This window comes from Ursus maritimus, unplaced genomic scaffold, assembly GCF_017311325.1.
Source record: "Ursus maritimus isolate PB19 unplaced genomic scaffold, ASM1731132v1 scaffold_8, whole genome shotgun sequence".
Classification (NCBI taxonomy): Eukaryota; Metazoa; Chordata; class Mammalia; order Carnivora; family Ursidae; genus Ursus; species Ursus maritimus.
Window position 1 is genome coordinate 69,238,992 of NW_024426996.1, and position 71,180 is coordinate 69,310,171.

Here is a 71,180-nt window from a genome sequence, read left to right on the forward strand (position 1 = left end):
AGTAACTCTTTTGTCCTTACCAAATAGTATTATTAACCACTTTGGGATGTGAGACTTAGCCATCAATCAAACCTTAAGTTTACAAGGTGTTCACTAAATTCTTTGTTAGAAACTGCGGTACCACAGGTTTTAAGTGTCCCTGGCCTCAAGGACTTTATTATGTAGTAGAAGCAAGATACATCATGATTGTAAGAAATAAAAATAGACAGTAGTTCATTGAGTGATATGTGCCTATGCTCCAGTTCCTTCTGCCCCCTTCTTGGCTTGACTAAAGCTTTGTCTGATGGCATGACATCCAGGAAACTTCGTTAACATTCCAGGTGGGGGTTAGGTGCACTTCCTTTGCTCCCATAGCAGCTTGTCTCGAAGGACTAATTACCTGTAGGTTCGTTGTATGTTTCCCCCAAGGCTTTTGTCTCTTGATTTTCAATGCCTAGATCCAGAGTGTAGATGGTGGCTGGCACATACGTAAGGTGTTCATATAATGTTTGAATGAAAGCATGATCAAGGTCTAGTGGATATAGCTTTGGTAATTGAAGAACAGGATAGGTCTCACTTGTGGTCTTTAGATTGTAAATGCAAAACCCAAAGAGGAAGGTTGAAATGAGCCAGTGGAATGAGAAGGATGTATATGATTGAGGAGGACATGAAAACATGGAGGAGTGTGAGGTAGGGTGTTGGCTTGGCTTGGCTTGGCGTATGGGGATCAGGCCTGCCTGGAATAAAAGGTGGTTATAAAAGAGAGTGATGCTGGATTAAAGAGGATCTTGAAAGGCTGGAAGCGTTTATAATTGATGTGGGAGTTCACATGGACTCGTTAAGTACTTTGAAGGAACTGGGAGAAGTAAAAGCTCTTCTTTAGTACGATTGATAGAGATTGGCATGAAGGGTACAAAAAGATGGAGCAACGTAGGTAGGGGAAGTTCTGCTTCCCTAGAAACCTAAGCATGGTCCAGAGAGACTGTGAGGAGGCGCCTGAGGGTATCTGATTCAGATCCCAAGGAACTCCTTTCACAACTCTGTAAATCCTTGAGCAAAGCAAATCCTGTTTATAGACATGATAATGTAGGTCAGGGTCGGAGCACTGGGTTGGTGAACACGTGGGAGAGTGACGTGCTTACTATGAGAGGGTCTGGGAGCTCCATACCCCTTCCCACATACCTTGCCCCATGCATCTCTTTCACCTGGCTGTTCCTGAGATTTGTCCTTTTATAACAAGCCTGCAATCTAGCTTCTAGATGACATATGCCATTGATTCACTTCTCAGGAGAGCGTGCTCCTTCTCCTCACTCCTCCTCAGGATGAAGTCAGCCAGACATTTGAAACTTGGGTGAAGGATACTCCAAAGCTGAAATCCTTGCAAGATGAAAACTGTGTTCTATAAACCATAAATACTCAATACTATAAACATTAATGATGAAACACGGAGAAGAGAGATGTCCAGTGAATAATCTGTGAAGGCTAAACATCTAGGGAGTGGAAAGAACTGATTGTTGGCTGCTCGAATACTGCTTCCCTGCTGAGAAGTCCAACATAGCCCGTAGCCCATGAGGAATAGCCAAGAGGAGAGGAACTTCAGTCCCGGAGGCAGCGGCCAGAATCAAGCTCCAGATGTGTGAGAACTGGGGTTCACACGACTCCAGCCACAGCCTTTGAGTCTTCTTGCTAAGACATCAAGGAGCAGAGGCGAACCATCCCCCCTTGACCCTGTCCACATTATTACCTCACGGGATCTGTGAGCATAATAAATATTTTAGTTTTAAGCCACTTTTAAAAAATGTAAATCAGAGTTGATGGTGGCTCAGGCTAGGGTGCTGGAGTGGAGGTGTTGAGAAATTGTCAGGTTCTGGGTATATTTTTAAAGTGGAGAGACGCCTGGGTGGCTCAGTCTGTTAAGCGTCTGCCTTCAGCTCAGGTCATGATCCCAGAGTCCCAGAATCGAGTCCCATGTGGGGCTCCCTGCTTCTCCCTCTGCCTGCTGCTCCCCCTGCTTGTGCTCTCTCTCTCCCTGACAAATAAATAAATAAAATCTTTTGAAAAAATAGATAAATAAAATGGGACCATCAGAACTTCTTCATGAACTAGAGGTTGGGTGTGAGAAAAAGGAGTCAAAGATGACTCCAGTTTTTGGTCTGAGCAACTGTAAGGAAGAAGTTGCCATCAGTGAGGATGGGAACTGGGATGCCATCAACTAGGAAGGCTGTAGGTGCAGCAGGGTTGCAGGAGGTGGTCAGGAGTGTAAGACGTCCACTAGACATCCAAATGGAGATGTGGGGGAAGTAGCTTGATATATGAGTCTGGAGTTCAGAAGAAAGTTCTGGGTTGGAGATATACATTTGAGAGTCATTTGCATGAAGATGGTACCTGAAGCCATCAGTCCAGGAAAGGGGGGTGGGTGCGGCGGGAAGCAAAGGGTCAAGGACTGAGCTCTAAGGGCCTTCAACACAAAGATGTTGGAACAAAGAAGAACCAGCCCAGAGAATAAAATGTAGCAAACAATGGGGCAGGAGGAAAATAGAGAGTAGCTCCTTGAAAAAAGCCTTAAGATTTCTGTAAAAGGGAAGAGAGCCTTCCTCCTCCTCTCCCCTTCTCTGTCCCTGGAACCCAGCCTTAGTGGGCGGAGCGTAAACCACAAGACACAGGAAGCTGGTCACCAACAATGACGCCAGTGAATCATTCCTGGACTGCTAATATTCTGGCTGTTACTTTGTTTAGACTACTGTGATTTTGTCCTTTCTTACAACAGCTGTGATTGAATTCTAACCAATACACACAGATAACATTACAAAGCCTTGCTGTAGGTATTTCAGTTCTGCCATCCCGGTAAGCTGAAATGTTTCCCACTTCTTATTGGTTCTCATGCTTACTTTGGTTTTTCGTTTTTCTTTTCCAGACTGGACAAATTCTTGTGGGGGCTTGCTGGAAGTTCAGAATTTAGATAATAACACAAATCATGATGCCACAGCATTATCTGGTTTCCTTTGAGGGTGACTGTAGACAGAGAAAACATCAAATGGGCTGGTCTGAAGGAGGGGGACGTGGTCTGCCACTGCTCCTTAAAATGCACATTTAGGGGTGCCTGGCCAGCTCAGTAAGTAGAGTATGTGACTCTTGATTTCAGGGTTGTGGGTTCTACCCCCACACTGGGTGTAGAGATTACTTTACAAAAACAAAATCTTTAAAAAAAAACCATACACATCTAAACTAATATAACATTGTATGTTAATTGTCCTTCAATAAAAACATTTTTTAAACCTTACACATTTGTATTACAAAAAATAAATTCACAGAGAAGAGTAGCATTGTGAGGAGTGTTTGATTTTCATTTGAAGTATTATGCACGAAAGCAGGAAGTCATCAATTTATATTGCACTAAATGTATGAGAATCAAAGTGGGAGGAATTTGAGGATGTTGGCACCATATTTCTGATTTGGTTCATTAGTATGTTAGCGTCTTTTACCAGGCCTGGCTACATAATTTTCAGAGCCCAGCCTGGCATGAAAATGTGGGGCCCCTTCTTCAAAATGATCAAGAATTACAGGATGGTGAGAGCAGGTCATTAAGCCAAGTGTTGGGCCCTAGTAAGTGTGGGGACCTATGCAACCACACAGATCACACACCCATCAAGTTGGTAAAATCCCTTATATTAGAGATTTGTGTGCTGAGAGCCTCCTGGCTGTAACCCCTGTATGTGGCTCTGGCGTTGGGCACCATGCTCAGCTTCGTAACATTAATGGTGCAATGGCACCAAAGCCAAGGAAGGGGGGAGGTTGCCTACTGACAGAGAGCTCAAGAGCTTCAAATGCTCCCGAGATTAAGGAGCACAAGGACAGAGAACGTTTCGTCATAGTTGTCAAGGAAGAGGCCCCGCATTCACATCTCCATGACAACACCTAGCACGGCTGGTTTGTAATTTTGCCCTAAGTTAGGAACAATTTCATTGGCAAGCAGCGGAATATTTGACTTCAGAGGCCTAAACAAACAGCAGTTTGTTTTTCTCATATAATAGCAAGTCCAGTGATAGGTTTTCCCAATGTTAGTTCAGCTGCTTCGTGGTGCCTCGGTGTTCTTGCTCTCTGCTTACCCTTCCTTCCCGGTTGCTTGGGGGGATAGGCGTCCTCTCCCGGCTCAAGGTAGCAGGAAGCAGGAAGACGTGGCACGAGCTACATCCGTCTTCCCTTTGTTTCAAACCTCCCAGCAATTCTGATCCCACAGCGGCCTCCCAGCTCAGGTTGCTCTCCTCTGAATTGAAATCTGCTGAGGGCACCACCGCAGAGTCAGGCCACCTGCCTGCCCCCACCTGCTGGGAAAGCGAAGCTTCTGGCTGCTCCCTAAGGAGGTGGGACTCCCAAGAGGGGACATTCCCTAACCAGAGGAGGAGGGTGTCAGAGGTGCTGGGAAGCCAGCAAACCTGAGAGGCCCACACAGCCCTGTACAGTGGTCCCCCTTCTCTGCAGTTTCGCTTTCTGTGGTTTCAGTTTCCCTCTGTCAAAAGACGGCCTGGAAGTCGGTGATCGTGACTGGATCCTCTGACGGAACGTCTCACCTAACACTCTGTCACGACGCCTACGTCATTCCCTGCACTTCATCTTGTCCTGCAAGCACGTTATCACCTCACATCATCACCAGAAAAAGAAGGGTGAGTACAGCACGAGAAGATACTGTTTAGAGAGAGACCGCAGTCACATAACTTTTATTACAGTATATTGTTATCACTGTCCTATTTTATTAGGACTTACTGTTGTTCATCTCTTACCGTGGATGATTTTTTATAAATTAAACTTCATCATAGGGGGTAGGTCTATAGAGTTCAGGACTATCTGTGGTTTCAGGCACCCATAATCCTCACTATTACGTAGCTTTGCGTGCAGTTTTAAAGAAATTCTTAAACAGAGGCTTAAACATATTAGAGACTTACCTTCTCATGTGAGTGAAGACAAAGGCTGGTACAGCGGCTGCCTAAAATTACCAGAGGCTCAAATTTCTTCTGTCTTTCTGCTCTACCATATTTAGTGTTAAGCAAATGACATCTGTTGCCTAATACCCGGAGGAGTCCAAGCACTTCTTCTGCCCACCCCATCTTGGTCTCAGGGTTGTCAAAGAAAAATGCAATGCAGTCAAGCGCTGGAGGGAGCAAAGCTTTACTCACATAGAGAAGAAACAGCAAGGTCAGCTGCAGTAGTGGGGGTCCGTCCCCCATGGCCCCTGGGTTTCCCTGAGAGCCAATGCAGGGCAACTGGCCTACTAGCACCCCTCTGTTGCCTCAGGACCAGGACCCCTCCCCTTCCTCCGTGGAGTCTGGAATACTGAAGCTGGGGGCAGGTCTATGGGCCATGGATTGACACACATGCTTCAGAAGGACAAAGGAACATACACTGAGCCTGAAACAGGGAAAGATATCCCCATACAAGGTGATGAGTCCAGGCCAGGCTGTGTGGGTTCTTTATCTCTAAGATAAAGAAAGTGTTCCAGGTGCAAGCCCCATTCTTACGTGGTCAAGTGGGGGTGAAAGACTACACCAGAGAGGTCCTCTCCCACTCGTTAATGGAGAGTCTGTATCCTCAAGGTCATCTGGCTGCAGGAAAGTCAGCCATTATCTCTGCCTTCCAGACAGGAGGAAGGGTAAAGACAAAGCCCCCAACCCTGCCCCTGCCCCACAGCTGAGTCATTTCCTTTCCAAAATGCTTTGAAAGCTCTGCTCAAGCACTTCTCCTTACAACCCACTGGCCATCCCTATCTGTAAGAAGGGCTGCTACCCAGGGTGAAAATCTGGGCTCTAAAACTCAACAATGAAAGGGAAACTGGATGTTGTTTAGGCAACAGTGTCTGCCCATTTCCCATAGGAAATCTTTCTTGATGCCCTTGTTACATCAGCTGCTCTTTGTCTATGTTCTTCAACATTGTAGAAGAGGTAAAATTTCTCCTTTACCCTTTTAGGGTATCCGGCTGGAACTGAAAATTAAACTGACATAGCAGATTAAAAGGAGAAAAGCATACAAATTTCATTTATTAATGTTGACATGGGAGCCTTCACAAGAAAAACAGAGACCCAGAGAAGCATTTCGGGCTGCAAGCTTGTACACTAGGTTGTTAATGTTGTTTGAATCAATGCAACTCGAACAAAGCATATTGTAAATGCTGAGCAATTTCATTGTTGTGTACACACCTAAGATTAATGTTCTAAAATAATACATGTGAGACTTTGAAATTTACATTTTAATGAAATACTCCTGGAAGACACATTCCAGTTCGAAGGAATCTCATGTGCAAAGGTAACTGACAAATTTATCTTTTTTGAAAAAGATTTATTTATTTATTTTGAGAGAGAGAGCAGGGGGAGGGGCAGAGAGGGAGAATCTTTCACGCAGACTCTCCACCGAGTGAGGAGCCTGACCTGGGGCTCAATCCCACAACCCATGAGATCATGACCTGAGCCGAAACCAAGAGTTGGAGGCTTAACCAACTGAGCCACCCAGGCACCCCCCTCCCCACCCCCCCTTTTCTTAAAAAAGATTTTATTTATTTATTTGAGAGAGAGAGAGAGAGAGCACGAGCAGGAGGAGGGGCAGAGGAAGAGGGAGAAGGACAAGCAGACTTCCCACTGAGAGGGGATCCTGTCGTGGGCCTCAATCCCAGGACCCTGAGACCATGATCTGAGCTGAAGTCAGATGCTTAACTGCCTGAGCCACCCAGGTGCCCCTGACAAATTTACCTTTTGAATGAAGTGATGATAGCTACTACATATTAAGAATCAATTATATTAAGAACAAATAGAGGCTGAACATTAACTTAACATGGATTTTTTCACATTGATCTTATTTCCCATCTCTTTGGATTTTGCTCTTAAATTTCTTATTTCTGCTATCAGAAATTTTAATTTCCAAGAGCTCTTTCTTTTCTCATTGACGCAATATTTACTACTATTTTTCTATAGCCATTAATGATGCTTTCTCTGAAGTTTCTTCTACTGTGAATTGTCTGTTTCCTCTGAGAACTATCTTACTTGTTTTAATCTCTTTGATGCGGGTAGGTTTCCTCAAATGCCTGGTGATCTTTGGCTGTCTAATAATATATAAAAGTGAGGCACCGAAAGGCTAAGTGGAACCTCTTTGATAATTAGCAGCTGTCACTCAAGGGTGATTAGGTAAGACCCAGTCATTTCACTGGGACTTCCATGAATGTCAAAATCGACAAGCCTTTTCTCTTGGGTTGCTCCTTTTCCTCAAAAAGGATCCTTCAATTTCCTGTCTGTCCTTCAATAGCCTGATGGCTAGATTTTTGGAGCATGCCAGGAGGAACGTGTCTTGACTTACATAATTCAGTCTATAGATTTTCACTTAATTTCCCTATTTTCAATTACATGCATCCCCCTGCTGGATCTGGGGCCCCCAAATCTGGAGCACCTCTGATTCAATCCCTTTACAGAGAAAGCCTAGCCTTCTATGAAGTTGGGGAAGAGGCATTTATGTGGGGGAGCATGAATATAATGCATAAAGATTTATTGAGATACCATTTCATGTTTCTGTGTGCATTTTCTTCATGGCTGTGTAATTTGGTCTTGTGATGTCTCTGTCATTTAAGGATTAAGAGGATAGTTCTTTTTTTTTTTTTTTTAAGATTTTATTTATTTATTTGACAGAGATAGAGACAGCCAGTGAGAGAGGGAACACAAGCAGGGGGAGTGGGAGAGGAAGAAACAGGGTCACAGCAGAGGAGCCTGATGTGGGGCTCGATCCCACAATGCTGGGATCACGCCCTGAGCTGAAGGCAGACGCTTAACCGCTTTGCCACCCAGGCGCCCCAAGAGGATAGTTCTTAATAGAGCCATAACACAGACTGCATAATTTACTACTCCTCAGACCACTGGAATGGAATTTTGCTGTGTGTGTTCATTCATTTATTCAGCAAATATTTATTGATTGCCTAGTTTGTGCGAGGCACTGTTCTAGGTGCTGGGAAGTATAGCAGTGGATAAGAGAGTCAAGAGTGTCCTGAGTTACACGAACCCCAGCATCTACCTATTTACTTCATTCATTCTCTTAACAATCATTTTCAGAGCTTACAGTATGGCAGGTAATGAGGTAGCATAAATAAAAGACACAATCTGCCTTCACTCAGCACGTCGTGCAGGAAGGAAGAAAGACCACTAAACAAGGGTATGTGATGCCAAGGGTATGTGATGAGTGAGGGCTGTGATAGGGAAAATACAAGAGGAAAGAGTAAGAGGCTCTCACCTGATTTGTAGGTCAGGAAAGTTCTCCCAGAAAAATTAACAAATTAACCTGTACAATGGGTAGGACTGATAGAGGTGAAGAGAGAGGAGGTGGGTGAAGGGCTTGTGAATAGGCATGAGTGTGTGGGTGGTCTTCCAAAGAATTGAGAGGTCGGTGTGGCTGCAGCGTAGACAGCGAGGGAAAATGGAGCTGTACAGGTAAACAGGGTTCAGTGGCTGAAGAATCGTACGCCGGAGAGAGCTGATGTGGCTTGTACTGCACGGTGGCTGGAGCAAAGGAGAGACCTAGAGAATTATCACACACTTAAGGTAGAATCAAGATGACGTGGTGAGGGACTGGATTTGAAGAGTGAGGGACTGTGAAGATATAAAGGTGACTCGGATTTCTAGCTTAGGCAGCAATATGGATATCCTGCTTTCAACTGAGAAAGAGGACTCAGGAGGAGAAACAGTCCTGGGGGACGGGGTTAAGCAAAGAGGCAGTAGGAAAAACAGTTCCATTTTACCCAAGTTGAGTGTGAAGTTGGAGACATCCAAGTGGAAATATGCACTAGGCAGTGGATGCACGGGTCTGGAGCTCGGGTGAGTCATCCTGGCTAATGATACCAATTTTGCAAACATCGACATATAGCTGAAACCAGGGGAGAGGATAAGAATGCCCAAGCAGAGTATTTGTATATGTATATGTATATGTATATGTATATGTATATGTATATGTATTTGTATATGTATATATGTATATGTATATGAGGTCCATATGCATAATCTCGAGGAAGTCTAATATTTAGGAAACTGGAAGAGGAAGCGACAGAGAAGGAGTGGCCCCAGAGGTAGCAGGTAAAGATACTGATTAGAGGACAAGAGTGGTTAACAAGCTCAAATACTGGGGAAAGGTGAGTCAGCAGGAATAAGGACTGCGAAGAGTCCAACAGATTATGTAATGTGGAGGTTACAGTTTACCTTGGCAAGAGCAATTGCAAACGTGTATTCTATCCTCAGTAGATTCTGTAAAAATGTAGGTTAGCTCATGTCACTCCTGTGCTCAAAACTCAGCGAGGTCTTCCCAATCACTCACTTTCAGACTTAACAGTATCCGACAAGCGATCTGGTCTCCTCCACCTCCAACCAGTTATCTCCTGGGCCTTGTCTCCTATGACTCCCTCTATTCCCATCACACTTAACCTCCTCACTGTTTCTTGAAAAAGCCAGGGAGGCTCCTGCCACAGGGCCTTTGCAATTGCTGTTTGATCTGTCAGAGGTGATGCTCCCAGATTTCTGCCAAACTCACCCCTTTGCTTCCTTAAGGTCTTTGCTCAAATATTGCTTCTCAGTGAGGCCTTATCTGACACTCTATTTAAATCACCTATTTCCATTCAAGCACCCTCATGGTTTTGTTTTGTTTTTGTTTTTTTTAAGGTGGGTGATGTCAAGCATGTTTATGTGTTGTAGGGGAGGAGCCAATCACCAGAAAGAGGGATAATGCAAGGGGGGCATGGAGAGCAGAGTCCTAAGGAAGCAAAAGGGGCAGCCCTGGACTGGAAGAAAGGGACATCCCTTGACTGAAGAGAACGTGCTAGTAACTGGAGGAGGAAGGAAAGAGTGAGGTCAGACATAGGTGGCTTCATAGGTTTGATGGCAGGAACTTAATGGCTTAATGTCTTCTCTTCTCACTAGTAAATAGAGAATGAAGGCCACGCTGAGAGCCAAGTGCTCCGAGATCAAAGGGTTTTGAGGTCACATACAGGTGGGAGATGCTGCTTCTTAATGCTACATCCCAGGTATGAGCTCCTTAAAAGTTTAGAAAAAATCCTAGGGTGAAAAAGAAAACTGGCCACACTCTGTGGCTTGAACAAATGAATTTATGTGGTGAAGGATTTAATGTTTCGCCCTCCACATGTACTTCTAAGCCCTCCCCTCACCTGTCCAGAGAACAGTGTTCTTCGCACACCCCTTTGGGAGGCTCTGGAATAGAAGACAGCTGCCACGGGACATGCGTGGGCTTTCACCCTCACCACCCGGGGCAGAAGTCCAGTTATGTGTGGGATCAGAGTATTATGATCAGATTTCTTGTAAAATTTCCTAATATTTTAAAAAGTATCCCAATCGGGTGCCTGGGTAGCTCAGTTGGTTAAGTGTCTGACTCTTGATCTCAGCTCAGGTCTTGACTGGGGTCATAAGTTTGAGCCCTGGTTGGGCTCCATGTTGGGTGTGGTGACTACTTAAGGAAAAAATAAAATAAAATAAAAAGTATCCCAATATAATGTGGCTTATGCACGAGTTATGCCAAACTGATATTTAAAAATGAATTAGCATTCTTGTATGAACACTGGATTTGTTCTAAAAGTGGTAATACAGAGCAGTGGAGAAACAACAGTCTTTTACATAAATGAAGAAGCCCTTTGAACTCAATGAATGAAGCATGGCCTAGTGGGTATGTGTCTGGGGAAAAAGGGAGTTTTGACCCTTACGGCACAACAAACACAAAAATAATTTCCAAGCAAATGTGAAAGGTCAAACAATAAAATCTGCGTAAGATAACAGGAGACTATTTAGATGAACTTGGGGTAGGCAAAGATTTCTCATACAGGGTACAAAAAGCACTAACAATAAAGGAAGTTTGATAAATTCAGTTACATGAAAACGAAGAACTTCTGTCCAACAAAAGACATTAAGACAGTGAAAAGGCAAACCATAGCTTGGGAAAAGTGATTTGTGATCCATGTAATCAGCAAAGGATTAGTAACCAGAATAAATAAATACCACCCATCAATTACTGACAGGCGATGCAGTAAAACCGGACTCTGGAGTCAGACTGTCTGTAGCTCCTCACAGCGTGCTTCCCTGTCTCCCTTTCCTTATTGTAAGGGTGAATAATAGTATGCCCACCTCCTGGGCTCGCTGGGAGAATTAACTGACACAGATAAAGCACTTTGAGTAGAGTTTTGCACATTAAAAGAGCACGATGAAAGTTAACAATTATTATGGGTTCTCTACGTTTTCAAAGAGGTGAAAGCTTGACGCAGAGGACTTGGTATTTCGTGTACGCCCCTCATCAGAGCACGCGTTGGTAATGCGAGGGACGCGCTGTACATCACATTTCCTCTTACACAGCAACCGTGTGTGCACACCCCGTGGGAGGTGATGCCAGCAAAGGTGACCCACCCCTTCCACAGTAACTGAGAGGCATTCTGGCCTCACCACCAAATACCTGCAATGATCTTGCCTGTATTCTCCTTCACCCTATAATTTTGACACCTTTATGATACCCTTAAACAAGGTCACAGCGTCAGTTGCATAATCGTGCAATTCACTTCTTTTACTAGTATTATATTCAACAGTTTTACAGATATATACAGAATTCCTGGAGAACATTTTAGGCTTGCCCTTAATCTTGTTAGGAGTTTGCACTTCTATAGGTGTTTATCTGAAAGGAAATGCTTTTCTCAACTTCATCATTTCCATATGGAAGCAGGAGAGCAAGGTTTTTGTCTCACAGAGTCCAAGAATGAATCTCCCGGGCAAAGGAGAGCGAGTAAAGCGGTAGAGTTTTTATTAAGCAGGGATACGGAAAAAGCTCTCAAGAGAGAGAGGGGTCCCACCAGGGTTGCCAATGAGGGCTTTTCATTGGCGTTCTTTTATTTAGAATAGAGCAAGAAACTTGTGGCCTTACAACTCTTAGAACATCTTTGGTTGAGCAAGGATTTATGATAACATTTTTAATGGTTAACTTCTCCTTTGAGGCCTGGTCATTTTCTGTGACCATTTTTTATTTTCTGTGGTCACAATGTAATTATTTGAAAAACACTGTAACCCTGGCAGTTGGGACAGAGTATTCTGATTTTTCTTCCTGATCTTCGTCTTTGTTCTCAGTGGCAGCATACCTGAAATACCTCAGAACCTAGTTGGGGTCCCTATTGTTTCCCTACCTGAAGTCTCATCCTTTCCCTATTTAATACAGGTGGTCTTGTGAGCCACTGTTCTTTCCGGGGGCGGGGACTCAAGTTCAAGGCACCCCTGCCAGGGAAGCATTTTCCTTGGCAGTGATTCACCAAGCAATTTTCTCCAAGTTCTGCCATAGGTCAGCAGGATTTCACTGGCATCACTGGTGTAACAGAAACGCTTGTAAAGCCAGCACATCTCTGGCTGTTCTCATTAATCCCTCTTCACTCCCTGGGAAGTGGCCTGTGTAAGCCAGAAGCGATCGTTAACAAGCAGACCCACGTTTATCAAAGTGTGGTGGTGGCCCATGTGGGTAAGTCTCCCCCGAGCTGCTTGTTAAAAATGCAGAGTTCTAGATCTCACCCTAGACCCTCTGAATCAAATCTCTGGGACGGTGAGTTGGAAAGTTTGCATTTAAAATAATCTTTCTAGGTGAGTCTGAAATTTAAGAACTGCAGAAAGGTATACTTCTGAGTGCCACAGAATCTGCTTCTAGAATTAGAAAATCCATGCCCAGCAATGGTGGTAGAATACAGTTTGTGAAAAGTGGGGGCCAGTTGAATCTACAGATTACATTCGGGCAGGAAGACTATGTGAAGTGGGTGGACGGGCGTCTGGAGAGGGTGAACACGCCACATGTTGCAATCAACCATTCCCTAGAGCTAAGGGGAAGTTCTGCTCTGCCTCTGAGAAGTGAATTACTCAGGAAAATAGGTTTATTTCATCCTTATCAATTCTACCAATGAATAAACGTATAGCTAATTTACTGTATCTTGAGCTTTCTGTTTAAGAGATGGATACTCTTGGGCACCTGGGTGGCTCAGTTGGTTAAGCGACTGCCTTCGGCTCAGGTCAGGGTCCCAGGGTCCTGGGATTGAGTCTCACGTCTGGCTGTCTGCTCATCAGGGAGTCTGATTCTCCCTCTGCCCCTCCCCCCGCTTGTGTGCTCTCTCTCTCTCTCAAAAATAAATAAAAAAATCTTAAGAACAGAGAGAGAGATGGACACTCTTCTTACATCTAGGGAGTGTACGGATCAGCCTCTAGATTGGGGTAATTCTGCACTTACGTGTGAACCCTCAGGCAGAAGTTTCTTCTGAGCTCACGAACTAACAAGCCTGCTTTGGTCATTCTTGAGGCTGTTCACGGACCACTACCAGAAGACCTAACCTCAAGTACATAGAATTGCCTAGGGGTCCAGTAAAAAAATGCAGTTTGTGATTCAGTGGTTCCAGGGTGAGATCTGAGATGCTGCGTTTCTAACAAATTCTCTGGTGAAGCTGCTGAGGCAGGTCCACGGACCACATTGAGTAGCAGGGTTAAGACGCACCGTCTTATTTCTGGTCTGCAGAGAGCTGTTGCTGAGACTCTGTGGTCCCAGTTCACCGGAACTGGACAGCTGGTGGAGGCAGGTCAAGACCCATCATCCCAAGCAACGCAGACCGGACTTTGCTCCCCCAGCTCCTGACACGAATGTGTGTTGGTGGCTGATGCATCATGAAGCTCCCCTCCCTTTCATGCCTGATTCTGGTCTTGTAAACCAGCTAGTTCTTTCTCTGGAAAAACAAATTTGGAATTCTGTCCTGCTTGCCCCCAGCCACATCCTGAACTGTTGACAATGATGGTGACTGCTGTTGAACATCTCCCAAGCCTTCAATGGCTCGGTGGTGTCTGGATCCCATGGTGGTTGTTCTCTTTATTTTCCAGTTTTGCCTCAGCATTCAGACCCATTGAGCTTTCCGTTCCTCAGACACATTCTGGCTCCTGGTCCTAATCACCCCTTTTGGGTAGGAGTCTCACCTGAGGCAACTGGCCTTCCTGCACCTCCCCAGTCATCCAGCCTGCCTAGCGAGGGGTCCAGTCCTGCTAGTTTCTAAGAGCCCGGTCTATAGGCATCTACTCTCAATCATGTGCCTTTTAAAGAACTTCCTTGCATCCATCTACATCCATAAGCTAAGAGTAGAGAAGACTAATTGTTATCTCTTAATCTCATCTTGGTCAGGTCTGGGATTTTCCTCCAATAATTCCCTGAATCGGGGCACCTGCCTGGCTCAGTCCATAGAGCATGCGACTCTTGATCTTGGGGTTGTACGTTCAAGTCCCATGTTGGGTACAGAGATTACTTAAAAAAATAAAATCTTAAAAAAAAATTCCCTGAACTTTATCTTCTTGGAGAATAATCTTCCCTTATAATGTGAGCAACGGTCCTGAGGAATGTTGTAGGGTGCTTGATTTTTTACCATGAAGGTCTTTAGTGGATGGTAACTCTCGTGCCCTTCTCCAGCAGTTGGACCATCTCTATATACTTTCCAGAGACAAACCGTTCTCAGTAGTTGAAATTTTAAATAAACTCCTTTCTCTAATAAAATAGCAATGACTTCTAAAAAATGTATTATTGGAGTTGTCAGTATGTCAGGTATATGTCTTCCACAGTCTTCATATTTCAAAGGTTTCTTTTTTTTTTTTTAAGTTGTTTAATTCCAGGAGTGCCTGGGTGGCTCAGTCGGTTAAGCAGTTAAGCATCTGCCTTCAGCTCTTGGCATGATCTTGGGGTCCTGGGATCGAGCCCCGCATTGGGCACCTTGCTCAGCGGAGAGCCTGCTTCTCCCTCTGCCTGCAGCTCCCCCTGCTTGTGCTCTCTCTCTCACTATCTCTCTCTCTATGTGTCAAACGAATAAATAAAATCTTTAAAAAAAAGTTGTTTAATTCCAATTTGGTCTCCACAATTTGGGCTAACTAAATTTAAGTCCTTAATCATTCAGACACTGTATATTTTCTGTGGCCCCACCCACAAACTTGAGTGTATCAGTAATTCTCAAATGTCAACTCTCAGCTATCAGCTGGGGAACTCAAAGGACACACACACACACACACACACGCACGTGCACACACACTCACTCCGGAATCTACCTTCCCTCCTCTCTTCCCTCTCCCACAATAGATTCTGAATCAGTTTTTAAAAGCTCACCAGGTAATTTTGACCATCATCCAGGTTTGGAAACTATTGAGATGGTTTCTACCTATCAATCATCTATCTATCTATCTATCTATCTATCATCTATCTATCTAATTTATCCTGCTTTCTTTATTCCAGAAAAGATTTAAGATATCGACTTGATTAAATACACTATCTTAGGAAAATAGCCACTTAAGAAAATAAATAAAAATATCAATAGTGGTTTAATTTTTACCTTCTTTCCCCTAATTTGGGGTTTTCCAAATTTTCTTCCCACGTATTATTACAATGATAATAACTTTTAAAGAGTAAATCTTTATGAATAAAAAATTGATCCAGTGACTTGTCATGGTTGCCCTATCTACTCTTTTATCTTTGATGAGTTATCAGTTAACCAAATATTTTTATTTTTAGGGCCCTGTTCCCTCAGAAGACTAAAGAAGCATACTTTTATGGCTACGACTACAGATTACTGGTAAGATGATAGACCTCTAAAGTTCTAACAGTTTCTGTCCCCTTCTGTCACACAACACCCTCACCCCCTCAAAAATGATGCCCATTCTACTTAGCCAGCAGTGGTATATGTAAAATATAAAAAGGGCTTTCCTTCTTTGATTGTAACTTGAAATTGAAATGTAGCCTACTAGAATCATAGAATGAATCTGAGTTGGAAGACCCAGTCAACATCCCCTGTCCCCCTCACAACCACACCCCAGAACACAATGTTTATTGCCTGTGGATTGCTTCCCCCTGGTGGTGAAAGGTGGTCATGCCATTTCAGTTTTTAAAATTAGTTTAACTTCAGAATCACAGTTCATACGTTTTTGCACATCGTCAGTTGCTCTATGATTATGACAACCTATGCCTTTGTGACAATATCACATAATATCAAGGCTAAAACAGCCCAGGATTTTAACAAAACAACAATATCTACAGACAGGCGAAGCTCATTGCTTCTCTAATTTCTTTTGACTCACTGTTTCAAGTGAAACAACTTATCTCTGATTTACAATACTCCCACTGCAAAGAAATCGTACAGAAATGCATGTAATAACGCAAAGTGCCACCCTCTGGTTATAGCCGTCAGTTACAGAACAAAACAAACCAAACCAAAGGGATCTGGACACAGCTTACTACCAGATCCAGGATTTGGTAAAGGGTTCATGCCTAGAAAACAGTCTGTCATTTCGAGTCAGGTTCCTCTAAAGGACCTCAACGAGGGGTGCCTGGGTGTCTCAGTCGGTTAAGCATCTGCCTTTGGCTCAGGTCACGATCTCAGGGTCCTGGGATCAAGCCCCACATAGGGTTCCCTGCTCAGCAGGGAGTCTGCTTCTCCCTCTGTGGCTCCCCCTGCTTGTGCTCTCTCTCTCAAAAAAAAAAAAAAAAAAAAAAGGAATCTCAATGAGCTCAGTCCAGTTTTAAAATCATCCTTTAGTGTCCTGGAGAAAGTAGATGCAATTATAAATTTTTCTTTAAAAAACTGCTTTTAAACCATTCCCAAGGGATGTTTGCATATAGTATATTACTTTTATCTGATCCCTCAGAAATTCTGCAAGGTTGACAGGGAAGGTATTATTATCTTGTCTTTTTTTTTTTTTTTTCTGGTTGAGGGAAGAACACACAGCAAAAACAGTTCCAGAAATGGGACAAGAATCATAGCTGTCCCGGTGTTTGTGAAATGCTCCAGATTCAATGTTCAGTTGGGTTGTGTGTTATCTGGATGTCCCGCCCACAGGGACATCCTAAGATGTAACTCATCCCAAACCGCCCCTTCTCCTGGATTCCTGTGACAGTTAATGCTATCGCCATCAGCAACCCCATCAAATGAGAAATCTGGGAGGCCTCCAGAATCCTCCTCCTTCCTCTGTCCCCACTTGCAACCAACAAGTCTTGTTGGTTTTCCTAACCCTCCTTCACATACTGTTACTCCCCAGTATTACTCCCCTACAGCTACCATAACAAAGTACCACAGCCTGGGGGGCTCAAATATCGGAAGTTTGTTTCTCAAGGTTCTAGAAGTTCTGAGGTCAAGGTGTCATAGAGTTGATTTCTTTCTGAGGCCTCTCCCCTTGTCTTGGCTGTCTTCTCCCTGAGTCTTCACAGGATCCTAATATATGTCCTAATCTCCTCTTCTTATAAGGAGACAGACCAGACATATTGGATTAGGGCCCACCCTAATGACCTCATTTTAACTTAATTACCACTTTTTTTTTAAAGATTTTATTTATTTATTTGACAGAGATAGAGACAGCCAGTGAGAGAGGGAACACAAGCAGGGGGAGTGGGAGAGGAAGAAGCAGGCTCCCAGCGGAGGAGCCTGATGTGGGGCTTGATCCCATAATGCCAGGATCACGCCCTGAGCCGAAGGCAGACGCTTAACAACTGCGCCACCCAGGCGCCCCTTAATTACCGCTTTAAAGGTCAATCTTCATATACAGTTATATTCTGAGGTCCTGGGGATCAGGACTTTCAATATAAGAAATTTGGGGGTGCTGCAATTTAGTTCATAACCACTCTTTTATCTTTCTGAACTGGTTGATGGCTGCCTCCTTCTGCCCTTCACTTTGCAATCTGTTTCCACCTGTATCTTCTGCTCCAATTTACTATCTACAGGGATCTTTCTAATACACGAGTCTGATGGTGTCTGATCGTGCCTCTCCCCTGCTTCTAATCCTCTGATCAAGCCCATGTCCTTTCACAGGCTGTAGGAAGAGCTCTGGGCACCAGCCCCACCTTTTGCACCTGCATCCTTCTCTTCATGGTTCTTGTCCTGCACTTGACCCCCACCGATGCCATGTGACAGGGCCACGCTGTTTCATGCCTCGGTGCCTTTATTTATATCTACACCCTCATTCCACGACCTTTTTCTTCACCAGCCTACCTTTTCCCATTCTTCAAAACTGATAGCAAGCAAATGGGAACCTTTTCTAGTTCCTACGGGCAGCCACAGCTCTGGCTCCCAGAACGACCTGTGTGTTGGAGTGCATCTTGGGGCGTTATGAGGGACTGAACACGGGAAGAACAAGATCACTCACTGTTGGAACAATTTGTCAAGGAAATGATGATCCGGCTCTGACATTAGAAACAAGCTGTCCCCTGCACTTTGGAAGATGTCACCTGCCCCAGACCAGGCGGCCGGTGTGAGCCCACGGGCAGGGAAACTGCTTCATGGTCTTCTGCAGACAAACGATTTTCTTCCCATTTATGGCTGGCTGTCTAGTTATTTTTGTATTATATACATTTGAACTTCGGCTCATACCTGTGAGGCTGATAATTTATGGAGACATTCATTTACATTTCCTTTTACCTACCCTGTCGCTATCCCCATTCCAGCTGATCGTGGGCCCCATGTCTCTTTGCTTTGGGAGATTTGTGGCAATGGAGAAACAGAAGGGCAATCACACTGACTTCCAGTGCTCTGGGTTTTCTAGGTTGTGAATTGTGCCAACACATCTGTTCAAGGGTTCAGTCAGAGAGGTGGCCCTGTTTTCACATTTGCACAACCCCAAGCTCATCACAAAGGTCAACCCTGTCCAAAATAATAACATGTGGTATCTTCCATACCAGCAGCTCTATTGGAAACTTTACCCTCGTGCCAGCATGTGATTACTATCAATGATTTTACTTCCAAATCCTACCACTGCCTGTGGGAAGCTGTGTCAGGAACCAACTTTGTCCAGCCCCCAACCCCATGTCATAATCAAATGGGATGTTTGTGTTTTTCCTTCCTGGTCTGTAAACTGCCCAAACAATGTCCCATTCATCTTTGTATCCTCAGGACCCAGTGCTGGACACGTAGCAATTATCCCAAAATACCTATTGAAAATTAAGTTAAAATAATCATATCAATGGGAGGACAGCGCAGGGGCATTCCCAGTAAATATTGGAAAATATTTTTAGTGCGAAGCTTTTGTCGTTGGAGATGGGAGACTGGAGGTGAAGGTACAGATGAAACAAAATTAGCCATGGGTTGACATTGTTGAAGCTGGGAAAGGGGACTGCATTATAGTAGTCTCTCTGCTTTAAAATAGATTCAAAAATTTCCCTAATAAAAAGTAAAAAAAAAAAACCCAGAAGTCCATTTGTTTATAAACAGGCATGAGAAAGAAGTGTTAATGTTATAATGAAGATGTTCCGGAAAGCTTATTTTTTGCATTTTGTCACAATGGCCCTTAGTTGAGGAACAATGGCAGTGACTTCCACGTCTGCTGGGGAGAAGCTCAGAAGAGGATGTCACTGGTGTGGCTAGTCAGCCCTTGAGATGGTGTCACAGGTTCCCTAGGATAAAACCTCCATTTAGCTGCAGAGGGAACAATTGAGTATTAGAATGGTCATTGTTACATGCTATCCTTTGGCTCAAATTTCGTAAACAGATTCATCTTTAATGATGGTATGAGTAAGGGATATGGGATCTGATGGGATTGCCTGAAATCTCAGACCTGGAAATTTCCACTGCAGTGGGATGTCATGAGATTCGATACTGACAGAGCCATTAAACTTATAAAGAACAAAACTATGTGGAAATAAAAAAATAGGTTTGACATTTTTCTGTGAAGAAAGGGGAAGGACAATAAGTACATGCTGTACTCTATTTGGGACGAGAGACACAATGATGGCGTACAAAAGTTCGTGTTGGGACATGACGCGACGACGGGAATGAACCTTGAAAACAGACTAAGTGGAAAAGCCCAGTCACAAAAACCCCATGTTGTGTAAATCCATTTATAAGAAATGTCCAGAATAAGCAAACCTGTAAGACAGGAAGTACCTTAGTGGTTGCCGACAGTGGGCTTGGAAGAGAGGGAGAAGAATGCTGGGGTACACGGTCTCCTTTTGGGGCCACAAAAATGTTCTAAAGTTGTGGTGATGTTTGCACAATTCTGTAAACATTCTGAAAACTATTGAGTCATATATTTATTTATTAATTTTTTTGAGTTGTATCTTTATATGACCCAGTTCATGATGTATAAATTAATCCTCAAAGAAAGTGTTAAAAATGTTGGGGTTTTGGGATGAAAGATTTCTTTTTTAAATTGTCTTATTACAGCATGATGTAATTCATTACATTAGCTTTTCCACAAACTGCACAATTTATGGTCACTCACAGTGAAAATCTGGCAAGGATGCTTCCCATTCACCAATGATAATTTTTATTAAAAGAAAATCCCAGAGAAGATGTTTCTGATAAACTTCAAAACCAAAGTTAAGTTCAATGAGTTGTTCACCGAGTACTTGACAATTAAGCACCTAATGACAATGACGTGGTGTTCGGTTTTCTAGCGGATGCCGCACGGTCTGTGGATACCGTCTCCTCTCTTTCCTCTGTTGCTTTGTCAAGGAGGAGGTGGGCAAGGACAGTTCTCATACTAGTTGGTCCTCCAGCATGGGTGAGCAGTGGTCCCTAATCCCAAATGAGACTTGCTGTGCCAGAGGTAAAGAAGTACTCAGAGGAGTGTGGACACGTCAAAAAGGAGCTACTAGAAGGCACTCTCACTGGTCACATTTGGAACGATTTGAGCATCAAAATAAATAATGAAATAGGAATGGATAATAAACCATAGAGTAAAATAGGAATCTGTGAGTCCATACCGATAAAATATATGAATGAAAATATAGATTCTTTCTTACAGTAAAATGCCAACTAATACATGTAGAAAGAATAATGGAATTAGGAAAAGAACCATTTGGTAACTATCATACTAACAATTGATTTAGGCAGGAAACATCAACAGATGCTGAAACTAGTGGGTGAGAATTTAATGGGAAATAAGCTGTTTCCATAGTCTTGAAATATCTCTCAAGAAAATACTGACTAATTTGAATGGGAAAGAGAGTAACCACAGTGGAGAAATCTGATAATACCACTCTCCAAGTGATCAAAGTTAATGCCACCAGTAATAGGACAAAAAATATCAAGTGCCTCCTGTAGGATGTAGTGACAATGGTCCCACATCATGTCAGAGGTCATTCCTGCTGAGAATGCACAGGTAAATCTAAGGAGACCCAAACCGAGGGAGAATCTATGAAACAAATGTCCTGTGTTCAAAATAAGTCAAGGTCATAAAAGACAAAAAGGACTGAGGGATTGTTCCAGTTTAAAGGAGACTAAAGAGATGTGATACTAGATGCAACTTGAACCCTGCATCGTCTTAAAAAGAAAACAAAACTGTGGGGCTGCCTGAGTGGTTCTGTCGGTTAAGCATCTGCCTCTTGATTTCAGCTCAGGTCGTGATCTCAGAGACCTGGGATCAAGCCCCATGTCAGGCTCTGTGCTCAGTGGGGAGTCTGCTTGAGGATTCTCTCTCTCCCTCTCCCCCTCCCTCTGCGCACTCTCTCTCTCTCAAATAAATAAATCTTAAAAAAAACACAAAAAGCAAAAAACAAACTACAAAGGACATAAGGGGGACTGTTAGCAAAATTGTAATAAGATCTATAGGTGAGATAACAGAACTCTGTCAGTGTTAATTTCCTGATTTTGATCACTGCACTGTGGTTATAAAAGACAATTCTTTTAAAAAATATTTTTAAAGGAAATACACACTAAAGTATTTAGAGGTAAGTGGTAAGATGTCTGCAACTTGCTCTCAAATGCTTCAGCGAAGTTTATGCATACACACGCCTGCACACACATGCATACACGTATGTGCACACATAGTACACACCCATAGGCACGCACCTGCACACATGCACACACAGAATGCACACACACAGTGCACACACACAGTGCACACCCACATGCATGCACCTGCACACATATGCACACACACGTGTGCGCACACAGTATGCACGCATCTGCACACACCCACGTGTGCACACATGCATACACTTGCCCATGCGTGCACACACACACAAGAAAGAGATGAAGAGAGGAGAGAGAGAGAATATGATAAAGCAAATGGGGTAAAATGTTAACACGTAGAGAATCCAGGTAAAGGATATGGAGGGATTCCTTGTACTACACTTGCAAATTTCTGTAAGTCTAAAATCATGTCAAAATTAAATGCTAAAAAATTGTCTTGGGAACTAAATGTGATAACACAGACAAACCTCATCAAATGCTTAGCACAGTACCTGGCATGTAGGATATATTTTCTGCAAGATGGCAAATATCATAAACGTATCTGCCAATATACAGTCTTTCTGCTCTGTCTGGCCCGTCTGCTCACTGTCCACAGAACACACCCAGTCCGTCTGTCCTGGATGCCCTGCTCGCTCGTGTCTCTCTTTGCATCCATCCTCTCAGCCAGGGTGAAACACATTTACCTCGGCTCCAGTCACTTTCCCAAGAAACTTTATTGAGTACTACTTATGTGTACCTCTCCCCTTCCCGAATTCCTGCGGACCAAATGATTGATCTAAAAAGTAAGCGACTTCTTTGTCCTTTTTTGTCATATATGATTTTTCTCTTTATAAAAAGAAGAGTTATATTGTCCAACATTTTTTTCCAGAAGAAGGTGACTTGATTAGAACTATGTGTTCCAGGGGCACCTGGGTAGCGCAGTTGTTAAGCGTCTGCCTTCGGCTCAGGGCATGATCCCAGTGTTCTGGGATTGAGCCCCACATCGGGCTTCTCCGCTAGGAGCCTGCTTCTTCCTCTCCCACTCCCCCTGATTGTGTTCCTTCTCTCACTGCCTGTCTCTATCTCTGTCAAATAAATAAATAAAATCTTAAAAAAAAAAGAACTATGTGTTCCAAATTACAAAACAATATGTTTACCAATAATCCATTGTGTAAGAAAAAAAGTGGACGTAGACTTATGAAAGAGTATAGGAGAAGGTACAGAGATGTAGAAATGGTTACCTTTGGAAGTGGGGTTGGGGGAGGAAAGGGGACACTTTAAATTTTTTATTTGTGTGTTTTAAGTTTTTTGTGTGTATATAAAAGCTTTGTTTTCTATGTAATTTAGGAACAGTTCTGGGTGCTTGAGATAAACCAATAAGCAAAAATTGAGAAAGATCTCTGTCCTAATGGAGATGACATTCTCAAGGGAGAACACAGACAATAAACACAAACATAGTACACAGACCAATTATGTAGGATGTTAAAATTAAGTAAAAAAACACTTAGAGCAGGGTAGGGAAGATGAGCAATACTGGGGAGGTGGGAGACAGCTTGCTGTATTGAATTGGGTAAATCATTTAGGAGGTGGTATTTGAGGCAAGACTGAAGATCATAATGTGACCTCAAGCCTTCTGAGAGTTAATTCCCGAAATATATGGGAGAGCAATTCCTGAAAATTTGAGAGATGGTATAATTATTTCCTCAGTGAGTAAGCATCCTGCTCTGATAAGATTTCAAATTAAGTGTAAAAATAACTAAAAGAAACAAAAATCGAAGTATTGGTAGTTTTCAGTTTAAAATCTGTGTGTATTTGCTATTTTAGGTATTGGTGATAATCATCCAAGGGGAGGTGGTCTACACGAAACAGGTCAGCCTGGCAATTCCAGTTGATTTGGAATCATATTCCATTTATATGCAGTGTTAGAACATTTGCAAGAACTAAGGTTCACAGTATTTTAAATTTAATTCATTAGGAGAATTATTAAATTTCGTCAGTTAATTAGAGCACTTAGAAAAGCAACTGGATAAATGTATACAGGTTGTTTCAAGATGTTTGTTTAACTACACTTGTAAATGGGACCAAGGAATCGAAAGCCCTTTGAAAGTGACCATTAAGATTTGCTAGCCTTATAAATAGAATAATAAGATCTGTAAGCCAAACTTCAATTTAAAGAACGGAGTAGTGTCGGGGTGGCTCAGTTGGTTAAGTATTTGCCTTTGGCTCAGGTCATGATCTCAGGGTCTTGGGATCAAGCCCCACGTTGGGCTCTCTTCTCAGTGGGGCGTCTGCTTCTCTCTCTCACTCTCCCTCTGTTTTCTCCCTCTTTCTTTCCCTGTCTCTCAAATAAATAAAAAAAAAGAACTGATTCTCTGAATGTATAACTTAACATGGTAGTATTGTAACTTACACTGACTGGTATGAAACTTGATACATAAAGAAAACTTGAAAAAGTAATGCATTCCCACTCTGCTTTCTCAGCTACAAAATAGTGTTTTGGGCATAATTTTATAAGTTCTAAGTAACTTGTTAATATTTGCTATAGTGATGACTGACAGGGATAAAGCCTTCTAGATGAGAGTCTTAAAGAAAAAAAGGCACCTTTACAAAACACGAAAAAGTGATCAACTCATGAATTTTCCAGGATTTTTTTCCACTGTAAGAATCTATTCCAGTAGAACCCCTAAAGTTGGATATTTCTTTATTTATTTTAGTAATTTCTATACCCAACGTGGGGCTCAAACTCACAACAGGCGATCAAGAGTCCCAGGCTCTCCTGACTGAGCCAACCAGGTGCTCCTAAAGTTGGGCTTTTAAAATGTCTCTACTGGCCGCTCATCACAAGGGACATGCTTTTCAAAACCAAGGTAAAACTTTGAATAATTCGCTCTGGAGACAGAAATCACCCTGGCAACATAACTACTGAATAGTGGGTGTATAGCGAGCTGCCTCTCACGTGGGCTGCTCCAGCCGGGGCCGCCCAGGGTGACCGTCAGCAGGACAACAGGGTTTCCCTGCGGACTGGCTCACTGTTCTCTTGAGCAGTACCAAGAACGTCCACTGGCCTCACATCAGCATCTCCTTTTCCATAGAATGGACACTTTCTGTCCTACCTTTCAACATCTTTAGGGTTCAGGGAATTGCTACAAAAGAAAAAGAAAATGCATGACATCCTATTGATTCTTCCCCAAGTGGTAAAAGAAAAATCACTGTTGTTGCAAAGTTGTTTGTCATTGTTGCTTATTATTTTTCCAAAACAAAAAACAATAAAACAAATAATCATATGCCCTCTATATGTTTGTTTTATTTAGCTGAGAACTTGACCTACGAAAATCACAGAAATGCGTATATATTCAAAATGTAGTTGAACTGGTGGTTGGAATCCTGCAAATGTTGAATTTTTAGTGTATACATGTGGCCTCTCCCTCGCACATTACCAAATAGCCCAAATGAAAATGCTGAGCTTAGGGCCTGATACGTAGTAGGTGCTCCATTTGCGATAAATTTGAACATATTATTTCGCTTTAAAAACCACATTTTAGAGAGGGAAGGAAAATTAGAGATTATTTTATGCAAGCTGGTTGTTTTACAAATGAGAAAACTAGATTTCCACTTTCAAAACTGGTAATTAGAGTACTTCTCAGGGTTCTGGTGAGGATAAAATGAGATAATGCACGTTCAGTACTCAGCACAAAGCCTGGCACGGGCCAAATGCTCAGTAGGGATCAAACGGTATTATGTCAAGTGCGGACTCTTATTTGCTGACTAATTGTTGACATTGTGGTAGAAAAGAAAATGCGATTATAGGAGCAAAGGAGAGCATGAAACCTAATTTATTTGGCAAGAATTTTACATGTGTCCTAATTACATGGGCTTCTTATGAAGCTCCATTTAGTTTAACAATCAAAACGAAAAGGAGAAGGAGGTTTAGGATGGGGGGCGGGAGGAGGAGGAGCAGCAGGAGGAGGAGGGAGAAGGGAGGAAGGAGGAGAAGAAATGTTTCACACATAGAAATTGATCTAAAATGGGCACAGGAGGGCGCCTGGGTGGCTCAGTCGGTTAAGGTTAAGCTTCTGCCTTCAGCTCAGGTCATGATCCCAGAGTCTTGGGACCAAGCTCCCTGCTCAGTGGGGAATTTGCTTCTCCCTCCCCCTCTGCCCGTCCCCCTGCTTATGATCTCTCTCTCTCTCTCTCAAATAAATAAATAAAACCTTAAAAAAAAATAAAATGGGCACAGGAACTTCTCTGAGGGGCTGTGTCCTTCTCCAGCATCATATCCTGAGATCATGGTTCACTTTTGAGATTCCCTGTGCTTTACCTAGTCTCCTTCTGCCTCTCTATGATTTCCAAAGATGTACCCCACATATTGTATAAGTATTTGAACTCCATGTGGGTGATGTAGGTGAGATCTCCACTTTCAGCAAGGATTTTCTAAATTATGATGCCAATCTAGTGGTGTTGACTGATAATAACACAACATTTTGCTCATTTGTTTTATATCTAAGTCTTATTTATTTATTTATTTTTTCAGGAATATTGTTAGACCAAGAAACTCTGGATTCGGGTAACATTGCTCTGGTAGGCAGAAAAATGTCCCCAAAGATGTCCTGGGTTAGCTGGGTGGGCCCAATGGAGTTGCAAGGATCCTTCTAAGAGGGAGATATGAGGGTCACAGTCATCAGAATTGTCACCTGTGTGATGAAAGCAGAGGTTGGAGGAACATCATTGCTGGAAAGAGCCACGAGCCAAGGAATGCAGGCAGCATCTAGAAGGTGGGAAAGCAGGAAAACACACTCTCCCGTAGAGCCTCCAGAAGGAACACTGCCTTGCAGACAACTTTACTTTCCCGAGGAAGGCCCACTGTGGACTCCTGGCCTCCGAAACTCTTAAGATAGCAAATGCGTGTTGTTTTCAACCACCAAGTTCGTGGCAAGTTGCCTCAGCAGCAGTGGGAGACTAATACCATTGTCATTTTGGATTACGTTGGAAACGTTCCCTAAACCATGCATTCGTTCTCACCGGTCATCAACACTGCACAGCAACCTTACGATTTAGAAAAGTTTCTTTTTTTCAGTGGAAGAGCAAGCATTTTCGTCACATTCTTTGGAAGTGTAAAGAATTGTTTAATTCAATTTTCAGAGAGTGTTATATTTTTCTTGAAAGAGAGAGAAGAGTATTTGTAATATAACCCTGTTCTGAGTTGACATGGAAGCGTTCTCGCCATCCAAAAGTCTTTGATTAATCGTATACTTTATTGGTATGTTGTCATTGATGAAAATCCTGTTTTATGGCCTGAGTGTTTGTGTTCTCCCCAAATCCATAAGTTGAAATCCTATCCCCCAAGATGATGCAATTAAGAGGTGGGGACTTTGGGTGGTTTAGGCCATGATGGTGGAGCCCTGGTGAATGAGATTAGTGCCTTTGTACGAAGGGACAGGAGAGCACGCTCTGGCTGTCTCTGCCACGTGAGGCTGCGACGAGAAGCTGGCCGTCTGCAAGCCAGGCTGGTTCTCTCCAGCCACTCAATCTGCCCGCACCTTGATCGTCGATTCCAGCCTCCGGAACCGATTCCAGCCTCCAGAACTGTGAGAAATACATGTCTGTCGTTTAAGCCAGTCAATGGGAATTTGTTTTCACAGCCCAAGCGGACTGAGACATCAGGAATATTATTACCTGGAGTGATGGCATAAATGATCAGGTTGGGTTAAATTTAAACAGGACTGGGCATTTATTATTATTTTCTCTTTACTCATAAAATGACCAGATGAACTGTTGTCCAAATAAAGGAGCTCCATTTTCTCTATACGTTTGAGTGGTCATGCGTGCAAACTGTGTAACCCAGATATACTTCCCCTTCTTTCCCTCAGCCAAACTTGCTAAATTCCATATAGGAATCTCTTTGGCAATAGCCCTGAGAGATGCTTTTCAGACTGAACCTGATTATCTCTGATAATATTATAGCTACTACCTGATGGGTCACAGTTTGAAACTTTTAAGGTGCTACAGATGCTTCTGAAACCTTTGAAAGCTCTGGACTCAGTTGCTGGGAAAATTCACAAAAGCCTGCGCTTGGACTCCTCGGAGCACACCCATCTCGGTCAAGGTTGGCATCTTGATGAGGTCATTCCACTAGCAGCGGCAAAAGTGAATTTGCTCGGCCCCTGTGAGGCAGTCTGCACACTCCTGACACAGTGATCAAGTTGAAGGCTGCGGCCGGGCTGACATTGTTAGTGGGCACGTCACACGCTGTCCGGTGTCAATCAGCCCCAGGCGCTCAGAGAAGGAAATCCCTGGAGGGCAGGGACTTTTGTCTGTCTGTTCTCTGCTCTACTCCCAGCCCCTGGATCCATTTCAATACTCATGGAGTGAATAAATGGACATTTATCATATAGTAAACTGTTGCCAGTCTTCCATTTGATTGACTTTCCAACTCTCAGCAGGACTTGATGGTAAGCTTGGTAGGGCATTGACATTTACACTCGTGTCCAACGCAGCACTGCACTCTGTCACTATCTCTTGGAACCATCTCTTTTCACTTTAACTCTCCCTTCCGGCCCTGTGCCATCTGCATATTTGATGAGTCACATCAGTCTTCTCAACAGTCCTGAGGCTATGTGTGGGATGGGGATAGAGGGCTGGAAGAGATAGATGGGCCCAGGCAGGGAATCACAAATAATTAGAACAGAAAAGATGCCATGGAAACCTCCAGGAGCTCAGCCATAAGCAAAGGTAGAGTAAGTCCAAATCGGGTGTCATTTTAGATGGACCTAATTTAAGAGATGAGACCACTTTTTTACTTGGCACAAAGACAGGAGACTTAAGAAAGGGTTCACCCCAGCTGGCATTGTAGGTAAGTGAATTTATGGAGTTTTGTACCTATATGAGTAAGTATTCTCCAGACAAAGAATCAATAGGACGTGTGTGTGTGTGCGTGTGTGTGTGTGTGTGTGTGCGCGCATGTGTGTGCAAAGAGAGAGAGAGACAGGCAGAAGGAAAGATAATTTTTTTTTTAACTGGCTCACATGACTGTGCAGGCTGACAAGTCCAAAATCTGCAGGCTGGGCTAGCAGGCTGGAGATCCAAGGAAGAGTTGCAGTTTGAGTCCAGTGGCAGCTTGCTGGCAGAATTCCCAATCCCTTGAGGGAGGTCAGTCTTTTTCCTAAGTCTTTCAACTGATTGGGTGAGGCCCACCCACATGCTGGAGGGCAATCTCTCTCTTTTTTTTTTTTTAAAGATTTTATTTATTTATTCGACAGAGATAGAGACAGCCAGCGAGAGAGGGAACACAGCAGGGGGAGTGGGAGAGGAAGAAGCAGGCTCACAGTGGAAGAGCCTGATGTGGGGCTTGATCCCATAACGCCGGGATCACACCCTGAGCCGAAGGCAGACGCTTAACCGCTGTGCCACCCAGGCACCCCAAGGAGGGCAATCTCTCTTACTCAAAGTCTACTGATTGAAATGTTAATCCCATTAAAAAAATACCTTCACAAAAACTTCTAGAATAGCGTTTGACGAAATATCTGGGTACAGTGGCCTAGCCAGGTTAGCACATGTAATTAACCATCATAGTACCGCTTAAGGGAAACCCAACACAAAGCAACTGGGTTTATCTAACTGGTGAATTAGAACAACGTTCTAATCCCTCTGGGTATTCACATGCTTCCAGACCCTCTTTGTAATTCCATACCTTGTGTCTCCTCCTCATTGCTGACTCATCCTGAAATGCCCTTTTCCAAACCTGCTTCCTTCCCCACTGGAAAAAGTCTACTCAACTTTCGCAGTTCTGATCAAATGTCAAGTCTGTGATACTTTCTTTAATACCACATCCCATGCAGGAGACTTAATTCCTTCCCTCAGCCCTTCACGCATGTACTGTCACAGCATTTATCACATCGCATTCCAACTGCTTGACCATCAAACAGCAGATTAGCAAAGGGGTTACAAGCATAAACTTTGGTTCCAGACTTCCTCAACTGAATTCTTGACCTCAGCAAGTTACCCAATCTCTGGATACGTTAGTTTCTTCATCTATAAAATGGAAATAAAGTAGTACCCACAATCTGAATTTATAGTGAGGACCCAATATATGTAGGACTCCTAGAACAGTGTCCAGTATGTAGTAACCACTAAAGAAAAAAGAAAGGCAGTTATTTTCATTGTTAGTGTTATTGTTGCTATCTGATGCCTGTCATGTGGGAGGATTAAGTGTTTCTGGAGGACAGGGGCGTTACCATATGCGTCTTTACTCCCCCCCCCCAATATTGTGTGGAACAGAGCAGGGGTCAATAGGCATTCATTGGAGTGTTCATTACCTTATATTTGGAGAACGTTCTAATCACAGATATATATATATTGATTCAAAGGTTGGCGACAATATTGCCAATTTAAACCTCATTACAAGCTTGCGAGCTCTTATTACCCCCATTTTACAGATGAGGAAAGTGAGAGGCAGACATTAAGTGAATTGTCCAGTGTCCACATAGCTGGCAAGTAGCAGAGTCTCTAACTTCAAGGTCAGTGAGAAGAAGGGCAGAGATGCCAGGAGTTCAGGAAAGCTTTCTTTTCTGGTCCAGGCACTGCCCTTCCTCCCTGCCCTTCTTCTTACCTTCCAGAACACAGGCGCTCTGGACTGCAAAGCCTCGACGAAATGAGGTCTCCGTTCACACTGCAGAACTGACTCAGGAGAGGGTGTGAGCCACAGAGGGCCATCAATACAGGATATCCTCAGCCGTGACCGTGGCCTCCTCGATTTTGGTCTTAATCTCCGGGAGCGGAATTTGACTGATTGCCACGATGACCAAGTTCGCAGCGTGGGCCGAGGCACTGGCCACACAGATCCAAAAGGACTCTTCGTACCGTTCCTCCACCACCACGAAGCGGAAGAGCCTCTCCTGGAAGTTGGCGATGCGCTCGGTGGGGTTGTGAAACTTGACCGCAGCCATGAAGCTGGTGATGGCCAATGCCACGACTCCACCTGCAACCCAAAACGTCACCCTCATTCAGCGCTCCTTGGTACAGGTGTACTGGCCGTCTGTGAGCTGGCACTTCTGTGACACAGGCGACAAACTTGCTTTGGGTTGAAAAATTCTTAGGGTGACACAATTTTTTTTTTTCTTAAGTTAACTCCACCCCCAAGGTGGGGCTCTCCCTCAAGACTCCAAGATTAAGAGTCATGCGCTCTACCGACGGAGCCAGCCAGGCGCCCCGGGGTGACACACCTTTTAATGTGCTTTTAAAACCCCCGGATAACCCACACCGTGAAGGGGGAGAGGTGTGGGGCAGAGAGAGTAGGCTTCATCTCAGATCAACTGCGTTCCCTTACCCAACACGGGGTACCCCGTTCAGTCTCTACATATCTCAGGGTTTGGATGGAGCCCCGGCAGGCTCTGTGGGAAGATTAAGAACTCGCTGTGCAGACTGGGGTCCAACCCAGGGCTGGACTGTTCTCTCTTCTTTAATTATCCCCTTTCCACACTAAGGGTAAGAAGGGGAGGTGAGAGAAGGAGGAGAGGAAGTAGACAGGGGAACCTGGAAGGGTTCCAAACTTCACACACTTCCCTACCTGTTGCTTCCAGCCCTCACGTTCTGGGGGATTCTCTCTCTTCCTTTCTACTTTTCTACTGCTTGGTTTTAATTAATATTAAAAAAAATCCCACATTTATCATGCTTTTTGCTTAGATTATTATGTCTTTGTTAAAGAAAATTTGGACACCAGAGAAAGTCACAAAGATGAAAATACAAATTCACTTATATCCTAAAAGCTGGATATAAATACTTTGAACATTTTAATGTATTTCTTTACATTTCTTTCTTTTTAACAAAACTGTATTCTGAAGCTCTTACTGTTTTATGCTTGTTTTTTTTCCCTTTACTTGAATATTTTTCTGCATTGTTAAATATTCTGTTATAGCACCACTTTATTTATTTTATTTTTTTATTTTTTATGATTTTTATTTATTTATTTATTTGACAGAGAGAGACAGCCAGCGAGAGAGGGAACACAAGCAGGGGGAGTGGGAGGGGAAGAAGCAGACTCTTAGTGGAGGAGCCTGATGTGGGGCTCGAACCCAGAACGCTGGGATCACACCCTGAGCCGAAGGCAGTTGCTTAACCACTGCGCCACCCAGGCGCCCCTATAGCACCACTTTAAACTGGTGCATAATATGTTCTTCAAGCAACACACCTAACTAATTTAATTAAATTTAATTGAGTATGACTTTATTTCTGGATATCTAGGTTGCATTTAAATATTTCTATTATAAAGTGCTACCGTGAACAGCTTTTTATATACATCTTTGTCCTCTTTTCATTTCCTTAGCATAAATCCCTATTTGGATTTGTTTAATTAAAAAATATTCATATTTTGGGGGCGCAAGTGTGGCTCAGTTGGCTCAGGTGGTGATCTCCAGGTCATGGGATCAAGACCCACCTCAAACTGCACGCTCAGAGGGAGGTCTGCTTCTCTCCCTCTCTCTCACTCCCTCTATCTCTCTCTGCCCCTCCCACTGCTCACGCTCTCTCTCTCTCTCTAAAATAAATAAATCTTTTTTTTTTAAAGATTTTATTTATTTATTCGACAGAGAGAGAGACAGCCAGCGAGAAAGGGAACACAAGCAGGGGGAGTGGGAGAGGAAGAAGCAGGCTCCTAGCGGAGGAGCCTGATGTGGGGCTCGATCCCTTAACGCCGGGATCATGCCACGAGCCGAAGGCAGACGCTTAAGGACTGCGCCACCCAGGCGCCCCTAAAATAAATAAATCTTTAAAAAATATTCATATTTTTATGCCTTTTAACACTTAAGTTTTGTTGACCTGCCTTTTAAAAATATTCTTTTTTTTTTTTAAGATTTTATTTATTTATTCAACAGAGATAGAGACAGCCAGCGAGAGAGGGAACACAAGCAGGGGGAGTGGGAGAGGAAGAAGCAGGCTCATAGCAGAAGAGCCTGATGTGGGGCTCGATCCCGGATCACCGGGATCACGCCCTGAGCCGAAGGCAGACGCTTAACCGCTGTGCCACCCAGGCACCCCTTTTAAAAATATTCTTATCAGTAGCGCTTCAGAGCGGCCTCTCTCTAAGGTAGTAACTTGACGGAGTGTTTATTTAATCGTAGGACTGAGCCCTTTTTACATTCCAGCCACTGTGAGGATTCATGTGCATGGAAACCAGACCCTGCAGTACCGATGGGGTGAGCCATTTATACAAGTAATTCTATAGGACGGTCACGGTCTGCAAACGCAGGCAAATGCATAGTAAGTGCTTTACCGGCATTACATCACAGTACGTGCGAAAACAACACTGCTTTATATTTCATGGTCACCCTGTATGAGGCAAAGGTGGTGGTGGGTTACGGCCATCATGATCCTTGACCATGTGGCCGAGGTTTTCTGAAACAGCCTCGTTTCTGGGAATTTTGCTATTTTTGTTACATAAGGCTTTTTAAGTGCATAACTAAATATGAATTAATTTTTGTGTATCAGTATACTCCCAGTCAACACACACTTTTGGTTTTTGTCTTGGAAAATAGGTCACGATGATGATACATGATACCATGATTAAAGAAAAGACAAAGGGCTTAGACTCAGTTGTACATTGGTTGGAATTCCACCTCTGCTCCTTTTTGCTGTGTGACCTTGGGTAAGGCTTTCAACTTCTCTGAGCTTCAGGATCTTCAACTGTAAATAGGGTCTAATGATACTGCCTCATAAGGAGGTGTTGAGATTTAAATGAAAAGAGGCTGTAAAAGAGGCCAGGTCGTCTCCTGTCATTTGGAAGGCTCCCTCCCACACTCACGGGTGTCGTTCTACCTCTTCCCCCTCCTCCCACAGTGCCCCCCTCTACCCCCAGCTCTCTTCTCCCTTCTCCTCTTACCCCCACCTCTCCTCTTTGCTCTAAGTCCTCGGCCACTCGCGCACGCCACCAATTTGGCTCTTTACGGAGACAGAGATTCTGCAACTTTCAGTAAAGAGGACATTCATGCCCATGAGGAAGGTTATCGATTAGGGAAGTGAAGGCTGAGGTGGACATTTTAATTCCCACCCGGCTTCTACCTACCTACTTGGAGCTCAGTCTGGTGGTGGCAGTGGACACGAATTTCTCTCCCTGGGGGCCTTCCTTACCTGCTAGGACATTCCATAGGCAGATGCCCCCAGGGCCGTTGACTGCCCTATATGGAACCTGGATCATGTTGAGAATGGCAAAGCCCATGCTGACCAGAGCCAGGGCCAAGGCCAAGAAGAGGAGCAGCAGAATTGTCACGTGGAGGCCTGCATTGAGTTCCTTCACCAGGTGTGGGAAGACTGGGAAGAGAAGACACAGCCAATATTTCAGTATCAGAGCTGGGCTCAAATTCATAGAGTCCAGGCCTGCTTACCCCAGAGGCTTTAATTGAGCAGAGAGGGCTAGGCAGGTTTTCAAAAAGCAGGAGACTTCTTGAGGTGAATTCATGGACCCCAGATTTGCCATTTCTCAGTTGGCCAATAATCCTCTCTTTCTTGCCGTGGAAGCAAAATCGGAATGTGCCCCAGCTGCGACTTCAGTTGCACCGACTTCGAAGGCCTGGGATCTGGTGTGAGCTAGTTGCACACAAGCCCCAGACGGTGTCTCTTTAGCAGAGGAGGTTGGCAAGAGAGTCAGCCAGAGAGGCCGATTGAAAAGCTTTAATCTGGTCAGAGAGTTGCCTTCATTAAATCAGAGAGGTAGAAGTTTCAGGTACATCTGTGAAGAGTGTAGAAGCACGTAGCAGAGTGAAGCCTAGACCTGGCATCCAAAGATCTGGGTTCAAATCCCAGTTTTGCTCATTTGCCACAAGTATAAAATAGGATCCTCTACACCCTGCCTCCCCGACCCATCTTACCAGATTTTTGAGTGGATCAAGGGAAGTGCATGGGAATAATAATAACACTTAATAAGCACTGACAGGAAGCTAGGAGCATCACCTTGGAGCCCTCATAGTGACTTGGCAAGGTAGTCATTTTTTCCCATGTATGATGGACACTTACTTCTCATGTACACCGTACTCTATTAGAATATTGATTTTCCATATTAATGTGGCAGGATAATTTAGTGAGATATTAATTTGTATCTGTTTTCTCTATATTGGCCACCACACAGCAGCCATGAAGAGTAAATGATATGGTATGGCAGATATTGCCTGGGAAAGACTGACTTCTCAAAATGGTGGCTGTTGCTGTTCTGTTGTTACTTTCTGACTTAGGAGAAGTCACGTGACTCCGCAGAGCCTTAGTTTTTTTATCAGTATAATGGGGTAGCAATAGCTGCATATGAACTGAGGGTAACCAACGTATACTGAGCACAGTCATGTCAAGAGCCAAACCCTTTACATCACCATTTCGTTTAATGCTTGTGACAAGAATATACAATAAATTTTCTTAAACCCATTTCTGCATAGGCTTGGACATTAAGTCCCTTAACTTTGGGCAAGGTGACTGAATTCTCTATAAGATTATAGTCCTAGATACTATATGATATATGGAGTTTTGATGACTGTTTTCAGTAATTACTCTGAAGAATTAAAAATGACGGAAGCTAAAGAATGCCCAAGCGTACCCCTTCTTCTGCAGCTACTCCAGGGTTTCTACTGAGCACCTCCTGGTCAAATCAGGGTCCACTTAGTGAGTTCGAACTCCCTGCTTCATCCTTTGATGTCATGATCAGCCCCTCCTTGTTCCCCCTGGGGAGCCAGGACTCAAAGCTTTCCTGGTTCCCCTCGGTCCCCTGAACCCCTTTCCCCTCAGGCTCTTTGCTGGCTCACGTGCCTCCCTGTGGTCACAGAAGGTTGGTGGCCCCCAAGCTTGAGAACTTGAACTTTGGTCCTTCTCCCTTCAAAATCCTTTCCATTGAGAAGCTTCCTGACACACCACATTTACATCCTAGTTCTAACCTAACTTTCTTTCCAGTTCTGTATTTCCATTTGTATTTATCTCCATGTGGTTATCTGGTCGGCATCAGAAACTTTACCCTGAGCTTCTTCCAAGGGATTTTTCTTTGCAAGGCTTCTCTTTAACCATTGCTTCTCTCCTTTCTTAGTGTCCCTTAGGTTTTTTTTTTTTTTTTTTTCAAACTTTTAGCCCTGGGTGAGAGAACATTGTGATAGACGCAAGTCTGTCCCTGACCTGCAGCGGTTGCAAAACCAGCCGACACAGCCTGGCTCAGCTCCAGTGAAAGTTTTCAGAGTGAATCACACCCAATTCACTGTGGAAGCTTGGAATATGGAAGTTTATATACCCTCCCCTGGGACACCCCAGGGCAGCGGGGAACTAAACCCTCTTGAACATTGCCCTACCCAGAGCTGATGTTAAAACACCCTTTATGATTCTCATATGGTTCTGATGCTTCAGAGAGCAGCCCCAGTTAGATGAGGCCCCTGGGGGCTGTGGGGCATCCCTCCCGGACAGAAGAAAAGGGAAAGGGACATCTGTAGAGTTCCTCCAGTGGGCAAACAGAAAGTGCTCCTTTGCTCTGGCTTCTGGCGGGTTTACATTTCTGTGAGCTGGGATGGCAGGGGCTTAATTGGCCCTGCTGTGGAAGGGCTCAGTCTTTGTCTGTTCTCCTCAGTAGCCCTTCTACTGCAAAGCTGCTGTCTGCTTCAGCTCCCTTTCCAGAACCAGTGTTTGTGCTTGGGGAGTCCTAAATTACGCTAGACCTACCAACTGCCACCTTACACCCTCTATTATCAGTTGAACTGTGCCCTCTCTGCCATCCCCCACAAGAAAAGAGGGGTTGAAGTCCCAATCTCCAGCATTCGGTACTTGGAAATAGGGTCTTTAAGAGCTAATCAAGTTATGACGTTGTTAAGATGGGCCCTAATCCAATGTGATTGGTGTCCTGATAAAAGGGGAAATCTGGACAAAGAAACATGCAGAGGAAAGACCACATGAAGAGACACGGGGAGGATGCTCTGTGGAGACTGGATGACACGGCCACAAGCCAAGAACTACCAGGTCTACTGGGGGCTGGAAGAGGCTAGGAGGGCTCCTTCTCCCATAGGTTCCAGAGGGAGTGTGGCTCTGTCAACAAGCTGGTTTCTGAGTTCTAGCCTCCAGAACTATGAGAATACATTCCCATTGTTTAAATCACCGAATTTAATCACCCGGTTTCATCACCCGGTTTTACCACAAAGTGGTAGCACTTTGTTACGGCAGCTCCAGGGAACTAACACACCCTCTGTTTGTTGGGGTAACCACTCATTTCTAGTGGGATCTATCCATCCTGGGTCCTCCCACTCCTGAGAATCCCTGCGTTCATCCACCACCTACCCGTTACCTTTTGCTGAACTCCAGGAGAACAGTAAGGACCACTAGGGGGATTCCTGGCTTTGGGAAAGTTGCCAGTCACAAATTCCAGAAGGAGCAACATGGCGGAAAGTAGGAACTTTGGGGTCAGGCTGACTTGGGTTGGGGTCTGTTTCCAGCATTCAGGGCTCTGCGACCTTCAGCAAGTTGCTTAACCTGTCTGCATCTTAGTTTTGTCCTAACTGGCAGGGTTGGGGAGGACTAGTGTAGCATAGGTCCCAAGTTTGGTGTCTTGCATGGGAACATTCAGAGCAAATGAATTCAAAAGTACTTCATTGTTACTGAGTGCCAGTTTTTTGAAGCACTCTTCTGGGGGCTTGAGATCATCAACGAATAAAACAAGATCCTTGCCCTCATGGCACTACATCCTAAAGGGGTGGAGACAGATAATAAATAATAAACATAACAGATAAATTATCTATATGGAAGAAGGCAGTTACCATAGTAACATGACACATCATGCTATCTAATTACCAGGGGCTATTTTTATTGTGTTTCCTGAGCACTGTCTTACTCATTAAAGTCTCTGGAACCGTGCTGCTCTTAATCGTCACTCTCTTGTTCAAGCTTTGGAACTTCCTTCACGAGGTTCTTTCATTTCAATTAATGATGACTACTTAAAAATCGGGCCTTCAAACGCATTTGTTTTTTTCTCCTGAACCATTTGCAGGTAAATTATCCCTGCATCCTTGAGTACTTTAGGGTCTGGTTCATTCAAAAAGAGATTGCCTTACAGAGCACAGTATCAAAATCATTGAGTTCATGCTGGTACATGACTGCCAGTTAATCCTGACACCCCATTCAAGTTCCACCAATTGTCTCACCAAGTGACGTCTTTTATAGCAAACAGACCCAATTCATAATCTCCTAGTGTGTATAGTTGCTGTAGTTCTTTATGTATGTGTGTTTTCTGGTTGTGTGTGTGTGTGTGTGTGTGTTTATGTGTGTTTGTGTGTGTGTAATATTCTTAATAGAGCGATTTTTCCAATAGCTCTGGTCTAATTTAATTGCTGGGTAAATATAAATATTCCCAGAGATTTTTTCCCCCTGAATATCCATAACAAATATGTATTTCTTTTATATATATAAGTGATGCCAGTTCATATTATATATTTGTCAATGGGTTTAGCTTTCTGTCTTTATGCATTTAATAAGATACTTAACCCTGGGCAGGATTCTAAAAACTGCAACTCTGAAATATAGAACTGAAATGAGTAAAATTCCTTATCCCTTTGCATTGCATTTTGTTGATGAAGTATGGTTGCGCAGGACACTGTTCTCATGAGTGATCTAGTTGATTCTAAAGGCTTGCAGAATATTGACTTCTTTGCTTTGTTTTTAATTCCCAGAAGACCCTTCATAAAGCTGGCCTTGGATTTCTGGTCTGTTTACACCCAGAGCAGCTCTGGTGTGAGACTGGATGTCAGCCATGCCTGCTCACATTCATGGAGAGCGGCCAATGCCTTGCCCCGGGGCTCCCCTCCAGGGATAGACCATCTTGGGCTTTCAACCCAAGTAGTCTGATTCCAGAGCCCAGGCACACAGCCCCTTTGCCTGTTCTCAGATGATGGAGCTTTTATATAAGCCGAATTGGAAGCATGCTGGGCTGGCTGGGAATGTCCCAGTCACGTGCCATGGGTTTGAAGTCTGGCTCTGCTATTTCCTGGCTGGGGAACCTCAGGCAAGTTATAGAACTCTCCAAGTCTCAGTGTAGTCCTCTGCAAAACGGGAACGTTAAGAATTCCTTCTCCATAGGGGCGCCTGGGTGGCTCAGCTGTTAAGCGTCTGCCTTCGGCTCAGGTCACGATCCCAGGGTTCTGGAATCGAGCCCAGCATCGAGCTGTATGGGGCTCCCTGCTCGGCGGGAATCCTGCTTCTCCCTCTCACACTCCCCTTGCTTCTGTTCCCTCTCTCGCTGTCTCTCTATCAAATGAATGAATAAAATCTTTAAAAAAAAGAATTCCTTCTCCATAAATTTTTTATAAGGCTTAAAAGAGAGAAGCCATGTAAAGCATTTAGCAGAATATCTGATACCTGAAAGCACTCAATATTTTAATAGTTATTTCTAATAGAGGTAAACTACGGAAGTATACAAATCCCTGTTTTTTAATGTTTTTATAAGCCTCTGCAGGAAAAAAAAAGTTCTTGGTGCTGAACAAGAATGTCGTCATGCCTTAGATTGAGGCAGAAGTCAAATTCCAGTTAGACATAAGCATCTTTATAAATTAAAAAAAAAGTGTTCTATGGCAACTTGCATGCCCCGAATATACTCACTCTTGAATTGGGACTGGCGGCCCCCGAGCCCACACTGTCGCACTTTACATCCTTGGAAGAGCCCGTAGTAAATATCCCCAATGAACTTGACCAGCTCTGGATCCGTGGCGTTGACCAGGTCCACTCCAGTCTGACAAAGGATTTTCCCACTCAGCCAGTGGGGCGCTGCCACGGCAACGACGATCAGGATAAAGGAGGAGAAGCTGAGTAAAGACGCCAGCCCATACCACGCCTTTTTGAACCATCCAGGCATTCTAGTGGATGCAGGTCATCCCGCAGGTGTCCCAGCAGCAGCGAGGGTCGCTGACATTCTCTGGACACTCAGCAATCCCCTGCTCCAGGGTCAGCTCTTGCAAACACAGCATTTCAGGGTTTCCAGTGCATCTCCTGGTCCTCCCTCAGTGCCTGTCTCCACAGCCTGTGTTTACTACAAGTATGTCCGGAAGTTTCTACAGAGATCGCCTTCACCTGACTCAAGTGTAGAGGAGTGTGTTACTGAAGAGAGTAACCCTATATCTCCCCCTAGACTACTGTTTCAGCAGAGGGTTTAATTGTTCCTTTCAGGTATTTAAATAACCCTGGCCTGGACCTCTTGATGGCCAGGAAGTTATTAGCAGGTAAAACTAGGTAGACCTGACTATAAAGAGACACTAACAATTCTCAAAAAATGCGTGCAATAGAAGGAAACTGAGCATGCAATGATTAGCCCTTGAATGCCGTCCACAGTGCATGGCGTCAAATGTTGAGCTCCTGGCTGCGTGCCTGGGCATTTCTTTCTGTAAAATGTCACTGCTGTCAGAATCTCCAGAACTGTTATTAATACCTTGGGATGACCTCTGTTCTCAAGGCTTTTAACTGAAATGTGTAAACAAGGCTATATGATGTTTGGATTTATCACTGGGTGAATCTGCCCTGGGCAGTCAGTTTGTGGCTGGACCGGGGCAGCCTGGACCCCAACACTCACACTCCTGTCCTCCAACAGCACCCTCCCCCTCACCCCCAACCTTGTGTCATCTGAAGTGAGAAAGAAGAGTGTTTTTCTAAAGTGTTAGCAAATACAGCTTCTCAGGGGCTTTACTTCTCCGAATACTGAAAATCTGTCTTTTTTTTTTCTTTTAATCTGTAGACACTAGGAATGAAATATTCCCTACTTTCTATCTTATACCGTGGCTTTTCAATTTTGATTTTTAGTCTATTACTGAATGCCAACGTGACGTCATGTGAGACTGGCAACAGCCACTCTCAATAGTTTTGGGGAGTCACATTTGGCTAGTAAAATGTTTATTTGGTCACAGAGGTCTGGAGGGGGGTTCAAGAGTTTGCATTGTTAAATGACAGGAGTTCCAGAAACCTCACTTGGAGAGCAGCGAGGGGCCAGAGGGACATGGGATTGTCAGTTTCCTTCCCTACCGCGGGAGTCACTTCTGTGGTGTCTCCACAATGAAAATAAGCAAGAGGGTTTCTGAAGCTTGTGTAGAGCTTTCCCTCGTACAAAAGGCTTTGACCGTATGCTTGCTCCCCCCGATGCTGCCGCAAGCCGTTGTGGGAGGCGAAGATGTTCTAGCCTAATGACCCCTCTCATGAGAAAACTGGATATCAGGGCTGGGGCTGGAGTTCAGGTCTTTGAACGACAACAGCTCATCTTCTTCACAGTGACCCTGAAACAGCAAATGTTTTTCTGGTAATGAATACATACAAAAGGCTAAGAAGAGGGGTTGGCATGTTAATAAATGACCAGTAATGTTATTTATTCTTATAGTAATGTTAAGCATGCTTTGGACCCGTGCAATACCTTTGCATTGTATTTATGCCTCAGATGATGGACCTATATCAAATACTGGTGTTTGAGGGATTAAGCAATTATTTTTGCAACGATTATTTTAGAAAAATATGGGAAACAAGTGATTCCCAACAAGTTCTTGCAATGCTGAATGGAAGTGTGGTTAAGTAGAACTCTACTGAAGACCTGTGTTCAAATTCCTACTCCTCCGGGCAAGGGCTTGAGACTCTCGTGCCTCAGTTTCCTAATCTGTTATGGGATTGTTGTACAAAGTAAAATGAAATAGCACATGCAGATTAAAACATAGAGAGGGCCCCAGATAAATGGTGTTAACTTCCTCATCTAGTCTTCTAGCAGTTCTGGTCCTGGTAATGACGCCTCTGATAATAAATTGTGTTGTGGGTGGCATTGTGTTCTCTAACAACCTATTTTTGTGTGCCTTATCTGGCACAAGTGTATTGAGCAAACATCTGTGTGTCTGCTGTATGTAGGACGCACAGCACATGGGTGGACGGTGACACAGACATGTATAATATTGCCAACACAGTGACACAAAAATTGTAGTATACCATGTTTTAGGTGTTTAACACTTCACAAATTAATGCTTTTAAAACAAACAAACGAACAAACAAACAAACAAACAAAAATCCAGGAAAATTATTACAAGAGTTCTAAAAAATATGACTACATATGGCCCAACAGGCCTTCGGTCTGGTGGAGACACAGTTTAAGATGTAAGTCCTATCACACTGTTTTTGGACCTCAGTGACTGTGCGTAAGACCCCATTTGTCCAGAATGTTAAAGGTCCACAGTTGAGCCCCACCAAATGGTACCAACTGCCCCCACTAACAAAGCCTGGCATTTTCTTTCTTGTAAACTCATAATCTCTAAGAAGTGCAGTGATCCTAATAGAAGTAGCGGCAAAAGTACTAATATTAGCAATGCTCAATCGGCATTTATTGAGCTCCTACTCCTACCCACACACTGCCCTAAGTACTCTAGTATTATTTTTTAAAATCCGTTCCAAAACCCTAGGAGGACAGACCATTAGTATTCCCATTTTACTGAGAGGAGGCTGAGACACAGAGCAGTTCAGCAAGCTGCTTAGGGCCACACAGCTAATACACAGGGAAGCCAGGCAGTCGAGCTTTAGAGCCTGCACGCGTATTTAAAGGTACAATATATACGTAATTTGCGCTGTCTCCGCAATGGACTCAGCGTCGTGAGCGCGCACCCGCTCTCCACCCTCCCCACTCTTAGCCCCGCGCCCTGCACGCCCCAGGCGCCGCGCTCCTACAGGCCTGCGAGCCGCTGGGCTCTGCTGGTGCGCGTGCAGGGTGTCGGTGTCGCCCAGAGCGGCCGTGCGCTAGGCGGCAGCAGCGGGCCCCGCGCGGGATCAGCGGCCGCGCGGTCCCTCTTGGCCGGGTGGGTGGGCCGGCCGGGGCGGGGCCGGGCGATCCGGGGCGTCGCGTTCGGGCTCCGGTCATTCGGGGCTTCGGGAGCCGGGCGGGAGCTGCAGGATGGCGGCGGCAGCGGGCGAGGCGCGCCGGGTGCTGGTGTACGGCGGCAGGGGCGCGCTGGGCTCCCGATGCGTGCAGGCGTTCCGGGCCCGCAACTGGGTAATTGGCCCGGGTCTCGCCGGCTGGGGCGGGCGGGTACGCTGCTGATTGGGGAGCAGAGGGGCCCTACGGGTGCAGCCCAGGAGGGCAGACGCGATAAAGCCGGGCCCCCTGTGCACCCCCAGACATGAGCGCTTGCACGTGCATTCACAGGTCTACTGTTCTGGCTACGACTGCGTGCTCACACCGCGCCCTAGGTGTCGGGCCTTTGCTCTGCAAGGAGGTGGGGGATGGGGCTCCTTGCTCGGTCTCCGCCAGGCCCAGAAAGTCGAGTATGGCTCCGGAGAGAATTCCAGAGGGGAATGAAGAGGAGCGGGCTTGAGGGTACAGTGAGAGACAATGAGAAGGAGGCTCCGGAATTTGACTGCCTGGCGCGGGTTACTAGTTCTATAATCGTGAACTTATTGCTTAACACCCTCGAACCTCAGTTTCCTCATCTGTAAAATGGGGATTATATTAGTATTTACCTCTTAGGGGATTGTGCGGATTGATTGAGATCATTGGTGTGGTTGTAACGTACCTGACTCGTGGTAAAAGCTGTTTAAGAGTTAGCTACTAGTATTACTATAATTACCCCGTTCCTATAGCCAGCCTTGGACCTGGTATTTTGAAGACACAGTCCCGCAAATGTTGGTGGGTTCTTCGTTTTGCAAAGACTATTTCCACTACTTTGCATAATCAGGTATTGCTCCCTGTAGGGGACAAGTAGGAGTGGAGCTGACCTATGGCCAGAGACCCTGATCCCATCCACCAGGCAGGGCTCAGCGCATTCCTGGTGGAGACTCCGCCCTGTGTCTTCTCAGCTGCAGCTGTCACTTGCACATAATGTGCGGTAGCTCGTAGCTCGGGGGAGCTTCGCCTGGGGGTTTAGTTAGTAGCAGCAGCAGCCTGGGTCAGGGTGCCCGGGAACCAGGGAGAGAGGGTCGCAGGGTTTCCTTCTGGTTCAGAACCTGCTATAGGACTTCTAAGGGATTCTGCACACACCACCGTCTTCCTACTCTGAACTTGGGAAGACTGTGTTTTGAGTCATCGTCCAGGGTCTGTGGGCCTGAGAGTGGGAACATGTAGGGAGTGCTTTTCCAAACTTGAATATAGTGGATTCTGTTGGTATGCATGGGTTCCAGAGGTGAGCCCTGTGGGTTCCCCTCGGGGGCGGAGCCCTTGGCACCCCCGCCCTACCCCTTCATTTCTAGGAGCTCTGGGAGGGGCTGGGATACAACCTTTTCTTTGTGTCTGTATCCCCCAGGGCTCGCGACATAGAAGTAGTGAGCGTTCTTGAATGGATGCTGTGTTCTTCAAAGTTTGTGGTGGAGATATTTATCTCTGGGGCCTGCAGACCTTGGGGCCCCGGAACTTTATGAGAAAGAACAGAACTGCATGTCACCGTGCCAGGAGCTTTTGCAGTTAATTTTCACACTAACTCTGTTAATTGTTAACTCGCATGAGAAAGGCTCTATTTTGCGGCAGGAGGACCCAAAGCCATCCCTCTGTGCTCGAGGGCAGGGGTCTGAAAACTCTAACCCTCCAAGGGCGGAATCTGGCCGGCCATCTGCTTTTGTACAGGCCAAGATCTAAGAATGGTTTCCTGGTTTTAAATGGTTGGGAAAAAAATCAAAAGAAGAATACTATTTTGTGACATGTGAAAATTGCATGAAATTCACATTTCTGGAGTTCTAGTGCCTGAAGTTTTATTGGAACATAGCCAAGCCCGTTCATTTATCTGTTTTGTCGGTGGCTGCCCTGGGGTCAAAATAGCAGATCTGAGTCTTGCAACAGAGACCACAGGGCCAGCAAAATATTTGGCCTTTGACAGATCAAGACTTTTGCAGACCCCTGGTGTAGGAGTCTCTGGTAGTGCAGGGTTTGGCTTCAGAGGTGAGATGGAGGAGGAAGGTGAGGTGTTTGGAGGCAGATGGGCTGGACTGGGGCTCGTTAATAATGGGGAGGCTGAACGAAGCCAGATGTCCCTGTAAGGAGTGAGATCTTTTCTCTAGCGGGTTTTTTTTTTAAGCCTCTTATCTGTCTCCACTGCCCCCATTTCTGGGTGTGGATCTTTAATGGAATTACAATTTACTGTCTCTTGACCAAAGCTGTTTTCTCTTCATGCCAGTGGGTTGCCAGCATCGATGTGGTGGAGAATGAAGAGGCCAGTGCCAGTGTCGTGGTTAAAATGACAAACTCGTTTACGGAGCAGGCTGACCAGGTAATTCCAGAAAAGGCCCCCCACCTCCCCAAGCACTGTGGTAGGGAGACCCTGGGTAGGTGGGGGGGGGGGGGTTTCCACAGGTAATGTGTTTCAACTAGTATTCTCTATTTATGAAAGCCATTTGTGCTCATTGAGGGAAATTTAGAAAACGTAAAAACAAAGCAAAAAATGCAAAGAGGATAAATTACTCGTAATCCATTTGTAGTTAGCTCACTGTTCACGTTTTGGCCCATTTTCTTGTCTTTCCTATGCAGACGATATGCTCTTAGTTTTATAAGTTGAGATAATCTTGTATTTTATATTGGTCAGTTTTTTTTTAACTTAACACTTCATTTAAATACTTCTCAGACCACTTAAAAAAAACTCTTCTCTGTCAGCGTGTGATTTTTAATTTCCTTAGTTTCCACTTCCTGGCCACGTAAGTGTTTGGCAGTTTTTCTTTTTTACCATTATCGAGAATCCTCTGGTGACCATCTTTATCTCCATCTCTGATTATTTAGGATACATTCTAACAAGTGGGGCTCTCCAGTTCAAAGCATGAATAGTAACAAAACAGGTTATTTGTAATTATAAAATGATATGCTTATGTAAAGCCAGAAGTCCAACAAATGGGTAAGTAAACTGTGAAATACCCGTTTCTCCCCATGATTGTGTCGCTGCCCGGAAGGAAGCACTGTCAGCAAGCTGATGGCCGTCTTGGTGTAAATATCAGAGATGCTCCTAAGTGGGCCGATCTTTCTGGAAGAGCCATCCCCACAAGCTGCTTGGGGGACTGTGCTGTCTGTGGTTCTCATGCTGGCAGTGCAGGCCACATTCCCAAGGAGATCTCCACATCCGTTCTTCGTGTGGTATGCCATATTTTTCTAAGCACTCAATGAGGCAGGCGGGCAGGTGCGGATAGATCCATTTTGTAGCTTGGAAGACTGAGTTTCAGACACTTAAGTGACATGGCCGACAGGCTAGTTGGTGATGGATTAGGGAGCATGGATTTTCTAATAAGAGACTTACTGGGGCTCCTGGGTGTCTTCGTTGGTTGAGCGTCAGACTCTTAATTTCGGCTCAGGTCATGATCTCAGGGTCCTGGGATCCAGCCCACATCAGGCTCCGTGTTCAGCAGGGGGTCTACTTGAGGATTCTCTTTCTCTCTAAAATAAAAAAAAAATCTTGAAAAGAAAAAAAAACCCAGAAGAGACTTACTAATAAGCTCAAGGTCTGTTCTTTGTTTGGTTATGCTTTCCCTGGTAATCTGAATGCTGTTGGGGGTCTGATGTTTGATGGTCCTTAGCTGTATTTTATAACAAATATTTTAAATTTTAAAAAGTGAAACATGGGGGCGCCTGGGTGGCTCAGTCAGTTAAGTGTCTGCCTACGGCTCAGGTCTTGGGTCCTGGGCTCGAGCCCCTGCTCAGCGGGGAGCCTGCTTCTCACTCTCCCTCTGCGTTCTGCCCCCTCTGCTTGTATTCTCTCTCTCTCTGTCAAGTAAGTAAATAAAATCTTAAAAAAAAAGTGATACATGTATGATGTAGAAAATTAAGTAAAGCAAAAAGAAGGGGGATCACGTTTAGTCCCACAATGTAATGTTTTGTAGTATTTCCTTCCAGTCCATTTCTCTAAATGTATACCTGAATAAGTCTAAAAATTAAAAAAAAAAAAACCAAAAACAGACCCAAACTGAGCTGCTTATTTGCTCTTTCTAAGGCATCAGTTTGACAGAAGTTAGACTATAAAAAGCCAGCTGACTTATTCCAGAATATAGATTGTTGTGGTTCTTACTTTTCTTGACAGGATCCTAACATTTCCTGTACCTGATGGTTACCTATTGGCCTTAATAGGGTTAATAATAAAACCCAACTAGGTATTGTTATGTTGTCAGGCACTGGTCTAAGTGCTTTATTCTCTTTAACTTGCTTATCTCTGTAACACTCCCAAAACAAAGTTTCTGATTGATCTCTTTTAGAAATGGGGAATTTGAAGCAGAGAAAGGCTCTGGTATTTGCTCTAGGTCAAACCAGCAGGAGGTGGCATAGTTGGGATTTGAACCTGGGCAGTGAGGGTTTGATTTCTGCATTCTTGACTACGTGCTAAGTTGCCTCAGCACCATAGCTCCGTGTGAACAAAGTAATAGTAGGTAAACTAAATGCAAGGAAGCACGTGGGCTTGGGTATCGGCAGCTCTTCTGCTGTGGTTCTCTGTAATCAGTGTTTCTGTCTGTGTTCACTGTCTTGTCTATTCCTGTTAATTGCAGGTTTCTGATATCATGTGCATTTTTGAAATTGTCCCCACCCGAGACTCAACAGTGCATTTTAAGACAAAGATGGAGAGATGCCTTAGTTACTTCAAGCTCAGACTTTAAAACCTTTAACCCTCCCTAACCCACCCACTCACCCAATTAAGAATTTCTGGACAAACAGCATGACATCCAATTTTTGTTTTTAAGGCTTCAGAAGAAAAAACTCAATCCTAATTTGTGTAAAATTGACCCCAAGGCAGGAACTTCACTAGAGACAGTGAGGAGATAAGATGTGAGAAAGACATGAAATCTTTTTTATTTTTTATTTTTATTTTTTGGGGGGGAGAGAGAGCATGTTTGCGGTGGGGAGATGGGACAAAGGGAGCGGGAGAGAGAGAATCTTACATGGGACTTGATCTTATGACCCTGAAATCATGATTTGAGCCAAAATCAAGAGTCGGAGGCTTAACCGACTGAGCCACCAGGTGCCTTGAAAAGCATTAAGTCTGTAGAAAACTATTGGGCAGAGAGCAAAATTGAAGGGGGTAGAATTTAAAAATGCACAGATGTTGTAAAAACAAGTCAAACAGGTGCATTGTTTCCTTGGGCTCCGTGCTTCCCTGAAGAGTAGAACACAGACAGGGCTGTGCAAACACATGGACATTGGGAGATATCCAGCTTCCGGCAGCTGAGATCTGGGCTCTTGGTAACAGGGCTTGGTTTAAGAATGAGGGGTGGGGGCAGGCTGGCGACCAGGGTAACAGGTGGAAGGTCAACAAACGTAGGCAGGATTAGGTGAGATACTCATGAGTAGAGGTCAAGGGAAATTCAGGAATTTCTTAAAGAGGAAAATGTAGGTATGGGGCATAGGGAGAGGAAAGATTGGTTTCCATTGCCCAAGTGTTCTCTTGGAGGGAGTGATTGGAGGCCTCGGAAATTGTTGCGGAAAGAGGTGGGGGACCGGAATGTTGCTGCTGTCAAAGATAGACGGTCTTGGGTTAAGTCATCTCGGTCACTTTGGAAAAGTGTGAAAGGGCAGTGGTTGATGGCCAGAATTGCCTTCTTGTCAGATTTTTGTTTTAATAAATTGTAACAAAAAGACATGTATATATTTTCAATACTTTAAACATTTCAAACAGAAGAGATAAATGAACACCATGTACTTGGTATTTACCGACATTTCGCCATTGACTATATATTTTTTTAATTGAAGAATAGTTGATGGTTTTTTTATTGCTCTTTTTATTTTTTTTTATTTTTTATTTTTTTAAAGATTATTTATTTATTTATTTGACAGAGACAGAGTCAGCCAGCGAGAGAGGGAACACAGTGTGGGAGTGGGAGAGGAAGAAGCAGGCTCATAGCAGAGGAGCCTGATGTGGGGCTCGATCCCACAACGCCGGGATCACGCCCTGAGCCGAAGGCAGACGCTTAACCGCTGTGCCACCCAGGCGCCCCTTTATTGCTCTTTTTAAAGATATAATTTCTCACTGGCATTTTGATTTGGAGTTGCAGTTAAAGGGGTTTTTGTATTAAGGGGAGAAAATAATTGATTATCTCAGATTATGATTCCGTGATGCATGAAGAAAGTCTAGAAAGAAATACACTAGGAAGTTAGCTGTGGGCATTGAAGCTCTTGGTGAATTTTTTAAAGCCTTCTCCTGCTTTTCTTTACTAATTGTTTTATTCCAGGCATGCTTATGTCCCAACCCTTCAGGATGTTCCAAAGAAGACTCTAGATTGCTTTATAAAAATCACATTGAAATGTAGTTGGGCCTCAATATCCAAAATGCTTATTGTAGATTGGTCCTGTATCTAATTTTTCAAAGGGTTAATTGCCAGGTGCTGTTAACTGACTTCAAAACGAAGTGAAAAATAAACAGAGGTGACTGTAAAGACATTGACCTGTTTGGGTTTATCTGACTGTTGATGCACTTTTTTGTCCCTTTTGTTTAAGGTGACTGCTGAGGTCGGAAAGCTCTTGGGTGAAGAGAAGGTGGACGCGATCCTCTGTGTGGCTGGAGGCTGGGCTGGGGGCAATGCCAAATCCAAGTGTGAGTCCTTTTCTGGGTTAATCATTCATTGCACTCTGCTCTTTGTCCAGCGGGACGGATTGGGTCCATCCTATGTCCCAGGCCAGATGGTTTCTGTATTTCTCCCAGAATCTTTGCAGTAGCTCTGTGAGGTAGGGATTGACCTCCCATGTGACAGATGAAGGAAACACTTCCCTGACGGGGGTTAGGGGAGAGGGACGTTGCGTTTGAAGTTTGGAATAGAAGCAGAATGAAATCAGCGTTGTTTCCACCTGATCTTTCAGGGCCTCTTATTGGGAACTGGGAGATGTGTGAGAAATGGAGATATCCTTCTGAAAGTCAGAAGGGCTCAACACTGAGTGTGTATTAAAGCTGAGTACGGGGGCACCTCAGTGGCTCAGTTGGTTGGGTGCCTGCCTGCCTTAGGCTCTGGTCATGATCTCAGGGTCCCTGTTCAGCAGGGAGTCTGCTTCTCCCTCTCCCTCTGCCCCTCCCCTTCCACACACGCTCTTTTTTGATTTCTCTCGCTCTCAAATAAATACATAAATAAAATCTTTTAAAAAAAAAGTGGTGACTTAAAAAAAAAATAAAGCTGAGTACGTTTTTCAGCTTCTTATGAAAATTTTCAAGCGTACAGAGAAGTTGAAAGAACAGTTCCTTGAATACCCCGTGCCCTCTGTCTAGATTTAGTCATTAACATTTGCCGGACTTGTGCTCTCTTGCTTTCCGGTGGGTGTGTATTCTGCGTGTGTTTTTTTTTTGTTAACCCTTTGAAAGTAGGTTGACGTTTTGCTGTCCTTGGGCATGTATCTTCAGGGAGTAAACTCATTCTCCCACATTCTCATAATACTATTACCATTCCTAAGAAAATTAATAATAATTCTATAAGATTAATAATAGGCTGTATTCAGATTCCCCAATTTATTCCAAATCTTGTATCATCGTTTTTCTTTTTTTTCCACCTAAATATTCCAGTCAGGGTTTGTGCATTGCGTTTTGTTGCTATTTTTAGTCTCTTATTCTAATTTTTTTTTTTTTTTCCTGTGGTGGACTTGGTGAGTTCAGGGCACTTTTCCCGTAAAATGTCCTACATACTGAATTTGTCCATTTCTTTATGGTGCCATGTACCTTGTTCCCTTGTCTGTGGTGTTTCCTGTGAGCTAGAATTCAGATCGAGAGACTCCCTTGGATTCAGGTTAAATATTTTGAGGTGAGTGTTCTTCCTGAGTGTTGTGTGCCTCATGTGACATCACGGGATACTTACGGTGTCAGATCACCGTGCCCATCCACGGTGATGCCCAGCTGGGTGCTCGGGTCAGGTGGCGGTGACAGACTTCCATTGTGAAGGTAACATTTTTCTGTTCGCAGTTAGTAAGTGATCTGTGGGATGCTACGTGGGCGTTGTGTGTGAATGTCCTATTTCTAAGCACCTTGAGGGTCTCAGATTCCCCAAACCTAATGGTTTTAAACCTCCATTGATAATCTCTGCCTGAGTCCATGGTTTTTAAATGCTGTCATTCCTTCGATGTTGATCAGTCAAAGGTATGTAAGAAGGAATTGATTTTCTGTGAAATCAGTTACACGTAAAATTGGTATTTTGTGGGGTGTTCAGTTTGGCAAAACACCCCAATGGCCTTTTGTGTGTTTTGGGAGCAAGAATTGATACTTTTTTTTTTTTTTTGAATCTAGTCCTTTGTAGCCGGGAAACACCGTACCTCGGCTGTCACCTCCTGAAGGCCTGTCCTCCTGTGTCAGGAAGGCTTTCTGTCTGGATTGTGGGCGTCTTGCCCAGCCGGTGATGTGATAGACGTTAGCACTTACGCCTCACCACGTCTCAGGCAAGGCCAGAGGGTGAAAATAAGCATGAGATGGTGGTTGTATCAGCTTTCTTTTCAAGAGTCTTTAAAGCTGACGTTAAGCTTTCCGGCATAGAAAATGGAGCTCTCTAGAATCCCTCTTTATGCCCGTGCAGGACTAGTCCCTCAGATTTTTATCCCAGGTAAAACCTGACTTAGACATACTGGTTCTTATTCCAAGCCTCAGGCCCTTCGTAAGTAGAACAATTTTTGAGTCAGAGCCAGTCCGACCTATGTGTTCCCAGGTGAGGAAGCGGAGACTCGGGTAAGCACGTGGTCTGGATTCGACCCCGAGTCTCTCTGCCCACGGGTCCTGGGCTGTTTGGACTGGACCTTGTCGCCAGGAGACTGGGAAGGCAGGAATGGCCGTCAGGGCTTCCTCACCGGACGCCATGAGTGGAGCTCGCCTTTCAGGGTCTTCCCTGCGAACGCTGAGCTCACGCGTTGTTCTTTCTCCGCTCAGCTCTCTTTAAAAACTGTGACCTGATGTGGAAGCAAAGCATGTGGACATCGACCATCTCCAGCCACCTGGCCACCAAGCACCTCAAGGACGGAGGCCTCCTGACCTTGGCTGGTGCCAAGGCCGCCCTGGAGGGGACCCCGGGTAAGCCTTCATTTCCCAGTCTGTAAAATGGGAGCGCTCATCCTGGTCCCCTGGGCTGCCGGGCGCCTCCCTGAGGGGCAGGGGAGTCCTGGGAGCCCTTTAGCCTCCGAGATGCTTTACAGCTGGGTGGAGTTTGCGTCCTTGAGGCCTGGATCTTTGTAGGGGCAGGACTCTGGACCCTTCTGTGTGCATTGTCTTCGCGCTGGTGGTGTAATCTGGCCGTCCTGTCGTCTGGCCGTCCTGTCGCCTGGCCGTCCTGTCGTCTGGCCGTCCTGTCGCCTGGCGCTCCCACGCGCTTCCTTCATCTGGGATCCGCCCAGGGAATGAGTGGTGCCGAGCTAGGTGTTAATCAGTTAATAAACAAGTTTTGCCGTCACCGCACGGCGTCCGTGTGTCCCTGAGAAGCAGCTCAGCCTCTGGAAACAGTGGGGGCTGTAGGGTACGAGAAAGATTCTTCTGGATTCTTCACGGGAGCCGAGGGGCTTTGAACAGATTATTTGATATCTTTGGCCAGTTCTGCTGTAGTTTCTTTCACGGACGTGTATACAGCGCCTGCCGAGCCCTCTTAGAGCCACTCTTCCCCTTTTGCGTATTTTCTCATTTAATCCTGCGGTGGGTGGTTCTCACCTTTTTCATTTACAGGGACGCAGACTGGAACTTATGTGAAGTAACTGGTCGTGATGTCATCCGTGAGCTGCAAATTTACTTTAAACCAAAACCCTGATCATTTCTGAACGGCGTGTTTGTTCTCCTGCATCGCACAGATGCGTGTTTTCCTTGGCAGTTTTGCTCCCTCTCTGTTTCCTGGGGCTGCCATGACAACGGACCGTGGCCTCGGGGGCTTAAGCACAGACACTTACTTTCTCACCGTTCTTGGGGGCCGGGAGGTCTGAGACGGAGGTGCAGGCAGGGTTGGCGTCTTCTGAGGCCTCTCTCCTTGGCTCGCGATGGCGTCTGCTCTGTGTCCTCTCGTGGTCTTCCCTTTGTGTGTCTGTGTCCTGATCCCCTCTTCTTGTAAGGACGCCAGTCAGATTGCATTAGGGCCCAAAGACCTCATTTTAACTAAATGACCCCTTTAAAGACCTTGTCTCCAAATACCATCACATTCTGACGTACCGCAGGTTAGGGCCCCAACACATGAGTTTTGGGGTACAGTTCAACCCGTCACACTCCCTTTGGGATAAGGCTGATGAAATTTAAGTGGGGTTGGGGGACAGCACAGGGAGGCAGAAAGTGTCTACCTCTGCTACCTAAGTAAGCTCTTCTCTTAAAAAAAAGGAAGGGAGGGTTTTTTTTTGGGGGGGGGTGGGGGCTTTTTACTAAGTGGTAGAGACCTCGAGCACCTTTTTCAATTTTAATGTAAGTCACTGAAGTGTGAGGCCCTCACAAATTAACACTTTCTTGCCCCTCGTTTTCTTATTAGATGTCTCGGAGCATATGATCTGATAAGTCCATGGCTCTTGCAGTAATTACCGCTGTGTAAATGTTAGATGTTCGTTCGGTTGAGATCTGATTTTTATTAAAGGTGACATAGAACAGAAGCACTAGAAAGTGAGTAGAGAAATGAGTAAATAGCTTGACATTTAAAAAAGAAAACCCTGCGACTGAAAGACGGATTTTTCTGAAGGACAAAACAGACTCTTTACTTTGGTTTTTAAATATCTTTTTTATTTATAGTTTTGGATACTGGTCAAGACTGCAGGTTCTGGAACTACACTGGTTGGTTTTCTGTTGTGGTTTGGCCCCTTACTGTGTGATGTTTGGTAAGTTACTTAACCTCTCTGAGCCTCAGTTTCGTCATCTATGAAATGGGGATAAATAACAGCACCTTTTCCATATGGTGGTTTTGACTTGGAAATATCATAATGGATGTAAATGGCTTAGAAAGATACTATAGAGTCAGTAGTCAGTGTGAACTTTTATTATTTATTCCAGATAGACTTTAAAAGCCCAGCTATTTCGGCTTCTTATATTAATAAGCTTGTTCATCTTTAAGTTTTTAATTAGATGTTGTTAAATTTATTTGAGTCATGAAGTCTTTTAACTGTGGTTCAGATCCCAGAGTAATCCGGGGAAATCTGTGTATAATACAAAGTAAATGACGAACAGGCTTAGTGGTCCTTCAAGCACAAGAGAGATTGTTCAGAACTGGAGTTTTCTCTTGGAAAAGTACTCAGAAAACCCCACTCTCCCGTGTCCACGTTTGTATTTGTAGACCGTCTCCTGGTGGATAAAATATTGGAAGGAAGGTGATCACTTGTTAACCACTGAGGCATCCGTGGAAATCAGTCTTTAGGGACTGCACTGGTCATTTTAATAATTGGGAGGAAAGTATTTATCTTCTCCATGAATGCATTTTTTTGCATCTTGCAAATGATCCCCTTCCCCACATTGTGTAGAATCCTGTAGAATTAAGCCATTAGGGTTCCTGGTAGCTTGTTGCTGGTTGCTTGTTTCTTTCTTCATCGTGTTGTTTGAGTGGAATGAGGCGGGGGCCCCGGATGTCTGCTGGGGCCTGGGGCTGCGTGCATAAGATTCGTGTGCTGCTTAATTTTAATCACGCAGAGTTTGTTAGATCTTCATATCAGTGTTGGCTTCCTTCCCCCGACGAGACAGAGAAGCCAGAGATAGTGAAATCTTGTGCTTCTAAATAACTCTTTGAGACCTTGACCCTCTTTTGCAATTCAAGGTTGCTGTTGGAGAGTTTAGTGATTGGTTCCTCAGCTGGGCAGCGATCCCACCTCCCCTGGGCCTTCGATGCCTTCTCAGCTGTTACGCCATGAACAGCATGCGTGCTGGGGTTTTCTAAGGAGGCTGCTGATCTCCAGAAGAAACGGTGGTTTTCTGCCAGACGAGAGGTGTTTACAGCAGCTAACCTTGCTTCTTTGTTGTTGGTTAGGGAGGATACACAGCTGGGTGCTGTGGAGGAGAGAGACTGGGTTCCTGCCACCTGTCCGTGGGACAAATGGAAACCTGTCCTAGTAAACAGCATGCCTTGCTTCAGTCAGCAAACATTCACGGACTGGCAGGAGGAAAGGAAGATTAATAGGTGGTGTGTATCCTTGCGTGAAAATTGTTCAGCTGCCATACTTTATAAACAACAAGTGGGGCACATTACTTCTGTTAATTCAGTGGGAAACATTTATTGAGCGCCTATCCTGTGCTGAACCCACAGTTAAGTACTCCCTCCCCGTTTTCCAGCTGGGGTAACAGGATTAGAAAGGTTTTGAAAACTTGGCTGGGATTTCTTTAGTGGTGAGCGGAAGAGCTGAGATTTGAACTTGGGCAGCCTGCCCTCCAGATGACTGCGCCATCTCGCCCGCACGCATTTATTGATCTGAGGGTTTAGGTGCAGCTCTCGCCTGGCCTTTAACCTTGGCGCAAGTCTGTGTGTGAGCCTGGGCACGTTACGCATCTGCACCTTGGTTTGCTCAGTGGTAGAAGTAAGATCGACCTCATGGTTTTCATGGTAAATGTGAACTGCGGGGTGAATAACAGGTGCACCTGAATATCAGGTCCCTTTCCCTCTCTTTCTCCAGGTGTCCGTCCTTCTCTTCCTCCCAGGCTGCCGTGGAGGTCTCTGGGCACACTCGTGGCGGCCACTGGGCACTGAACTGTCTCTCCCCCTTCCCCAGGGATGATCGGCTATGGCATGGCCAAGGGCGCCGTTCATCAGCTCTGCCAGAGCCTCGCCAAGAAGAACAGCGGCATGCCGTCCGGCTCTGCAGCCATCGCCGTGCTCCCGTAAGTGGTGGGGGCTTCCCGTTCCCTACCCACCTCGTCTGCCCCACGGCCTACCGTGAACATTTGAGTAGCTTTCCACCAGGGACTTGTGTGTGCTGTCATCTTGGCTTCTAGAATTCTCCCGAGGCCCTGAGGGTGCTTCTTCAGCTGTCGGGAGTATCCCCGGGCTGTCCAGAATTGTTGATTGGCTGATGGCTGGGTCTGTCTTGCCTCTTTCTGTTTTTTTTTCCTTCCCTCTGTCTGTCCCTCTGCCCCTCCAAATTAAATGTAGCCTACACATTTTATTTCAATATGTGTAGTTCTTTCAAGTCATTATAAAGCCAGTGGAAGAGAGACTGTATTTAGTGTTTATGTGGGTGTATTTGTGTGTGGTGGGGGGATGGGGTCTGAGGGAGATTATGGGAAACTGGGAGATGTTCCTGTTCGTGACCAGGAGGAAGGTCAGCTGGCTTGCCTCTTGCCTGCAGCTCTATAAAGTGGACGTCGGGACTGCGAGGGTCCTGGGGTTTCCGGTTCCCTGTCGTTTGTGAGCTTCTATGAGCCTGTGACCTGCTCCCTGAGCTGTTTTGAATGATTCCCGAGGCCTGAATGTTCTTGGGAGAATCATACCTATCTGAATTCCATATTCTCTTGCCGAAAATCATGAGGTTTTATAGAAAACAGCCGCAAAAACGAAGGATGAGACTCCCCCATATTTAAAGGAGTATTATTATCACCCTTAGAAAATCCTGAGAGATGAGTCTGCTTCATTTCAGGGAGTGAATAAAGATGTAAACAGCAAAGCAGTTTACTTGATAAAGACTGAATTTAAGTAAAGGCAGGACTGTGTTTTTAAAAAGGCTCTTTCATTTTGTTCCTGTCTGCTGACGGGTGGGTCACGAAGCTCCTCCCTGAGTTAGGCTTGGACGTGATGTCTGTAAGTGCGGAGGGCTCCCCGGCTTCCCTCTGATTGTCCTCATGGGAGCTTCCCGTGTTAGCGTGGCCACCCCTGGAGCCCGAGGCTCTTGGTGCATTTTCCCAGCCAAGGAGGACGGGGCGGCTGTAATTCTGAGAGCAGGCAGGTACCCATGACAAGCCTGTGTCTGTGTCCCGCAGGGTGACCCTGGATACCCCGATGAACAGGAAATCCATGCCCGAGGCCGACTTCAGTTCTTGGACGCCCTTGGAGTTCCTGGTCGAGTGAGTATTGACATGATGTCATAATATTGGCAGCTGCCTGCCTCAGTTGTCCACCTTTTACAGACCAGGGGACAAGCCGTGTTCTCGCAGCTCACCAGGACGGTGGCTCTGTGAGGTCACCAGGCCCCCGAGGGGGTGTCGCACATCAGTGTGAATCTTAGGAGGGCTTGATAGTGCTGATGTCTGAATCTGCAGCTGACCAGCCTGAGCGTGTTGTCTGACTGCTCCAAGCCTCGGTTTCCCTATCTGTATAATGGGGTCCTTAATCATTGTTAGGGGGATTACATGTGGACGCGCTTGGCTTGGCACAATGTCTGACCCTCGCAGGAAGTGCTCAGTAAACCTCCGCTCCTGTTAACATCGTCGTCTTTGCTAAGAAGGAGCAGCAGTGTGGGGGTAAATGCTGATCTAGGGGCACATCCTGGGCCCCGTGTCTGAAATAGCACCGAGCCACAGACCTACAGAAAGTGTCCTTTGTTTCCGAAATCCCACTCACCTTTTTGAGAATATGGGTGGCATTTGAAGATCACCCAGAGAGAGTGAGCTTTCTCACTCTGTTGCGTGTGGCTAGATCTCAAGTCCCAGAGCTTTCTGTGTGGTAAGCATGTACTCCCCGAGCACCCACTGTGGGCCAGGAGCTGTGCTGGGCCCTGGGACAGGGACATGAATAAGGTGCAGTTCCTGCCCTCACCAAGCTGGGGCTGATCGTTCCCCCCAGCACCAGCGTGTGCCAAGTTTGGGATGTGCTTCTGGCCTGAGGTTACATCTCATCTTAATTAAATCGAGAGATACTAGGGACTTTTATTTGATCTTTGGAACTAGTTTTAGGTAGCCCTCATTATGTGCCAGGCACCATTTTAAATACTATTAATTAATGTTCATAGCGAGTCAGTGGGGGAGGTCCTGTCATCTTTATTTAAGGTTTGGGGACTTGGAGGCATGAAGGCAGGGGTGCTAAGGAATGTGCCTGAGATCACGTAGCAGAGCCGAGATTGGAGCCAGGGACTATGGCTGCAGAGCCCGTGGTCTCAACGAGGCCCGCAGATCTTTCTGCCTCCCATGGCTTGAATTGGGTTTTGCATTTAAGTTCCTTTTTATTATTAATTTATTTATTTATATATATTTTTTACAGATTTTATTTATTTATTTGACAGAGAGAGAGACAGCCAGTGAGAGAGGGAACACAAGCAGGGGAAGTGGGAGAGGAAGGAGCAGGCTCCCAGCAGAGGAGCCTGATGTGGGCCTTGATCCCAGGACTCTGGGATCACGCCCTGAGCCGAAGGCAGACGCTTAATGACTGAGTCACCCAGGTGCCCCTTAAGTTCCTTTTTAAAAGCCAATACTTCCCAACAACATCTATGACCTAGGTTCTAGATGGAACATCTGGGGTCACGTGTCTGCATTAGGGCCAAGCCATAGATCACAGAGGGTGGCTGGGATAGCCATCCTTTGTTCCAGAAATCATGACACCATTTGTGGGATTTGAAAACTCACATGGCAGATTGGCATAAAATGTGCTTCGAATGCCTGGAGCTTGGTGTTCTTTCTCATCTGCAGACCGCTGAGGAAGATGAAGTAAGACAGTTTGAAACATGCCTGAGTAACACAGGCGCCCCGATAGCTCCAACCTCCACCGGTCTCCTTCAGAACCTTCCCCAAGCCCTGCCTGGCCCCAGAGAGGGGTCGTGGATGGTAGTCAGGGGGTTTCAGCAGTGCTTTGGTCTTTGGACCCATGTAATAACTGCCCTCGGCTTGTTCAGCTGTCAAGAGTAGGCCCTCAAATGACTTGATAGTTAAACATCAGCTCTGGTCTAGCAGGTTCCCGATTGGCCCTGAAGAGTATCCCAGGATCTCCTGCGTGCTTCCCCATTAAAGAAGGCACAGAGTCCTAGCTGGTGGAGTGTCCGGGGGGACCATGTACTCAAATGTAAATGTTTTGTTCGAAAAATTATCAGCCACTTGTTATACCTCGTGAATTTGCTGTGTCCTTTTTAATTTCTATCTTCTTAAAGGAGGTCTTCCCAAGTCCCCCAAGCAGGGTTCCCTCCCTCCACACACAGTGTGATTAATGCTTCCCATTGCTGCATTTGACATATTTTATTGTAAGGTCTGTTTTATAGTATCTTTTTCCATTGCTCTGGGTGTTCCATTTATGTTTACTTAAAAAAACAAAAGAAAAAAATGAGTTTCTTTTTTTTAAAATTTCTAGGAAAGTAATAGAGCAAAGTATAAAGTATTGTACACATGTTTATCTCTTAGAATTAACTAATTAAAGTCTTTTTTTAGTCACTTAAAATCACACTATGTTATAAAGGATTCCAACAGTGAAGAAAAATACAAACACTAAAGTTAAAATCTCGCTGAATCCTGCCCCTCGCAAATTCAAATGAGTACTGAGCTCGCTGGGGCCCTGGGTGTGTGTCCCTGTGGCTTATTCATAGCTGCTGCTGCTGTCCTCTTCCTCCAAGCCACTGATGTGAATAGAAGCATGTGTCCAGATTTTTGCTTTGAAAACGTAAAGCTGATCTTCTTTGTTCTAGAACCTTCCATGACTGGATCACAGGGAAAAACCGACCGAGCTCAGGGAGCCTAATCCAGGTAGTAACCACGGAGGGAAAGACGGAGCTTACCCCGGCATATTTTTAAGCTTCATCTCAGTGCCTGTTCGGGACCTGGCAGAAGAGTCCTTTATCTCAGTGTGGCCGTGTCCAGCCCTGTGTTTTCTGTAATCCTGTTTGTGGTACGAGATAGTGAGTCCTGTTTTCCCTCTCTCTTCATGTGCATTTGTTCTCCTCGGATGGTGTAAAAACTTTATGGGAAACGGAGATGTATGAGGGCAGAGGCCCGCAGATGGCACCGTCAGTCTGTGTTAGCTACGAAAGTTTAGGACGGGGTATTGGATGGGCCCCTCTTGTATCATCTCGAATGATACATCTCGAATTGTATCCGAGACTCGGATTCTCGGTCCCTGACAGTGGCTGTTGACCTGACTCGTTCAGAGATTTGTTGATACTGGGGGTGTGTTGGGGGCCCGAGTTATTATTGAATGGGATGTTGATGTCACGGACGTCGTTTCTGCCGCCTCGAATTGACCTGCCTTAAAACTCCTTTTGTGGTGTAAGCAAAATCCCGTGGACTCTGTTAAGACACCTTTTTCCTGTGCAGTTGCCAGAAGCGCAGCAGCACTTCTTGTGATCATTTGGAGTTTATCTTCCTAATAAATGCACTGCACTTGTGTGGTCTTCTTTAATCAGCCGCATCTTAAATACCCTCACAGATGATTGCACTGCAGTCAGGGGAAGGGGGCGGACTCAAAGCCCGAGGCGAAGATTTTTATTTATTTATTTGACAGAAAGAGAGAGAGAGAGAGCACAAGCAGGGGGATTGGCAGGCAGAGGGAGAGGGAGAAGCAGGGTCCCCACTGAGCAGGGAGCCCAACGTGGGACTCGATCCCAGGACCCTGGGATTACAGCCTGAGCTGACGGCAGATGCTTCACCGACTGAGCCACCCGGGCGTCCCCTTTTTGATTCTTTAAAACAGTTATTATTGAGGTAAAATTCAAATAACAAAATTAAGTATTCTTAAACCACCACCGCTGTCTAGTTCCGAAATGCGCTCATCGCCCCAGATTAAACCGCATCCCCACTGAGTAGTTACTCCTCGTTCCCCATGGCTCCAGGCCTGGCAACCGTGCATCTGCTTCCAATCTCTGTGACGTGACCTGGGTATTTCGTGTGAGTGGGACCTGCAACGTGCAGCCTTCGTGCCTGGCTTCTCACTCGGCATGCTTTCCAGGCTCGCCCACGAAGGAGCAGGTGATCCGACTTGGTTCCTTTTGTGGCTGAACGGTATTTCATTGTGTACACCGTAGTTCGTTTATCCGCTCGTGCGATCATAGATGCGTGGACGGTTTCTGCCTTTCGGCTGCTGTGACTAGTGCTGCTGTGAGCAGTCACGTGGTACCTGTTCTCCGTCCTCTTGGGTAGAGCGGGGTTGCTTGGCCACTTGGCAATTCTGCATTTAACTGTTTGAGGCGACTTCTCTGATCCTTGACACTGTATTTGTAGGGGCCAAGGGCAGGCCACCCCGAGAATCCTCTAGAAAACTTTTGCCCCTCCCTTAACACATAGAAGAATCTAAAGTGGGGGGGGGGCGTCTTTCGAGAATAAGGATAAATTTCATCTGGATGACCCATCGGTATGACAGGGCAAACATCTAATGACCAAACACCTGGTCTTCTGTTGCCTGTGAATTCCGCGCCTTCCCACCAAAAGCCCAGACCCCGACCCCTGCTCCTTAGTTCAGGGTGACTTATGCACCTCATGTGGCCTGTCTGGAATTTCCATGTCCGTGTGGGTTCCCCATACGTGTATTATTAAACTTGACACTCTGGTAATCTGTCTCATGTCCATTTGATTCTTAGTCCATCGCGAAGGACCTCTTGTTCCCTGACAGCTTCAAGGTGATGGTACCCAAGTTGTACAGGAAAGAAGGTGGGGGCTCAGGAAGGTGGGACTGATGTGTTCGAAGTCCCCCAGTGCTATGGTCGGAATGTTTGTGTCCTCCCCGTCTCACTCCCAAACTCATGTTGAATTCCTCATGCCCAGTGTGTTGGTATCAGGAGGTGGGCCTTTGGCCCCCCCCCCCCCCCCAGTTACGTATAGGATAAGCACCCTTATAAAAGCCGCTCCTGTGAGATCCCTGGCCCTTCCAGCACTGAGATCCGAGGCTGTGACCCTGAAGAGGGCCCTTACCCGACCATGTCAGCACCCTGGTCTCAGGTTTCCAGCCTCCAGAACTGGGAGGAGTCCATTTCTGTTGACAGGTCACCCAGTCTTCGGTGTTCGGTTGTGGTGCACACGGCGTGTATGTCCGTTCTGCTGAAACCTGAGACGGGCAGCTTCCGTTCTTCAGGCGGGGAAACAGTCCCATCCATAAGTGAAGTGACTCTCCAGCACTATAATTACTTTCAGAGAGCTGATTTCATTCCACTTGGCAACCAGACCTTATGACTGATTATTTAGGCACGTTTCTTTTTCTTTCCTTGTTGATGTGCAAAGAGAATAGAAGGAGCAAGGGGGTGAGGAAGAGGGAATGTTTTCTCTCCTGCTTTAGCCGATCATTCGACAAGTAATTTTTGAGTGCCTCCTATGCCATAGGCTCTGATCTGTGACAAACAGGTGCCCGAAGTAGGGCAAAGACCTCAGCCCTCACAGAGTTTCATTCTATGCATTAAACTGTACCAGCAACTGACTAGGTGTAGAGTATGTGAAAAAGGTAGAGCCTGTGGGAAAAAAGAGCAAGGTGGGGGTGGGGGGTAAAGGAGTGTTGGGATGGGAGGGGCTTGCAGTTTCGGGGTGGTGGTGGTGGTATGGACTGAATGTGTGTCCTCCCCAAAATTCCTGTGTGAAGCCCAAACCCCCAAGCGGCTGTAATTGGAGATGGCCTCTAAAGAAGTAATTAAGGTGGAATGAGATCATAAGGTGGGGGAGTCCAGATCCCGTATGATCAGTGTCCTTATGAGGAGAGACACCAGAGAGCTCTGTCTCGCTGCATCTGCTTTGAGGAAAGGCCATTTGAAGTGCTGAGGATGACGACCTTCCCCTGTCCTACGGTCCTTCTGGCTGGACTTATAATCACATTGAGATGAGACAGATTTAACAGGAGAAAATCAAATTTAAGGGGCGTAAATACAGAGAATCCACACAGGCAGCAAATTCCAGAGACAGCGAGGCAACGGGGAGTGTACATGAGCTAAGGGGAGGGGTAGGGCCTGGGGATACAAAGAGGAGCTCATCAGCAGGAGATGAGAGGAGATGTTTGGGAAAACAAGGTTGCCCTTTTATGCAGTTAAGTTCCTTAGGTGAAGGGGAATGTCTGTTATAGGCTCTTCTTTCCAAAGTAAATTTAGGCAATTGTAGGGGGGGCAGAGAGCTTTTCCTGAATCCGTTGGGTTTTAATTACTTTTAACTCAAAATAATCTTTATGCCGAAGTGGCCAATCTTGGGGCAGCCTGCCCTGCGCCCCTACAGTCGATACAGCAAGAAGGTGGCCGTCTGCAAGCCAGGAAGAGTCCCTGAGCGGAATCCTAATCGGCTGGCACCTTGATCTTGGACTTCAAGCCTTTAGAAGGTAAACTGTTGGTTAGGCCACCCCCTCGGTGGTATTCTGTTGTGGCTGCCAGAGCTGACTAAGGCAGACAGTGAGGACCTCATGTTGGGAGGTGACATTTGAGCAGATCCTAAAGGACGTGTAGAGGTTATCCACTCCTTTAGGTGTGTTTCTCACTTCTTAGGTGAAGGAAGTAGGCGGTACAAAGGTCCCCAGGCAGGAGTGTGCCAGGCATGGCTGAGGTGGCCTCAGTGGTGGAGTGGAGTGTGGGGGAGAGAGGGGCAGCTGTAGATGAGACGGAGACATGATCGTGTGGAGCACAGGTTCCCAAACCTTCTCGGTTCGTGGTGCCCTTAGTGTCTTGGTAATTTTTCATGACGCCTTACATCAAAGGAAATACTGAACAGTGGATTTATAAGTAGTTAGATCCTCACAGCTCAGTAGTCCAGTCTGACAGATACTGCCGTGTTAACCTCGGGAGAGGAAGCCCTCCTGTGCTGGCCCTGTGAATGCACAGTGCTGTCCTGGGTGCCTCGGTGGACAGTTTGAAAATGGCAAATGTAGGGTGCTCCATTTTAAGACTTTGCCTTTGACCTTTGGCAGCCATTGCTGGGATTTTGAGTGAAGGAGTGACAAGATACATTTGAAGATTGCCTTGACGGTTGTGTTGAGGCTGGTCCTGAGGCTGATCGCAGGAATCCAGGCAGGAGATGACAGAGTAGCAAGGGAGGGAGTGATGGGTGTGGTGAGAAGAAAGTTACATAAGAGCATGTATCTTAAAGGTTGAGTCAATAGGCTGATTTAATGTGAGGGTGAGAGAGAGAGGAGTCACTGATGACTCCCAAGGTCTTTGACATGAGCAGAAGGGACGATCGGGTAGTTTATAAAGGTGCTGCAGAAGGCTATGGGTAGGAGAAGCTGTGCTGGGGGCATCAGAAGTGTAGTTTGGACAAACAGGTTTGCTCTATTAATATCCCGGTGTGGATAGTCAGTGGCAGATGCATTTTGAGTCTGGAGTTCAAGAGATAGAGAAAGGGAGATCCAGAGGTTGTGGGCAAAGACTTGGCATTTGAAGCGGTGAAATTAGATGGATGAGACCAAGGGAATGTGTTGGTCACGATCTAGGAGCTAAGAACCGTATAGTGATGTGAACAGGGCAAGTTTAAGGTAAAGGATGATTGAAGACCAAAGGATGAAGTATAAAGGGCTAAAGAAAACTGAACGTTGGACTAGGGGAGGAGTTCTCAAGGGGGGACGAATTTGAAAGGCAGACCCCTCCCCAAGGCTGGCATCTGGACCTCTTGGGAGAAGGTTTGGTTGCAGCTCACTGAATGGCATAGACGTTTGGTGCGTGTCCTGGGCCAGTGCTGGCCTATGATCAGTAGGGAAGCAGGAAACGCCCTGCCAAGGTATAAGGAGACTGAGGCTGGGAAGCACCCCCACTGGGGCATCTTTGAGATTCACTGGGGATTCTGCCATTGGGAGCTGCTGAAACTCAATGAGAAGCCATCTGTGGGAGTGTTGCTGGAGGTCCCCTGCAGGCACATGGTAGTCATGAGGCAGGAGCAATACAGAAATGAACCAGAGCCAGGAAGAGAAGCCCCTTCCTCTTGCAGTGTACCTCCAGCACTCTCTACTGGCAAACGTAACATCATGTCAACTGTGCAGGAGTAATGCTTGCAAGGTGCATCTCCATTCTAGCAGAATAGGCAATGAGATGTGACTTTGGAATAGAGAGGCAATACACTGGTAACTGGCTGTTATGGACTGGATATTTGTGTCCCCCCCAAATTCATGTTGAGACTCACCCCCCCCCCCATGTGATGATGTTAGGAGGTGGGGCCTTTGGAAGACAGGATGGGACGAGGTCATCAGAGTGGAGCCTGCATCATTAGTGCCCTTATGAGAATCGTGAAAGAGGTTGCTTCTCTGCTCTGCTTGCCGCAGTGTGAGGAGACAACGAGAAGGCAGCATTCTGTACTCAGAAGTGGGCTCTCACCAAAACCTGAACACACTGGCAGCCTGATCTCAGGCTTCCAGCCTCCACAATTGTGAGAAATACATTGCTGTTGTTTATAAGTCACTCAGTCTGTGCTAGTTTGAACTCAGATGCTAGTGATGGATTAAATGCGTGCAGAGAAGAGAAGACGACCAAGGACCGAGCACTGTAAAACCGATAGATTGGGAAGAAGAGGAAATCAACCAGGCGCACTGAGAAGGAACAACCAACAAGGTAGGAGGAAAATTATGAATGTGGCATCCCTGGGAATAAAGTGAAGAAAGCATATTGAGAAGGAGGGAATGAATTGTGCTGTCAAGCACCACTGAGAAGTCAGGTAGGAGGAAGGACTCCACTGCAGACAGCCACTGATAATGTTGCTGGGCAGTTTCAGGAGAGCTGCGGGGACAAGAGAGCAGGGAGGAGAGGAATTGGGGTGCAGGCAGCTGTAACTCCGTGTACATATTTTGTTGGAGTCTTCTCAACTTTGTTCCTGAACAGAATCTGGAAAAATCTAGCAGGATTTGGGTCTGCTTTGTTCTCAGAGATCCACTCTATTGCTGACATCCTTTCCCAGGGAGCTGATATATCTGATATCTGATATATAAAATTTGCAGCCTGGCTTCCTGAATTTTCAGGTTTCCTTAACCTGAGCTTGCCGAGGAGCGCTCATCCTGTGTGTTCATTTCCTGCCGTGCTCCTGACTAAAGCTTCTGCTGTCTCCAGATGGGCTCTCAGCAGCTTGGAGGGCAGCTGGTATATTCCCAAGGTGTACACAGCTTCTGGTAGTAGTCAGAGCTGGAGCACTGGGAAGGAGCCCATTGCAGTCTGTTCCAATACATAGATGTGGCTTTTTCTTGGGAACTTTCAGCTAGAATGTGACCTACACCCAGAAGCTGTATAGTATGGTTAACTGACAGGGGCTGGGGTTCCCGGTGGTTACTCTGAAGGGGACAAGTTGCCATCCCGTTGGAGTGGGGAGGAGCCTGGAGGGAGCCTCTTGCTCCCTCAGATGGACTTCTGAGATGCAGTAATTCATTCAGGCTCTCCGACATCATCTTGCAGGACCAAGCAACCAGCAGCCCTTGTTACCAAGCTGCGATCAGTCCACGAATGCATTGCCTAGAATTTGTTCTTTTTCTTTTTTAAAAATATTTTATTTATTTATTTGAGAGAGAGAGTGAGAGAGTGCAAGAGAGAGATCACGAGCAGGGGGGAGGAACAGAGGGAGTGGGAGAAACAGATTCCTCACTGAACAGGGAGCCCGATGCAGACTCGATCCCAGGACCCCAGGATCATGACCTGAGCCAAAGGCAGATGCTTAACCAACTGAGCCACCCAGGCACCCTTGTTCTTTTTCTTTTCCTGCCTTGCTCCTTTTCCTCTTCATTCCTGAGATTGCATTGACCCCCCAAAAAAGTGTTAGCACATAAACTTTTTTCTTTTGAGAGCTCCCATTATTATGGGATTTTTTATCTATCTATCATCTATCTATCTATCTATCTATCTATCTATCTATCTATCTATCTATCTATCTACAGATTTACTGAGATATCATTCACATACCCTACAATTCACCCATTTAAAGTCTACAACTGAATGGGTTTTAGTATATTCATCCAGTTGCACAACATCACCACGATCAACTCCAGAACATTTTTATTATGCCAAAAAGAAAATCCACACCCCTTAGCTGTCACCCGCAAACCCTCCATCTCCCACGGGCTTAGATCACCACTAATATACTCTCTGCCCCTATCGATTATTTTTTTCTGGACATTTCATATAAATGAAGTCGTACGGTACGTGGTCTTCCGTGACAGGCTTCTGTTCACCTAGCACGTTGGCAGCGTTGATCCACGTTGGAGCATGCGTCAGGACTTCATTGCCTATTACCAAATAATTTCCCGTTGTATGGATGCGCCACGTTTTATTTATCCATTCATCAGCTGATAGACATTTGAGTTGTTTCCACTTTTTAGCTTTTGGGAATTATGCTGCTATGAATATTTGTGTACAACTCTTTGTGTGAATACATGTTTTTGCTTCTCTCTGGTACATGCCTACGTATAAAATTGCTGGGTATCATATGGTGACTCTATAGTTACCTGTCTTAGGAATTGCTTGTTTTCCAAAGCAGCTGCACCACTGACATTCCCACCAGCAGGGTAGGCTGATTCCATTTAGCCATTTGCATATCTTTGGTGAAATGTCTGCTCAGATCCTTTGCCTGCTCTTATATTGTGTTTTCGTTTTTATTATTGAGTTCTGATAGTTCTTTACATATTCTAGTACAAGTCCCTTATCAGATACATGATCTGTGAACATTTCCTCCCATTCTGTGGGTGGTTTTTCACTTCATCGGGGGTATCCTGTGAAACACACACTTTTTAACTGTAGTGCTGTCCAGTCAGCACATAAGCTTCTGCTTCTGGGCACCACATTTTGGGAATCTCAGCTAAGTCCCCCAGTGAGGTAGGTGAGAGTGCCATTTTACTTGTAAGGAATCTGAGGGTCACGAGAGAGTAATTTCCCCAACCACATAGAGAGAAAGCATGTAGAGGGGAGCCAGGATTTGCACCAAAGCCTATGGGATTGCTCGGTATATGGATGGGGTGGGACATACTAACTGTTGATTGAGTTTGCGCATGGACGTCATGCGCCCAGCCCGTGCTGCTGAAAGCAAGTGCCACACATGGACCATCTGCTCTGTGCCTGGTGCTTCACACACCTTCTTGGCTCCTCTTCCTCAGGTAGCCTTAAAGGGTCCCCACCTTCATCCTCCAAGACAGGAGTAATTTCTGTGGGAACACATCCGTTCTTCTCTTGAGGTTCTCGTTTGCTCCTTGTCACAGGAGGAGGATGAGGGAGAGTGGCATCAAGACGCTGGACCATATGAGCAGTGGCTGGGCCACTGCATGGGCTTTGGGCATGACCTGCCCTCGTTCCTTCAGCCCTGAGAACTGATTTATAACACCCTCTGCCCTTGGTCTCCTTTCGTCTGTTCTTGATTGGTGAGGAACTTAGAGGAGAGGAGGAATGAAGGTTCAGTTCTCCTTAACCCTTAAAGCATCATTTTCCATTTTGCATCCTCACTGTTCAGGGAATGTTGAAAGAGTGAACGAAAGACAGGCTTGGAGAAATTCACGCATCTGCACGCTCCTTGTAAGTGATGGAGCCTTGTACCCACAGCTCTCTACCTAGTTGCTTATATGACACTCTGGGTGGGGAAGTCAGACTGTAATTTCTCCCTCTTGAAGCCAACGTTTGTTCTTTCCCTTTCTCTCTCTCTCCCTTTCTTTCTTTCTTTCTTTCTTTCTTTCTTTCTTTCTTTCTTTCCTTTTTAAAGATTTATTTATTTATTTGAGAGAGAGAGAGCACGAGTGGGGGAAAGGGGCAGAGGGAGAGGGAGAGAATCTTCAAGCAGACTCCCCACTGAGTGAGGAGCCCAACTCGGGGCTCGATCTCATGACCCTGATCTCATGACCTGAGCTGAGATCAAGAGTCAGATATTCAACCCACTGAGCCAGGCCAGAAAGCTAAAGTTCTTAAACCACCTTATTTCTGCCATCTGTCAGTCCGTCCATCTCTCATCTCCCCTTTGCTTCTCTCAGGCTTGCAGGGTGGTGGACTCTAGTGCACCTTGTTTTCATACGTGGCCCTGCCACGTAGTAGTGGTGGGACCAGGAGCAACTGAGGGAGGGGGGGTCCACTGGCCTCTTTTCTAAGATCCAGTCCTTGCCTTTCTTTGTCCTGCTCTGTACTGCAGAGAGCTACATTTCCCAGACTCCCTTGCTAGCCAGTCTCCTGTAGGTTTTGGCAGTGGGGAGGAGTGGGGGGCCCTGGTGGCAGCTGGAGGGCAGAGGAGGGGAGAAACCACAGTATCCCTGTTGCTCTCTTCCCTGTGTCAGGTGGCATCTTTGGGGGGGCGGGGGGAGCAATGGCATCTTTGGCCATGGCTGTGTCTCCTTCATCGCCCCAGCCCTTCCCTCTGTGGAGCCGGCTCCTGGCAGGCCAGCCCACTGGGGGCTCTTTCTTTGATTCTCAGCCTTGGGGGTGGCAGTGGCTTTCCCTCCTCCTCCTCCTCCTTCTGCTTTCTCTTTTTCTTTGAAGATTTTATGTGTTTATTTGAGAGTGAGAGAGAGCAAGAGACAACATGAGCAGCAGGGAAAGGCAGATGGAGAGGAAGAGGGAGAGGCAGACTCCCCGCTGAGCAGAGAGCCCCACTTGGGGGCTGGATCCCAGGACCCTGGGATCAGGACCTAAGCCGAAGGCAGATGCTTAACCGACTGAGCCACCAGGTGCCCCATGGCAGTGACTTTCCCCTGTTGCTCATTCTTGGGGTACCTCACCATCCTCTATTTGGACTCGATTTTTCTATCTCCTGTATCCATTCCCTTTATTAAGTCCGCCCTGTTTGAGTAGTTTCTGTTTGCTGGCTGGTTCTCATTGATGCAGTTTCTTCATCTGTAAACGGGAATGATGAGATCTGCCTTAAGGAGCAGCTGTGGATAGTCAATGAGATAATACATGATTATTATTTTCTGGATTATCGTACTTCAGGGGAAAACGGTGGGCCTGCCCTGGGAAAGAGTACATTTTGACTTGAGCATCTTTAATTTGCCCCCAAAGCCACTGGTTCTCGAGTTCACAATTTCCACTTCTCTGGGAAGGTGGTAGCAATGTCACCCTGACCCTTCTGGACATGTGGGGGCTGGGCCAGTCTGGGAGAGGCCCTCCCAGTGCGACCACGTTCTGTGGCATGTCCCTGCTCAGTGCAGGACCTGGACAGCATGGTGTTGCGACTACAAGGATTCTGAAGCCACGGCCGTTGAAAAACCCTAGAACAGGTAAAGGTTGAAACCACGTGACCAGGGAAACTGAAGGCACGCACTGCCATCCAAAGCGCCGCTCTGAGCCTCTAGGAGGTCTGGAAACAGGGTTCAGAAGGTTCTGCTTTTGGGTCTCAGCCCACGGGAGAAAATTGGAGTGGAGTCCAGATTTTTTCCCATAGGTCAATTTTCACCCTGACATTGTATCACTTGGATTTAAAATAAATATCATTTGGCAATTTTGGGGGAAAGAAAGGGGGAAAACCTCCATGGAGGCCAAAGGAAGCATATGAATAGTAAGAGAATCCCATCAGCCAGAGGCTTCTGCTATCTTGGGGCTTTGGACCAGTCTGCATGCAGGGAATTGTGGGTAGAAACCTGATGTGCTTCTAGAATGTTCTTTTTTTTTTTAAATTACCTTCGTGGCTTTCTTTCTTTCTTTTTTCTTTTCTTTTTTTTTTTTTTAAAAGAGCTTATTTATTTATTTATTTGACAGAGAGAGATACAGCCAGCGAGAGAGGGAACACAAGCAGGGAGAGTGGGAGAGGAAGAAGCAGGCTCCCAGCAGGGAGCCCGATGTGGGGCCGATCCCAGGACCCCAGGATCACTCCCTGAGCCGAAGGCAGATGCTTAACGACTGAGCCACCCAGGCACCCCATAGAATGTTCTTAACAGTGAGAGAGCCTCTCTGTATCCTAGGGATTACTCCAATCCTAGGGATTGGCCTCTGTCTCAGTTTCCCGGATACATGTTTGTTCTATTTTCAGATCAAATTTCATATTAAATTTTTGCAAATTATTTTATCTTTGGATAAAGTAATTTGGACTGGAAATCTGGATATGCGAAAAATTAAAATATTCCACCTCACTGGTTATCTAAGAAATGCAAACTGAAACAATGAGATAGCAGTAATAGTAGTTAACAGACATGCAATGACTTTTAATGCACGTGGTGACATGTGTCTTGTTGGACCCTGCTAGTAGGAGAGCCAAAGAGAACTTTTTGGAGAATAATTTGATGATCTCTATCATTACTCTTAAAACTTTATACCATTTGACCTAGTAATCTCATATTTTAAGTGCTGTGAAATAATCAGAAACAAGACAAAAATTATAACAAACCTGTTAATTCCTGCAGTATTAATTACTGATATCTCCGAAACAACTCAAAAGACCGACAACAGAGTGTTGTCAAATAATCACCCCCGCTAGCATTTATCGAGCACTTTCTATACTGTGTAGGCACTGCTTAACAAGCATTCACCAATCTTTACGACTCCAATGAAAAACTCCTGCTTTGATGCCCCTTTTACAGTTAGAAGTGTGAGCAGAGGGAGGACCATTGCCCACAGTCACAGAGGAAGCAGTGAGAGCCAGGATTTGAACAGGGACTCACACTACAATGTGTGCCCGCGGCCACCGTGCTACACCAGCCCACAAACAAGCCGGAGAATTAGCATCAGTTAGTTGTGCTAATAACAGATGTAATTTATTATTATTGCCCTTATTAATAAGACAATGCTTAGTGATATGAGAAATTTTTTATGGTATAATACTAAGCAGAAGGCAGGATGCATGGTGTCTGTTGTTATATAGTATCATGTGACCCCAGTTAAACACATTGTGCTGTATTTTGTTGATGTGAAGACACTTTGTATGTTTGTATATTTCACTGGGGCTGAAACCAGTGGCGTCTGACAACTGACGAGGTGTCA

At 45.4% G+C, this 71,180-nt stretch overlaps 2 protein-coding genes across 2 annotated transcripts; one reads left to right on the forward strand and one right to left on the reverse strand.

The window, feature by feature from the left end:
- Nucleotides 1-29,967: 29,967 nt before the first annotated feature.
- On the reverse strand, nucleotides 29,968-39,524 carry CLRN2 (clarin 2). The gene is made up of 3 exons (XM_008685806.1): nucleotides 39,272-39,524; nucleotides 33,803-33,982; nucleotides 29,968-30,659 (listed from the first exon to the last, which is right to left on the reverse strand). Exons 1-3 carry the CDS (start codon nucleotides 39,522-39,524, stop codon nucleotides 30,394-30,396), a joined length of 699 nt encoding a protein of 232 aa, XP_008684028.1. The 3' UTR covers nucleotides 29,968-30,393.
- A 2,958-nt stretch (nucleotides 39,525-42,482) lies between these two features.
- Nucleotides 42,483-59,758, forward strand: QDPR (quinoid dihydropteridine reductase). Its single transcript, XM_040625244.1, has 7 exons — nucleotides 42,483-42,671; nucleotides 44,782-44,874; nucleotides 49,065-49,161; nucleotides 51,460-51,600; nucleotides 55,236-55,344; nucleotides 56,440-56,523; nucleotides 59,064-59,758. Exons 1-7 carry the CDS (start codon nucleotides 42,573-42,575, stop codon nucleotides 59,167-59,169), a joined length of 729 nt encoding a protein of 242 aa, XP_040481178.1. The 5' UTR covers nucleotides 42,483-42,572; the 3' UTR covers nucleotides 59,170-59,758.
- Nucleotides 59,759-71,180: the final 11,422 nt, after the last annotated feature.

Coding starts and splice junctions, on each gene's coding strand:
- CLRN2 (XM_008685806.1), bottom strand. CDS start 39,524: ATGCCTGGATGGTTCAAAAAGGCGTGGTATGGGCTGGCGTCTTTACTC. Junction 33,983..39,271: donor CCGCCAGTCCCAATTCAAGA/GTGAGTATATTC, acceptor TTCTCTTCCCAG/TCTTCCCACACCTGGTGAAG. Junction 30,660..33,802: donor CCTATGGAATGTCCTAGCAG/GTAAGGAAGGCC, acceptor TTTGGGTTGCAG/GTGGAGTCGTGGCATTGGCC.
- QDPR (XM_040625244.1), top strand. CDS start 42,573: ATGGCGGCGGCAGCGGGCGAGGCGCGCCGGGTGCTGGTGTACGGCGGC. Junction 44,875..49,064: donor TTACGGAGCAGGCTGACCAG/GTAATTCCAGAA, acceptor CTTTTGTTTAAG/GTGACTGCTGAGGTCGGAAA. Junction 51,601..55,235: donor CGCCCTGGAGGGGACCCCGG/GTAAGCCTTCAT, acceptor CCCCTTCCCCAG/GGATGATCGGCTATGGCATG.